Here is a 72,089-nt window from a genome sequence, read left to right as displayed (position 1 = left end):
GTTCTAACATCATTAGACGTTTATCATTAGAACATCATAAAATAACGGTCACCCGACGTCAAGTTCTAACATCATCAGACGTTGTTATCTTGTTGATTGTTGGTTGTGTTGTAAAATAACTTAAATTAAACGTCAACCCAACATCTCAAGTCAACGTCAGATTGACGTCAAATACTGACATTTGGTAAATTGGAATAATAACCAAAATCCAACGTCTTGTTAACGTCATAAAAGAACGTTCACCCGACGTCAAGTTCTAACATCATTAGATGTTGGTATTTTGTTGATTTTTGGTTGTGTTGTAAAATAACCTAAATCCAACGTCAACCCAACATCAGATTGACGTCAAATACTGACATTTAGTAAGTTGGAATAATAACCAAAATCCAACCTCTTTTTAACGTCAAAATAAGAACGTCCACCCAACGTCAAGTTCTAACATCATTAGACGTTGGTATTTTGTTGATTGTTGGTTGTGTTGAAAAATAACTAAAGTACAACGTCAACCCAACATCTCAAGTCAACGTCAAGTTGACGTCAATGACTGACATTTAGTTAGTTGGAATAATAACCAAAATTCAATGTACTCTTAACGTCATGAGAAGAACGCCCACACAACATCAAATTCTAACTTCATTAGACGTTGATATTTTGTTGATTTTAGGTTGTGTTCTAAATTAACCAAGATACAACATCAAGCCAACGTGTCAAACCTAAGTGAAATTACCATCATATACTGACATATCAAGCCACACTCTCAAACCAATACCAATTTACAGAGTAATTGTTCATAAGATTTTATGGAAGTTTTTGTTTATTGACGAAAGGTGTTTGTCCATAAAATAAATTAGAACAAAATTAGTCTCCTCAGAGGTTGTGGTAGAAAAAAAAAAATTGTGGACAACCTAACTTTCCTATGATGACTTAAAACGCAACATTTGTGCACAAGAACTTTACAAAAAAAGATTGCAGACCAAATTCTGGGTCAGCGTAAAGGTTAGATAATCTAAACAGAGGCTGCTTTGATGACAAGTGAATATTCAATGAATACAATATACATTTTTGACAAGAAATGACATCAAAAGTGAAACAATTGTCACAAATGACAACTGTCAATGGCTAGAGCTGACCACAGCTTTCGGATGCCATGTTTATTTGTTTATTCCCGTTGAAGCCGTGTTTCCGCTGGGACACTTTGAGTGTAACACCGGTCCCAGGCCTGTGTGTGCATCTGTTGCCATGACAACCCCAAATGACCGATTGGAAACAGGTGTGGGGAATTTACCTTGGGGGTTTGAGTGAGGTCCTGTCAGCACTTGAGAGAGTATAAAAAGCAAGAGAAAGAGACTGTTGGGGTGGTTCTCTCCCGTGAGAAGTCGTTTTATCGAGTGGTTGCAGTTATTGGAGTGCGGGTGAATGAAGAGGAGAGTGTGGACTTGATGAGGGACTCGAGGGCAACAGAGGGAAAGTGAAATATCCTGTTTGCATTGGAGAGGAGCTAGGTAGTCGAGAACTGAGTCTCGTAATTGCATGTATTCGACACTGAATTGGATGTGGTTTGGAGTGTGTGGATCACGATCATAAATGTCACCGAGTGGATTGTACTGATTCATTGCCGACCTCCTGTCTCTTTCTCCATCATAAATGGTGATGTGAACTCTGCCTGTGTTTGTGAAGAAAAACATCCCGAAATACCCTTTGCAGCATTGATGAACGCGGCCCCCTCGGACAGAGACCCAAGGGTGAGTGCGGGCTTTAAATTGTACGTCGTGAAGTGAGATTGCAGTGCCTAAGATTGACGTTTCCCCCACCTTATATGCTAGAAGTGGAATTGCTGTGTGTGTGGAAGGTACATTCCCTTTGCCGTGCACTCTCCCTGTGCTACGCTGGTCTACTGTCAATAGTGAGAGTTCTGTGTCATTGCTCTGTTCTAACTGAGTGGATGTTGAGGAATTATCATCTGGACTCTGAATTAACCCCTCTGTTTGAGTGAATAAGAGACGAGATGCCTTGTTGAATTGTTCGTGGTCTGTCTCCGTAGAAGTCCCATTCATCCCGCTGACTTTGAGTCTGCTGTATTCCTGCAACGCAGCCGTATCGTGAGAAGTGCTCACTCCCTTCTATGCACATGAACTGTATACCTTGTGTGAAGCACCCTTTCTGTCTGCTCCAGTAGAGGTCCCGTTCAGCCCATCGACTTTGAGCCTGCTGCAACCTGGGAGCCCACCTGTGTGGGGAGAAGTGACTGTCCCTCTGCTGTGAACGTAAAGCCGGTCCGTTCTGTCTGGAATATCCACTTCATCTAGGCCAGAAGAGGTCTTGCTCAGCCTGTCGACTTGAGTCTATGGAATTCCCGCAATTCATCTGTATCGTGAGAAGTGTTCGTCCCCTTCCAACTCATGTGAACCGTATGCTTACTTGAAGTATCCCTTCTGTCTGTTTCAGTAGGAGCCCTGGGCAACCGGTTGACTTCGAGTCTACTGTATCCTTATAGTCACCTGTGCTGAGAGAAGTGGCTGTCCTTCTGTTACGAACGGGGTTGGTACACTTTGTCTGGAGTATTCCTCTGTTCCAGTTTCTGTGCCTGTGGAGAGAGGGAGGTTGAAATTATTCGCTTACCCTGTAAAGATTCCCTCGCCACCCCATCATCAGAGTGTGAATCTGCTGTATACGTACCTGACCGACGGCCATCTGCTCCGGATCTCGTACCTGTGAAGGAAGGGAGGTTGGAAATATTTACTTACCAGAGAGACTTACCGGGCCGTTCGCCTGTTTACTGCATCTCCACCTGGGAAAGACCTACCTGACAATTTACCTGTCCACCGCCCCATTCACTACAGGGCCCGCACTGAGGAAGAGAGCGGGAAAGACCCTGGTTGTTGTACTGTTCACCGTCGATTCCTGAGGGCCAGAAGGAAGAAGATTTTAGACTAGGATTTTCAAATTGCTTTTACTTCTAAATAAAACTTGTTGAAATTTTATTCTGTCTCCGATTTCTCCCTCTGATACGCTCCTCGAGGTGGTCCTGGTTCAGGGGTGGGCGTAGTCCGGCTTGACCCATCCCGACCTGTGACATTCTTACACCCTGACTGAATCAGTCATTTCTTTCTGAACCTTGCCCTATACACAGAGAGGTATTGTCATGTTGGAAAAGAAAAGGGCACTCCCAAAACTCTTGCTATAAAATTAGAAGCACTCAATTCCATAGAATATAATTATATGCTGTATGCTGTATATGAGAGTAAAAAATGATGTCTCCCTTGAGTCCCGAAGGATATAACTGATAACTATCTTGCTGAATGACATTGCTTTTACTGATTTAAACCCAAATACAGAGAAGGGTGTCTGACAGTCACGCAAAACATATACTTACAAAAAGTCAAAGACGCACTGTGAAAGGGCTCTTAAAAGAGCCTTTGGGGTATAGGTAGCTGCTGATGACACACAAAAAAAAGAGCAAACATGACTAAATACCGTGACTTAAAATATGTTATGTGGAACATGGGAAACAAGATATGCAGAGTAACTGTTATCTTTGTTACTTACTACAATCAGATGCCAATTGACTCTGGAAAAAAGAATAATTATTTTAATTAAATTCACAGATTTATATGATTTAGGAGTTGCAATATGTATGTGCTCCAACAATTGGAAGCATATTGAAACAGGCCCAGGATTGGGAAACACTGGGATAAAGTAAACATCTGTTAAGTATGTTTATTTTAATATTTATGGCTGTTTAAAACATGCTGTGGCTTCACCAGATCTGCGAAAACAAACAGCTCACTTTTACTGTTCCATCAGCCAATGAGAACTGTTTTTGTAGGAGAGACACGCCTAGCCCCACCCCGTTATGCATTCCACGAGCGCAGAAAATCAGAGTGAGCCACAGTATTTGTGAGTGCGCATCCAGTTTTGTACAACATAAATTCCCGTGCTCGAGGAGAGGTTGTGAAGTCTGTCTATAAGCACTTGACGTGTGCGAAGGTCTCTTGTTCGAAGCCAAGTCTGTGAGGCGACGCTTTTCAGACCAAAATGTGTATTTCTTTTCAAGTAACGTTGCCATGTTAGGTGTAACTATGGAACAAATTGTTTTCTGTTCATCCGTGCGAATTTACCCCATTACCACAATGTGACGTTAACGGAAAGAGCGAGTGACTAGAATAAGACTGAAGACAGATGTGGTTGCTTAATGTTACATCCCAGCTGGCACACAACGTCATAAGACGTCATTATTTGGTTGCATTTAGGTGACCAAAATCTTATGTCGGTTCAACGTCTAATACTAATGTTAATTTGACGTCCAATACCGACGTCAGCCGACGTTTAAATTTGGTTGATTGTTGGTTGTGTTGTTAAATAACCTACATCCAACGTCGACCCAACATCTTAAGCCAACGTCAAGTTGACGTCAAATTCTGACATTTGGTAAATTGGAATAATAACCAAAATCCAACGTCTTGTTAACGTCATAGAAGAACGTCCACGCGACGTCAAGTTCTAACATTATTAGACGTTGGTATTTTGTTGATTGTTGGTTGTGTTGTAAAATAACTTAAATTCAACGTCAACCCAACATCTCAAGCCAACGTCAGATTGACGTCAAATACTGACATTTGGTAAATTGGAATAATAACCAAAATCCAACGTCTTGTTATAGTCATAAAAGAACGTTCACCCGACGTCAAGTTCTAACATCATTAGACGTTGGTATTTTGTTGATTTTTGGTTGTGTTGTAAAATAACTTGAATTCAACGTCAACCCAACATCTCAAGCCAACGTCAAGTGGACGTCAAATACTGACATTTAGTAAGTTGGAATAATAACCAAAATTCAACGTCTTGTTAACGTCACAAAATAACGGTCACCCGACGTCAAGTTCTAACATCATCAGACGTTGTTATTTTGTTGATTGTTGGTTGTGTTGTAAAATAACTTAAATTAAACGTCAACCCAACATCTCAAGCCAACGTCAAGTGGACGTCAAATACTGACATTTAGTAAGTTGGAATAATAACCAAAATTCAACGTCTTGTTAACGTCATAAAATAACGTCATCCGACGTCAAGTTCTAACATCATTAGACGTTTATCATTAGAACGTCATAAAATAACGGTCACCCGACGTCAAGTTCTAACATCATCAGACGTTGTTATCTTGTTGATTGTTGGTTGTGTTGTAAAATAACTTAAATTAAACGTCAACCCAACATCTCAAGTCAACGTCAGATTGACGTCAAATACTGACATTTGGTAAATTGGAATAATAACCAAAATCCAACGTCTTGTTAACGTCATAAAAGAACGTTCACCCGACGTCAAGTTCTAACATCATTAGATGTTGGTATTTTGTTGATTTTTGGTTGTGTTGTAAAATAACCTAAATCCAACGTCAACCCAACATCAGATTGACGTCAAATACTGACATTTAGTAAGTTGGAATAATAACCAAAATCCAACCTCTTTTTAACGTCAAAATAAGAACGTCCACCCAACGTCAAGTTCTAACATCATTAGACGTTGGTATTTTGTTGATTGTTGGTTGTGTTGAAAAATAACTAAAGTACAACGTCAACCCAACATCTCAAGTCAACGTCAAGTTGACGTCAATGACTGACATTTAGTTAGTTGGAATAATAACCAAAATTCAATGTACTCTTAACGTCATGAGAAGAACGCCCACACAACATCAAATTCTAACTTCATTAGACGTTGATATTTTGTTGATTTTAGGTTGTGTTCTAAATTAACCAAGATACAACATCAAGCCAACGTGTCAAACCTAAGTGAAATTACCATCATATACTGACATATCAAGCCACTCTCTCAAACCAATACCAATTTACAGAGTAATTGTTCATAAGATTTTATGGAAGTTTTTGTTTATTGACGAAAGGTGTTTGTCCATAAAATAAATTAGAACAAAATTAGTCTCCTCAGAGGTTGTGGTAGAAAAAAAAAAATTGTGGACAACCTAACTTTCCTATGATGACTTAAAACGCAACATTTGTGCACAAGAACTTTACAAAAAAAGATTGCAGACCAAATTCTGGGTCAGCGTAAAGGTTAGATAATCTAAACAGAGGCTGCTTTGATGACAAGTGAATATTCAATGAATACAATATACATTTTTGACAAGAAATGACATCAAAAGTGAAACAATTGTCACAAATGACAACTGTCAATGGCTAGAGCTGACCACAGCTTTCGGATGCCATGTTTATTTGTTGATGGCGCAAGAATATTTGAGGGCATAAAATAATATCCACCTGCTTTGGTGTGACGTGTGGCCCGAGTATGGCGTCCTATATTTGGAATTTGTGCTTTGAATTTCACACATCCAATTTACACACACACTGTAAATAAACACCCAGAGCAGTTGGGAGCCTTTTTTGCAGCACTGCCCAGAAGGGAGCAGTTGGGGTTCAGTACCTTGCTCAAGGGTCTTGGGTACCTCATTGAAGGTGGAAGAGAGTGCCAGTCACCCACCCCCACCTACAATCCCTGCTATTACTCAGACTTAAACCTGCAACATTTGAGTCCGTCTCTCTAACCATTTGGCCATACACTTTGCCCTACAAAGTGTTTTTAATCTTCCATTTTAAAGTGCAACATATAGAGCTCCAACAGTCATGTGAAGTTTTCTGCTTAAACCACCATGCTGGCAATCAAGAACAGCATGAGTTTCAAGGCAACAGAGTTCACTGGCCCTTTTATATCAAAATACATGGACATGTGCATAGCAAAACCTAATGGATTAAACATAGAAGATCCCTATAATGCCCGGGGCACTTTTAACATGTATCAAAATAGAAACGGATAGCTTTCCTGACCTGCAGGATTCTAAAATCTACAACAACCTCATATACTTTACATCATCCTACTCTGGAGACTCTTTAAAAGCCTGAAGTGGTAAAAATTGACGTGAATATATTCTACTTTGGCGTATGCAAGGTTTTAACCTGCTTTGTCGTCATTTGAAGGGTACTTCAAACTGTGTTGATGGCTAACGTAATCAACTCTATAGCTGTCCTTGTTTGTACCCAGCACACTGACCTTGCAGGTAACACATCCCCAAAAAACTAAATGACCTTCCATTGAAGGTGGTCACGATGGGGTTGTGTTAGGAGCCCGATGTGAATGTGAGTGCTGCTCTTATGTGTCTTATTTTGGATTTGGCAGCATAACGACAGAGGGGAAGAGATAAAAGCGTTGACATGTGTTGGTTAGCATGTTTTACAGCAGTTAACCATTTAATTGTCCATCGGGGATTTGGGATCCTTAGGAATATGATAAAAAGATTTTCCATTTGCTTCCCCCCGCCTTTTCTGGCATCATGGCGCACAGCAGCCCTCCACCATGTTCAAATAGTACGATTTGTAAAGTCAAAACTGTCTGGTTTTAAATTTTGACCACTGTCAATACCAATGCCGCTTTAGCACTCACTCTGATTGCCTGCCAAAGTGGAGCTCTAGCAAAGTGTTTGTGAGGATTGGTGTGTGTTCACAGATGGAACACTCTTATGTTTTTTAATGTTATTGTTTTTATATATTTTTCATAATGTGATTTCACTTCATTTTGATGGTTCCATATAAAAATTCTGCTGCCTATATTGTTTAGTAATGAGACAATCATAAAAAAGACTTAGAAGATAACACAGACAGTCTATAGAGGGTTTGGACGTGTCGTCACTTTACCACTTGATCACCATGTGAGCACGCCGGAGCGTTCCCCCGTGGGTGGCAAAACACTCATCTAAATGACTACAATATCAGTGTCCAGGAACCCACAGAACTTCACAGTGTAGTGTTCAATATGATCAAAACAGTTATTATTGATTTGTCAATTCTGGGATTGAAACATTGCTTTTTTAAACAAGTAAAATTGTTCTAATACTTGATCTTTCTGTTGCTCATGTAGAAAGCATTGTGTCAAAATGTTGGGCGTTTGATTCCCAACATACACTGATAAAAAAATGTAACAACCTGCTGTCAAATAAGATTATGAAAACAGTTGTAGGCCATTGATTGATTAATCAATACTAACTGTTTTGATAATCTTCTATGTCAACAGGTTGCTATATTTGTATCAGTTCAACTTGTTCTATACTTGTGTATAACGCAAACAAAACACATTTCTACAGTTTTTCTTGTACAGTATTTATTGCATTTTATAGCTCGTGTGCTCTTTAATTTGATGTTCTTTCTCTATTTTCTTTTCTTTAAAAAATAGCTGATCAGATTAATAGCTGCTTCTTGGCATATTAAAGTACATCTTTATTAAAAATGTTAAATTAGAAATAATTTTCTGATTCTGTTTCACTTCTGCTGTGTATGGATTTTGTGGAGAATCACATGTAATAATCTAATCTAATTAAATGTTATCATTTGACATTAATGTATACATTTGTCTTGATATCAGTTGGAAAAAATTTACTTTTTGTCAAAAGCACTGCTGAATAGAAAAGGTTTATTTAAAAGTATTATATTGTTGCCACGCGGTCCAACATCTAGCTTTTATATATATAAAAAACATTTGTCTTATAGATGTTTGTAAGCTTGTAATGCTTTTATTTTGTACACCGTATTTAGCTCGCTAAGCTAACACTAAAAAACTAAACATAGCTTTGGTTAGCCATACACTAAGATTTTGCGATAACAAGTTTGTGATGGTATACGGAACTAACACGCGGTGACACACTTTACAAGGGGGCAGAATTTCTCATGACACCTGTCTGGCAACCGCCGTAAACGTCAAAGAGAAGAAGAAGACGACGACGACCAATAAGAAGACGACAGTATTGCGTCAGTGACCACTTGGCGGTCTTTTTATTAATATCACGAGGCCTGCAGTGCACCGAATGCCAGCTTAAACTGAGGTGAGCACATATATGTATTATACATATCTAATTTAAAAGAATACATTTGCTTATTTAGCAGTAAGACAAAAGATGTTAATTCGACAACGGGACATTCCTGAAATAGAAATGCACATTGACCAGTCATCAATGACATCTAGCGCTGAAAAACAGTTTAAATACATTTTAAACTTAAAACGTATGTTTGTCAATTGAATATTAGTTTATTTTAACTGTTAACAAATAAGCTTTATAAAACTCATTCTATGTTGTTCTCTCATGCGCAGATATGTTTATATTTTTGTAACGTTACTATTCTGCTCTACAAGTCGTTTAGTTCAAGACATTCACTTATTTGGTGTAACGTTTACGTCAAGCTAAGTTGCCTCCGTTATAGCGGTTAGACGTAAGGAGGCTTCTTTTTAATCATTGTAAGCAAAAATAGCCTTTTCTACTACCAGCTCTACTTTACTTTCATATTTCAGGCTAAAGTTTCTCACTGAGATCTATTATTACTGTATGATATTGTGTGATTTCAGATGCTGTAAAGCTGTGAGGTATGAGTTATAACACTTTATTTATGTATCTCCTCGCCAGCGTCTTAAGAATCCAAATTGTTGCCAGGTATGTTTTTTTGTTAATTTTTGAAGATATCCATGTGTGCATCAAAGCTTTTGTTTGTGACGCTCGAGCATTCTTAAAATGTATTAAAGGACACACTGGATATGATTGTTGTGAAAGATGCATAATTAAGGGAGGGTATAAGAACAAAAGAGTTGTACTCCTGGGAGACAACCCATTAAGAACGGACAGAGATTTCTCTAATGGACATTATGTTAAACATTATGTTAAGTTCTACATGGTAGGAGAGAGAAGGATAATGGAAATAGTATGAAGGATTCTTACATCTATACTATATATTACCAAACTTTTCCTTCTTATCATGAACCATGTCAGCGGTCACAACCATTGAAACGCCTTTTTTTTGCTAAAAAACAATTTCTGTTTATATCTGTCTCTGTAATTGATGATTGTTTTGATTCTGATCCACAATTTACAGAACACAACCTTGGAAATTGTCAGCTTTCTAACAGAAATGAAGGTTAGTTATTTTCTGTTCTTACATGTAATGAGGAAACTACTTGTCACTATGGTATGGGGGGACACTTTCCAAAACTGAAACCATAAAATGTAAAAAAAGTGCAGTATCCTTGCCTTAAAAGTTTATTACATTACATTAATTAAGTACTAAAATGTTTTGTTCATAGAGCAAGATCTTCCTGTTGCTCCAAGGAAGGTGTGTATCCTCTCCAATGCAAGCTTGCAATCTTCTGTTTCATCATGTGCATCAAGTTCTGGCTCTTCATTGAAATCTATTAGGGGAAAGCAGGTTTTAAATGTACAGGGTTTGCATTACCCTTGCTCCCCATCTCAGTTTAACCACGGACCGAAAAGGGTTCATCAGATAAGGCTTAGCTTAAGACTTTACCTCATTAAAATTAGGCTTCAATAAAATTATTACTGGTGTGCACCTTTAGAAAAATAATAGCAATGGCATATTTTAAGATATGTCAGTGCAATTTATTTTCAGCTAAGACCGCTCAAACGTCCATTTAAGTCTGGGACTTGTCTGTAGCCTTGTCTGTGAAACTAGCTATCAATGGGTCAGATTTTGACTTAGTCAGAGTTATAAGAAGCTTGCCCTTGCCTCATTTGTATTGGATAAATAATTTATCCAAAACATCTACCTTAAAGTTAGCTGAAGCATTTGCCTTAACATATAAACCTACTCTCTGATTGTTGTAGCCCATCTGAAAACGCAGGATCCCATACCAAAAAACAGACCAGACCGCATGTTGATCAACTGTCCAGCCGCTCCAAATAACATGGAAAATGTTACCCATACCCAATGCCAGTAGCAAGTAAGTATATTATAATTACTTAAGGATATGTTGTCCAAAGTAAAGGGTACAATGTGATTTTCATTAATAATATATTTTATCACAAATACTGTATTCAGTTACGCTTCTGGAAAAAATGTCCTTACTTACAGAACACAAGTGTATGATCAATTTAACATAATCAATTTTCTCATATTCTGTTTTATTGTTTTACTGCATAAAAACTAAGGACTCAATCAATTAATTAATTGATTGATAATTTTTAAATAATTAGACATTGTCATTTTAACATGCATAATTTGAGACACATTGGGGTCAATTGGGGTCTATGGGTTAGAGAGTTGGACTCGTAGCCAGAAGGTCGCTGGTTCAATTCTCAGTGCCACCAGGAAATGACTGAAGTCCCTTGAGCAAGACACTTACCCCTGTTTGCTCTGCAGTGATAGCTGCCCACTGCACCCTACTTGTAAATCACTTTGGATAAAAGCGTCGGCCAAGTGAATAAATGTAAATGTGCAGTTTACGCCAAAAAACATAGCTGATGCAAGGGAGAAAGGAAGAGAGCACGCAAAATGTCTGTTTGGGAAAATTTGTCTTTTAAAATTCAATACAATGAGCACAATGATCAATCATTTGAAAAAAGTTCATCCAGCAGTATCCAGTACATGATTTAAACAATCCAACAGATCACAAGTGGTAAGCGCTAAATACAATTGTGAATGAGTTTTTACGGCTTGTATCATTCATTCACACAGAACATTTTTACTGCTTAATACTTACATATACTAGTCCATATCACATATTTAAGTGTACTGATCTACTTTTTATTAATTCATCTAAACTTTGAAAAACTATGTGACTCTACAAGTTATAATTTAATTTTTATGGCTGTGTTATCCACACCACAGAAATCATAGGGCCCCTGTCAATACCACTTAATCCACTGTTTTTATTATGGCTCCTGAGAAATGCAACTCTTAAAATATCCAAGCTAAAGTGGAAACTTTGTTTAGTTTTGGTATAAATCTCCATCACACCACTTCCCAATACACACACTATGCTGTACCAAATCTGTTGTCAGCAGGCTAATCTGATTATTAGATTAATAGATTTGTTCACAGAGAATGGAATAAAATTAACAGTAAACTAGCCTAATTTTTACCATCGAACTATGACTTACTTTAACATTTGTTATTCTTTTTTATTTGAAAGATTTTTTTATACTTGCCCCCATTAGATAGGCCAACAGGAATCTAAGTGGGAGAAAGTAGGACATAAGCCATTGGCGCCGAAATGTATCATTTTACCGTAGCATTCAAACAATGATTGGATGTCAGACTTAAAGGAAACACCACCGTTTTTGGTATGTCACTGTTCTTTCCTCAACTTAGATGAGTTGATACATATCTGTCCCCATCTCAGTGCGTGCTCTTAATCGCTCTTCGCCAAGGTCGAAGTGCTGCGAAATGCTCTTCCGCCATACATTATAGTTATAATCTTTTATCCGCTTAGAAAAGTTTTATTTTGTGTCACCATACATACTCGTGTAACTACTCATGTAACCGTCTTTAAATAGGAAAAATGTTGAAGTGTTTGGTGACTTCTAAATTCATCCCTGTTCGGATTAGGGCTGTGCAATTAATCTCAATCGCAATTTGAGCGATCTTTTAACTGCATAAGGCTGCCACCTATATTTCTATAACTACTTTTTTATAATGTCTGTTTGTTGCTTTTCTGATTTTGCACTATAATGGCTTTGAATATTCTTCCCGTGCCTCGGGGGTTTCCTCCGGGTACTCCGGTTTCCTCCTCTGGTCCAAAGACATGCATGGTAGGTTAATTGGCATCTCTGGAAAAATTGTCCGTAGGGTGTGAGTGCGTGAGTGAATGAGTGAGTGTGTGTGCCCTGCGATGGGTTGGCACTCCATCCAGGGTGTATCCTGCCTTGATGCCCGATGACTCCTGAGATAGGCGCAGGCTCCCCGTGACCCGAGGTAGTTCGGATAAGCGGTAGAAAATGGAATGGATGGATGGATGGATGGATGGCTTTGAATATTTTTGAGGGGGGTTATTTCATAGTCAAATCTAAAGTGGAATTAATTAACTAATCTCCACATCTAATCATTTAACAAAAAACCTTATTAACTATATTGTGAAATACCTCTTCAACATCAAATAAAATAACTTGTTCCAAATTGTAAGGATTTTGTTCTGCATGCTGCGAGTGAAAAAGAAACCTTGTGAGATGACACAATGTAAGGCCATCTGATTAGATAAAGGTTATTAAATAATCCATCCTTATTAACCATTGCGATCCATTCAAATTTCATTCGTTTTTTTCATGCATTTAATCTACCCCCCTCTGACTTTCTCCTTATTAGGTAACCCATAACAGTTTCAAACAACTTTTTCACATTTAATTTTTCCCTACTTGTTTAGTTTATCTGCATTTTTTTAAATCAAATTTCTAACACGTAAAGCTGATTCAAAAATGATTTTGATACAGAACATGATTTAGATTACTTACTTACAGGAAGACTCTGTAGGAAGAATATGTGCTGATGTTTCCAACTTCTTTGTGCAGTTATTAAAGACTAGTAATAGTGCTGAATCCATACTGTGAAATATCCCAAAACACATTTACACATTTATTTATTTGGCAGTCGGTTTTATCCAAAGCGACTTACAAGTAGGGTGCAGTGGACAGCTATCCCCGCAGAGCAAACAGGGGTAAGGTGCCTTGCTGGCTACGCGTCTAACTCTCTATTCTCTAGTCCACAACTGACCAAAATTGCTTTTGGCACCATTTAATAGTCATAGATTGTTCACTCGATTGTTGTTTGTTTGTTTTTTTGTTTAACCCAACTACAGTATATGCTTAGATCATTTTTCTAAATTTTCACAACCTTACTGACTTTTAGTATCAATACTGGGCCAAGTTGTTAAAATGGTACTGGTTTTACAATTTGAAATGGTGCAGTATCAGTTGTGCTGCAATAAGACTATAACCTGCCAATTTGGATTAGTCTATGACCCTTAATCTAGCACCCACAGGAGGACCAATGTGATGTCTGCATTACACTTATGTTTGGGTATTGTAAGAACATTTTCATTTCCAATTCTGGTTCCAGTCCTACGTAATGATTCCTGGTTCAGATTCCATTTAATTGCCATTCAACTAACTATTGATCATTTCGGTGTATGGAGTGAAATACTAATGTTCAGTATTTTCTTGTTGGTGATTTCACGCTGTCGATAAAATTCTGCTTTTCAACAGGAATAAGCTTGTTGACCAAATTGTCATTTGAGGGCTTAGACATTTTCATAAAATATATATTTTAAATCATAACTGTTATATTTAAAGCCATGTACACAAAATAATTCAGCCAAAAGAAGGTGGGATCCATTGAGTGGCCTTCATACTTTTTTATTTAAAATTTAATGTAGATTAATGCTTCCATCACTCTTGAACCAACCTTTAGACTAATCCTCAGTATATTAATTACAATTTGTGACAGAGAATGAAATTAAAGTGACGACAGTAGCTGCATGCTGCTGGTACATGTAGTCATACAAAATAACATTAAGATTAAAAAGATGTGCCTAAATCATTTGAAACAGTCTGTTCAGTTATTAGAGGTGGTGTGGCGTTTCTGTTTGATTTGTGACACGCCTCACGGAAAATGGCTGCCCAAAGCTGTTCACAGCGCTTGGCCACACGTCGCATCAGAACCACTTTCAGGAACCTGTTCTAGATAAGAACTGGCATGTTCTAAGTTCCCAACCCTAATTAAAGTGATGAAGCTTAAACAAACTCAACCAGCTCAATGTGTCATGTATAATTAATTATTCCTCTTGTATTCACAGGTTGATGACAAATGAGGTCATGGGGAGTTTTAATATGAAGGGGGGAAGGGGAAACTTGCCTTCACCAAGCTCCACCTGTATGCTGTTGTCACAGGTAAAAATAATGAAAATATTAGTTCCGCATCACTGTGACATTGAGGGTTGTTTAGTTTAAATTCTGTTTTTTTCAGTGAAAACCACTAATTACATGTTGTAGTCAAGCTGTGATCAAGCTGTGATCTGCTACCTTCAAAAAATGTCACATTACATTTCAGAAACTGAGGTATCCCTCTGGTGTTGTCAAAACTTTTTTTCAGAGTTTTGTAATTGTCACACAGAAATAAAACAAACGTTCCTATATACACTTGTTGATTGGCAGGTCATTCCTGTCGCCAGCATAACTTTATTCCATTTGAGATCTTTAATTGTTCAGAACTCTAACAATTGTTTTAGCATTCATACTGACATGTCCTATATATGTTAATTTACCTTAAGACATTAGCATTCATGTTTTCTTAAGTTTTTGCTAGATTGTCTGTTCAGTACTTCTGAAATGCATCAAAAGCTGAAACACAGTATCTTGTTTCAGCAATTACCTGCAGGAATGTTTAATGTTCACGGCTATTAAAGCTAGAGAAGAGTTTTTTTCAAAGAAACTGGTTGAAAGTCTTTTACTATCCTGGTAGTAGTCAATAATTTCAGTGGTCTAAATATATTCTGTGGAATTCTCATATTTCTTACAGAGCGTGTCCAGAAAATATCGAAGGAGACGGAGGCAAACATTGGAGTACCATCGCCTTTTGTTTAAAATATGTACTAGACAGGGTCGGTGGAGGTGGCAACTGTTCAGTTTTGGTTATTAAATATTTATTTTACATTCTGTTCAGATTGTAGATGGTTAATTATCTAATCTTATTTTAAAAAAATGTTCCAAACTATTTTTCTAAACATGTGAAATATTTGTAAAACTTGTTTAAAAAAATTTAAAGATTTTTTTCATAATCCAGTTCATCTCTTTTTTTCTTTTTTAATTTTTCTGAAAATGTGTGGATTCAAGTTTCACTTTAAGTTAAACTTTTATCTTTGCTAATATTCTAAAATTAATATTTGTCTGATTTTATCATTTTCTCAACATGCTTTCTCGGTATGTTTAATTCCGTTAAAAGTTCTGTTAAAAGTTTTATGTCATGCCAACAAAATTTGACAGCTATCCTTCGTTTTTGACAGCTAGAGATTTTGATTTGGGACAAAAATCTTTTCAGAGGTCGAGCTTGATTTAAAGACAGTGTTTCCAGTTTTGGGATCAACCAACTGCAATGCAACTGGTCCAAAATGGGATTCTGATGTCGACCGAATTGACAATGTTGAAGATTGACATCGGTTTCACGTTGGGTTCTGACGTCAACCTGATTTTCATTTTCAACTAAAATGCAACCTTAGACCAACGTTGGAGATTGACGACAGTTTGACGTTGGGTTCTGACGTCAACCCGATTTTCATTTTCAACTAATATGCAACGTCGATCCAACGTTGGAGATTGACGACAGTTTGACGTTGGGTTCTGATGTCAACCCGATTTTCATTTTCAACTAAAATGCAACGTCGATCCAACGTTGGAGATTGACGACAGTTTGACGTTGGGTTCTGATGTCAACCCGATTTTCATTTTCAACTAATATGCAACGTCGATCCAACGTTGGAGATTGACGTCAGTTTGATGTTGGGTTCTGACGTCAACCCGATTTTCTTTTTCAACTAATATGCAACGTCGATCCAACGTTGGAGATTGACGTCAGTTTGATGTTGGGTTCTGACGTCAACCCGATTTTCTTTTTCAACTAAAATGCAACGTCGAGCCAACGTTGGAGATTGACGACAGTTTGACGTTGGGTTCTGACGTCAACCCGATTTTCATTTTCAACTAATATGCAACGTCGATCCAACGTCGGAGTCCAACGTCATTCTGACGTTACAATGACGTCCGGTGCCTGCTGGGTAGTGACTAACCATTGAGTTATCTCATGTATAAAAGTTGTTGTTTTATAAATGTTAATTTCATTGAATCATTATTACTTTTGCGATGACAGTTGATGTTAAAAAGAAGGACATTTTATGACAACATTTATGTAGTTCAGCTATTGCTTTTTTTATGGCTTTTCGAATCGCTGATTCTTTGTTTAGAGTGAGAAAGAGATGTTTTAACATTGTAAACAGAGTACATTGTCTGCTAAATTGATCGTAAAGTGCCATTGAAAAGTGATATAATAGTAAGGAAACATGATAAGCCATAATGTTGATTTGATGAAATATTTTTTTAATTAAGTGCTGGTACAAAAGTTATTGATTTAATGCAATTCAATTTGATATGTCTGTACATAGGGCTGTAACTGTTCACCTTGAGCAGGTTGAAACTCGATTATAATGTGTGACAATTCAAATCAGTTAGGCTGTGAACTGAATCGCAATACATTTTTTGAACACCAGGGGCCGCCATGTTCACTGGAAACATAAACGTTGACATGCTATTTCTTAATGCATGATATTTCTTAATGCAAAAGAATCCAAGAAAAGCACAGAAAGTGTTAGTTTGTTTTTATTAAACATATTTTTTGTATTATTAATTTGTTTTGAAATTGCAGTTTAGTTTTGTTATTTGAAATAAAACATTATTTTATAATACAAAGAAACGTGAAGCAATAAAGAAATTATGCGAGAGAAGTTGTTCATTTCTAATTTGTTACAACTTATTTTGTAATAATAAACCCTGAATAAATCGCATTGTGAGCTGATTGAATCGTTACATCCCTATGTTGTTATGTTACTGTTTCATATCAAAATGTAAACAAAGTTATACTTTCAAGCTTTTAAAAGGACACAAAGACTAAATAAAACTTTTTTATGCATTCTCCTATAATCATATGATCAATGTTTACTTGCTTATGAAAATGTAATAGCATCTTTGCACCAGGGTTTGCTGCATCTTTACATATAACTGCAGTTCCATTATTCACTCCATAATAAACATTTATTGTAAATCATGTACAATGTAGAGTCATTTTATTGTGTTATTACATATTTATTGTATTACTTCTGCGTTGTGGATGTTATGACTGGCTGTATGTTATATCTGAATAGTTGTCAGGTTATAATATGTTATTAGTTTAGTAATAGTCTTATGATCAAAACATTTTAAACTAAAAGTTGTTGCTTGTCAAAAAATATCTATTCTAAAGACTAAACGAAACGGAGTCAAATACAATTTAGTTATTAAAAATATAATGCCTTGTAATAATGTGAAATATCAATTATGTATTGTGTTTGTTAATTAGACTGAAAAAAAGTTTGTATGCAAAGGACAAAATATCAAGGCGTTGTGGGGCAACTAAGAAGAGGACCGCGGACAGGATTCCTGCTGATGCGGAAGAGGCTCTGACACCTCTTAAAAGAATTGGCAGAAATAAGTGAACGTTGTGAATCACACAATGGGTCTAAGCCTGATCCAAAGTGACAGCAGGATTGTAATATGAACATGAATGCTGTTTCTGATTTCTGTCCACAGAAACCCTACATCACAGGCTCTTTCCATCAAGGAGATGCTCATCAATGACATCAATGGATACATATATGTTGAGAAGCTGCCTAAGACACATACACTGAATGATTGTCCTTTTCAAAAAAATAATGTTGTAACAACAAGTGGCTACTTTGGTGTTTTAGTGTCTCTAGACAAGGCACTGGTTAGAGCATTTAAAAGTTTTGATGCATGTTGAAAATCCATCATAACATATTTGCAGCAGTCAGACAAGGCTCCTGGTATGGCTATACAAGCAGTAATGAGGACTTAAAACAGATGATTAAAGATTTAAGACTTACAAAGAGAAACTGCTTAAATCTAGAACTAAAAAATACAAGCAAAATCAAGAGCATCAAGAACATGTAGAAAAATACAGTATAGATAAATACAAATCAAATGAGGAGCATCATGACTCTTTGAAACAATATAGCTTACAGATGTATATAACCAATCCAGAACACAGAGAAATTGTCAAAAAGAAGAGTTCTGACAAATACAGTCAGAATGAAATACACAGAAATATGGTGATTGACTACAACACACAGAAATATAAAAATGCTAAGATTAAAAGAAAAGAGATTGACTGTGTGATTGAACAGTTTAAAGAAAAAATCTCTACAGGTCCTGAATATGTTTGTTCAGTATGCCACCAGTGTTGCTTTATTTTATTTTATTTATTTGACCTTTATTTTAAATACATATTTAGAAAAATCAGCCCATGCTGGAAATATTGCAGAAAAATGTGTAACACTGAATTATCTACATAAGTGTTGTGAAGACTGTACTGAAGACTGTGTTTATAAAAACAGCCCTGCTGCATCTCTGTGGATTTGCACACATGTGATAGAAAGATTTCTGAAGGTAAAATTCCTGCTGAAAGTGTAGCAAATAATCTTGATCTGGATCCTGTTCCTGCTGAATTAAGCTGTTTAAATTCTCTTGAGCAACATCTAATAGCAAAGCACATTCCATTCATGAAGATGCTGGCTTTACCACGTGGAGGACAGAATGGTGTTCATGGACCAGTGACTTGTGTTCCATCTAATGTAACAGATGTTGTGAATGTCTTACCAAGATCAGAAAATGATGATTTGAGTCAAATTTAAGAGAATATTTGACATTCAAGCAGCACTGGCATACTTAAAAGAACATAACAAGTGGTATTTAGTTGTGGACTATAATGAAAGTTGGATTAAGCCTATGAATAAAATAGAAGAGGAAATGCAAAACAGGCTTTAAGAAAACTTGGAAGTGTGTTTTTACATGATCGAGAGGTGTCAGCTCAAGAGAGTGTTTATATATTGACTAACATGAGACTTAAAGCGGGCTCAACAAAAGTTGTTTTTATTCTGACTGGTAGCATTCAAGCTGAACATGCAGACAATAATGAAAGCAGTCGCATCCTTTCAAAGCTGTCAGAGAATCCAGATGAGACACATGTGCTGTTAACAGCGCCCACTGGTGTTGCTGCTTATAATATAAATGCTGCTACAATCCACAGCACTTTCTCTATCGGAACAAACGCTTCACTGCCATACGTACCACTTTGAAATGAAAAAAAAATATTCCTTGAGAGCAAAACGTGGAAAACTGCAACTATTTATAATTGATGAAATTTCAATGGTTGATCATAAACGTCTTGCATATGTTCATGGTAGATTGAGACAAATTAAACAAACAGGTTTGTCAGATTATTCAGCATTTGGAAAAGTCTGTATTATCGCAGTTGGAGATTGTTAATAGATGCTGTCACCTGTTAAAGGAAAACCACTTTACACTGAACCAATGAACAGTGTGAATCTTTGGGAAACTAACTTCAGTTCCCCTTCAGTCAGTCTCTCGACATTGTGTTGTGTTCTGAGAACCTATCATCTCCGAGATAAAACTAAAATGCCAATGGGGATTGGCCAATGGCCCGCCCTCGCCAGTCTCCGCCCCGTACATACGGGTATAAAAGGAAGATCGATTCGTTCGATGGCTAGCAGTGGCCGCTTCTGCCGCAGCTGCTGACGGGGTCGTGGTCTCCTCTTCCACGTCTTCTTCCGAGGGGCCGCCTGAGTGAATGTTTAACATAGAAAAATTCTAATCATCCTTGTTCTGATCAAACAGTTATGATTATTATTGGATGAAACATCTTTCAGAGATAGAGTGATAACAAGAGGATTGGAGTAGAAGGATGGACGTGCTACCTAGGAGTCTGAGACTCGGCCTTGCAGAGTTTGCTGATGTTTGCTGCTGATTTGTCTGCGTTCACATCTCCGTCACATGTGACATCCCCCCAGCCGTCTGCTCCTGCACACACAAATAAACACTAGCACACAACCACAGAAACTGACATGTAGCCGTGATGAAGACCACTTAGACACATCAGATGCAAACTGCTGATAACACATGTGAACTGATGTGTGACAGAGAGTCACAGTACAGTGGATTCAGTTCAGTGATCATAATCATTGTGTCATTTATATCTATATGTTGTGTTTCTGTACTATTAGTAAAGTGTAATAGTCACATTTATACATGTGTCATAATCAAAAATGTGTACTTACAACAGCTGTAGAGTGAAGCGCTGTAGACTCATCTGAACTTCTGTTCATATCCACTGTTAACACACAAGACAGTATTTATTCTGACAGAAACATACAATACAATAATAAACTGCAGTGGATTTTTGTTGTGATGATTGACATAATGAGAAGTGCTGACCTGACCCTGAACGGCATCATCACTGACCTCCTGCTCTGAAGAACAGTGTTGGGGAAAGTTACTTTTAAAAGTAATGTATTACAATATTTAGTTACTCCCAAAAAAGTAACTAATTGCGTTACTTAGTTGCTTTTTTATGAAAAGTAATGGTACGTTACTTTTGCGTTACTTTTCAGTTACTTTTTCTTACCTGGCTGAGGCTTGATCTCTCTCAGGTCTTACAGGTGTTTTTTTTTGACTGAGATGTTATTGAACTAGTGTTTAAAGCCGTAATATATTCAACAACAGCCTATACAAGTCAAGCACCTTCATTTTCTTTTAAAAACACATAGGCTATACATTGAATAATAATATTATATTCAGAGAACTTCCTAATCCCATAGCTATGCATGCTATATAAAAGAACAATAAACATTACAGATTATGGAAAGTAATGTGTTTTTTACTTTTGTACTTATTGTGTGGGTCGAGTAATCTATATAAAGTGAGTTCACTATCCATTGTAATAATGAGTCTAATACTTGTTGCCATTATGAAATAAGTTATATCAGGGTCTTAACATTTAAAGCGTCAAAAATTGAACTATGTCGTTCGAGCATATAAGGTTAAGGGGGTGCGATGCACACCGGTGATGTGGAGGGAGAACATACCGTTCGCTGGACTCAATGTCATCTCGTAAAACTGCGTGCAAGTCCGTAAATATGACCTCGTCTTCATCATTCTCGGTTTCATTATCATCGTCAGCTTGAAACATTCTGAAAGCTTTGACAAAGTTCGAGCCATTGTCAGTGACCGTGGCAGTTATCTTACCACAAAGAGCATATGAGATGTGAATTTGCTCTAACTCCGCTGCGATGGTATCGTACGTGTGTCTCCCACGAAATCGTCTGCAGGCGATTGCAGCTTTTTTTCCGATGCAGAGTAGCAGGATCTATCCAGTGTACTGTAATTCCCAGAAAACTTTTATTCTGAGCAGTCCATAGATCTGCAGTGGTTGAAACATATTCCAAGTCAGCAAAAGTTTTCTTTAGTTCGGTCTCCATTTCCATATATGCATTATCCAAAAAGCTTGCAAAGGTTTTACGATCGGGCAGCACGCCTCCCGGCCTTTTCCCTGTCACAGAGATTTTGCTGATGATATTTCTAAATGTGTAAAAAGTAACTCAAATATTAATGTGTAAATTTAAAAAGTAGTGCATTACTTTACTCGTTACTCCAGAAAAGTAATGTTATTACGTAACGCACGTTACTTGTAACGCGTTACCCCCAACACTGCTGAAGAATAACTGTCATCGTCTTCAGAATAGTTGTCCACGTCTGGAGAACGGTCTTAAACACAAAGAGACATGAAATGATGTCATCATTATAATAGATGGACATTTTTTGAAATACAATTCAGCTCTATGAAAATCCCATATCAACCAAAGTAACATTTAAAAGTGGAGTTTACTTCTTTCTCCAACACACAAATCAATATAATTGATTATTAAAAAATTTGACTTTCGGGAACAAACAGGACTTTCGTCAGTACACACACATGTGAATGTGAGAGTGTGAGACGGCTAATAAATGCAGTGAATGTTCAAAGGCTAATATTTGGACACATTTTTAAGTCCAATATAGAGTTTGAAATACATTTCATTTTTTATTAGTAAAATGGTTGATTTCAATTAATAAGATGAGATTTTTTATTAAGTATTTGATCACCAAATATGTCTGATCCTTGCAAATGCGTTTCAATCTTGAACTGGTACTGAATACTGGTCATATAAAAATACTGGAAATACAAGTTTACAATACAAAACCATCAAAGTACAGATACTCAAAAAGTGTAATTTTCTACCTCTGCCAACATCCTCTCCTATAAAAAGTAAAGAATACACAACATACTGTCTATGATTTAATGGAGTAGAATCTTGCTGTAAATAAAGTAAGATTGATCTAATCTTTTTTCAATCATAGTTCACTGTTAAAAGAGTGATTGAAATTCAATTGAACTAGAATTGAATTCATGCCCACCTTGATCTTTTATTCATCATTAAAAATAACTTTATTCTAGGGTGCAAACATGATAAAAAAAACAATGACACAGTGTTGGTCTGCTATCTGGGTATTTTAACATTCAGCTAAAACCACTACAGTTATTAATCCTGACCTTTCAAATAAAGCTCAAATCACAGAGAAGTCTAATGAAATGAACAGCAGCAGAATAATAACGTGTGTGTGTATATTAGTTTTTTTTTGCATTTATGAATGAAAGTGACGTAACACATTTTCTCTCGGCTGACTGTGCAAACTCCCGATCTTTGTGAGCTGGAGTGAGACATTCCCTCAAAGAACAGTCATGAGAGGAGACACACATGAACACCTTGAGCATATTAAACTGCATTTACAGCAGTGCTTCTCAACTCTGGCCCACAACATCTATTTTCCTGCAGAGTTTAGCACCAACTCTGACAAAACATCTGAAGAGGCTAAATTGTGACTTCAGGAACAGAAGCGTTCAACTTAATGTTGGGCTGCTTAGATTGTTTGGCATAGAGCTCAGAAACAGAATTTTGCCAAGCCACAGATCTGGCCGAGGTTACAAAAAAATTCTGCTGCACTTAAGGTTCCTAAGAGCACAGTGGCCTCCATAATCCTTAAATGGAAGATGTTTGGGACGACCAGAACCCTTCCTAGAGCTGGCCGTCCGGCCAAACTGAACTATCGGGGAGAAGAGCCTTGGTGAGAGAGGTAAAGAAGAACCCAAAGATCACTGTGGCTGAGCTCCAGAGATGCATTCGGGAGAAAGTTGTAGAAAGTCAACCATCACTGCAGCCCTCCACCAGTTGGGGCTTAAGGCAGAGTGGCCCGACAGAAGCCTCTCCTCAGTGCAAGACACATGAAATCCCGCATGGAGTTTGCTAAAAAAACACCTGAAGGACTCCAAGATGGTGACAAATAAGATTCTCTGGTCTGATGAGACCAAGATAGAACTTTTTGGCCTTAATTCTAAGCGGTGTGTGAGGAGAAAACCAGGCACTGTTCATCACCTGTCCAATACAGTCCCAACAGTGAAGCATGGTCGTGGCAGCATCATGCTGTGGGGTGTCTTCCAGCTGCAGGGACAGGACGACTGGTTGCAATCTAGGGAAAGTTGAATGTGGCCAAGTACAGGGATATCCTGGACGAAAACCTTCTCCAGCGTGCTCAGGACCTCAGACTGGGCCGAAGGTTTACCTTGCAGCAAGACAATGACCCTAAGCACAAAGCTAAAATAACGAAGGAGTGGCTTCACAACAACTCCGTGACTTTTCTTGAATGGCCCAGCCAGAGCCCTGACTTAAAGCCAATTGAGCATCTCTGGAGAGACCTAAACCAACGTTTACCATCCAACCTGACAGAACTGGAGAGGATCTGCAAGGAGTAATGGCAGAGGATCCAGATCCAGATGCAAATCCAGATGTGAAAAACTTGTTGCATCTTTCCCAAAAAGACTCATTGCTGTATTAAATCAAAAGGGTGCTTCTACTAAAACCTGAGCAAAGGGTCTGAATACTTACTATATTTCAGTTTTTCTTTTTGAATAAATCTGCAAAAATGTCAACAATTCTGTGTTTCTCTGTCATTATGGGGTGCTGTGTGTACATTAATGAGGAAAAAAAATGAACTTAAATGATTTTAGCAAATGGCTTTAAAATAACAACGAGTGAAAAATGTAAGGAGCTCTGAATACTCACCATACCCACTGTAACAACAAATGACCTTACACCAATACGAAGACGCTGGAAAGGACAAATTTATTCAGCTTTATTTTCTTCTCACTCCAGGGGGTTAATGACCAGTACACATTTCAGTCCCATTACAAATATCCAAGGTTTTACAGGACACATCTGGATGTTAAGTAATAATTCAAGGCTCGATTTTTAATGAAATAATTACTCTGGCAAATGTGTACGGCCCTAATACAGATTGTCCAAGCTTTTTTGATAACTTTTTCTTCTGTTGTCCTCCTTACAAGGTAAATTGATAACTGCAGGAGATTTCAACTGCACATAATCTCCTAAACTTGATCGATCAACAGGATTTGACACAACACACACTCAGACTAGGAAAAAGATATGGGACAATATAAAATAACTAAATCTGTCTGATCCATGGAGAACATTGTTCCCTAATAAAAGAACATATTCATGTTGTTCTACAGTGACGAAGGATCATTCACGTATTGACTATTTTTCAATCTCTAATTAACTGATTCCAAGAGTAGCAAGGTGCCAATATGATCCTATTGTAATCTCGGATCATGGTCCAGTTTCATTAACTTATAATGCAATAAATGATATAAGTGAAATCTACCGAAGGCGTCTCCATCCGAAATGATCAAAAGATCCGGATTTCGCAGAATTCGAGTTCAGACAGATAATTTTTCAAAGAGAATAAAGATGAAACATCAGCTACTGTGAGGTGGGAAGCATTTAAGGCATATATTAGAGGCCAGATCATTTCCTTCACAAGCTCCAAAACCAATACATTTAAATTGGAAAAAGAAATTAAGCTTCCAGAAGAAAGCGCCTATTTAGACACTTCAAATACTATACATCATAAACTTCTTAAACTTAGAGCTCAGTATAATACCCTCTCCATAACAAAGGCTGAAAACAGTTTAATAACATTGAAACAATCATTTTACGAGCATGGTGAAATGATTGTGAAATGAAAGGGCAGCAAAATTATAACTTTGGCAGATAAAAATGTAATTCAGAAAATGCCATTAATAGTATTCAAACTCCGATTGGAGAAACAATATCTAATCCCTTAGAAATAAATAAAACCTTTGTTTCATTTTATAAAGATTTATATAAATCTGAATCAGCACCTTATACTGAAGATCAAACACATTTTCTTAATGACCTTCATTTCCCGCTTATATCAGATGAGGATAATAACTATCTAGACAGTACACTTGAAGAACACAAAATCTTAGACTCTATCTCAATGATGTTAAAACAGCCGGCCCCGATGTCTGCCAATCGATATATACAAGATGTTTAAAACACAAATTGGTTGTCCAGAATCATTTAAAAATGGTTACCTACCCCCAGCACTGAGAAGTGCTTTAACTTCTTTAATTTTGAAACCTGACAATCCACCTACCAAATGTGAGTCATACAGACCAATTTCTTTACTCAACACAGACGAAGAAAATTTGGCTACTAGATTAGAAAAATGTGTCCCATCTCTAATAGTTTCAAACCAAAATGGATTTATTAAGAACGGCCAGGCTACCCATAACATTATGTGAATTTTAAATATCATGGAGGAAAAAAGGGAAGCTCCTGACACGTGTATCCTATCACTTGATCCTAAAAAAGCGTTCTATAGGGTAGAATGGCTTTACATGAATGAGGTTTTGGCTTCGGAGATTCATTTCTGCGCTGAATCAATATTTTATATTTTAAACCAACAGCTGAAGTGAGGACCAATAATACAACATTAAGACCTTTGTCACCAATGCTCTTTATCCTAGCATTAGAACCTTTAGCAATCACGGTTAGAATTAACCACCCTATCAATGGCATTTAAATAAAGGATTGTGACCATCGAATAGCATTATACGCAAACGACACTATTCTTCCACTGACAAATCTTGAGAGAGCTATACCAGCATTATTAAAAGTTATTGATAGATTTGGAAAGTTCTCTGGTTATAAAGTAAATAATGCCAATCATCAATACTGTTTTTAAATACCCAAGAAAGGAACCAATCACAGATTAGGAATCCATTTTCCATTGCAATCAATGGCTTTAAATATCTAGGCATAGTTATCACTCCGACTATTGAAAGTTTAGTCCCTGCCAATTATACCCCAGTCAAAACAAAAGTCAATGAATCCATGGATAGATGGTCCTCTCTGATAAAACAGGTAGCCATCACAGTGCACATAACTAATGTACCAGATATTGACATAAAAATCCTGCAAAGTCAACCAACACATGGAGCAAAAATGGCTGTGCTCCAGTTAAAGAAGGGATTGTAAGGTATGAACAGGGTAGGTCAGCACCCTGTTATCCTTATTAAACATTATCACGGTTTGTCTCACACCAGTTGTGCAAAAGTGGTTCAAGCATTTAATCAATTATATTGCATTGCCGATGTACATAAAACCGCAAAACTCATTTGGACACGTGCTCCGGTAAATCCGGACAATTCAATCAAGCACGATGCCTTGTCATATACGGAAGCACCCTTCCAACATGTGCAAGTTGATTTCACGCACATGCCACCAATAGGTAATCTGAAATATCTTTTGGTAATTCTCAAAGTGGTCAGAAGCATTTCCGTGTTCAAAAGAGCATGCTAAAACTTAGTAAAAATCTTAACTATGGAAAAATACCTCGACACGGGGGCCCCGAACCATCGAAAGTGACAATGGTTAGTGAGTCGGACTCGTAACCAGGCTGGCGACCTCGGCCCACAGTACGGGAGCATCCCTGCCTCTGACTAAGGTTGAGAGGAGGCCTCGAAACTCAAATCATTTGCCGCTTGAGCCAATCCCCAGGGACAGTGACGGGGACTAGGGGTGTGATCTGCATCATCTCCCCCTCGGGAGGTGGTCGATGGCTAGCAGTGGCCGCTTCTGCCGCAGCTGCTGACGGGGTCATGGTCTCCTCTTCCACGTCTTCTTCCGAGGGGCCGCCTGAGTGAATGTGAATGTTTAACATAGAAAAATTCTAATCATCCTTGTTCTGATCAAACAGTTATGATTATTATTGGATGAAACAGCTTTCGGAGAGATAGAATGATAACAAGAGGATTGGAGTCGTGCAAAGGATGGACGTGCTACCTAGAAGTCTGTCTGAGACTCGGCCTTGCAGAGTTTGCCGATGTTTGCTGCTGATTTGTCTGCGTTCACATCCCTGTCACATGTGACATCCCCCCCAGCCGTCTGCTCCTGCACACACAAATAAACACTAGCACACAGCCACAGAAACAGACATGTAGCCGTGACAACGACCACTTAGACACATCAGAACAACCTGACGATAACACATGTGAACTGATGTGTGACAGAGAGTCACAGTACAGTGGATTCAGTTCAGTGATCATCATCATTGTGTCATTTATATCTACATGTTGTGTTTCTGTACTATTAGTAAAGTGTAATAGTCACATTTATACATGTGTCATAATTAAAAATGTGTACGTACCACAGCTGTAGAGTCAAGCGCTGTAGACTCATCTGAATATCTGTTCTTATCCACTGTTAACACATCTCCACCCTACACACACATTACACAAATATGTGAAAATATCTCATTAACTGTAGACAATGACCAGTGACAACAAATATAAAATTATTATTGGGAAATATCCAGACTATAAAAGGACTGATGACAGAATTATTGATAATGTAGTTCCTCACTGAGGTGTTAATCATGACATTTTAAATAAAGCTCAAAACTCACTGAAATCTAATGAAATGAACAGTAGCAGAATAATAACGCCTGTGTGTGCGTATTTGTTTTTTAGCATGTACAGGGCTCTAGACTAAATGGTCACATTTTAGAGCGACTGCCCAACTGATCAATAGCCTATATAATCTTTGCATATTATAAAATTAATGCTCAGAAATGTTATATTGGGTAACCTGCGCATTCATTCACTCATTTTCGTGTCCCGTCCTTCACTTATCTATAAGTGCTTCCGCACCCAAAGACGTAATTCGCAGGTAAGAGGTGAAGGACCGAAAGAGCAGACGAGTGAAGCTCTCAATCCTGCAACCGAAATAAATATGCAGAATACAAGAATTTCCCCGGATAAGGTAAAAAACAGCAAACATAAGGAAATGTGTTTGTGTGTATTCTATGAATGTTAAACTTATGAAGGAAACATGTGTTTAAACTTTAAGCACTGAACTATTGTATAAAGCTCTCTAACAATACTGCAAAAAATACAAAATGTTATACATGAAGATAAATGCTATTTATTTGTAAGTTTATATTGATAGAAGCAAAACGTGCATCAAATCAGCTTTCATGAAGAATAATAACTAAAAGCCTTCAGGTCTCACAGGTTGTAGAGATGCACGTGCCCAGAGAGTCAGAGCACAAAATACTAAACTTGAAAGTTCTTTTTCTAACTTCGCTCGGTGTTTCACTATGGGAATCGCTTTGGGCGTGACCAACTACGGAAGCTCTTACGACACCACGTCTGTCTCTGACAGACAGGTCGACCCGTGACCAGGCTCCGCCCTGCCTATATCAGTCAGGTCGACCTCCACCTACGTCATTCGCTAAACTAGGCCTTCCTTGGCCCGCGGCAAAAGATGCCGGAGGGACTGAGAGGGACCTTTATGACGGGAAAAGGCTGCTGCCTGCTCAGACTGCTGCGAGACAACTTTTGCCCGCTGTGCCGGCTTGCATGAAGGAAATGTCCCGTTATTGGGATACCCCCTTTAAGAGCAAGCTCCCCACCAAGGGACATTCCATGGTGGAGATTCAGGGGATGGGGGAGCTGGGGTTGGCCGGACCCCCATCGGTAGAGTCTTCAGTGGCTTTTCACCTCCATCCGAGTCGGCGTTCAATCCCTGCCTCCTCGCAGATTTCGCTGCCGGGAAAAATGGATCGGCTAACCGCTGCTATTTATCAGAGAACATATAAATATGCGGGGCAGTCAATATGCTCACTGAACGCTGTGACTTTAAATCTCTCCAGAGATTTTGGAGGAGATGGGAAGCCAGTTGGATTCGGGAGCACCGAACCCTATACTCTGGGACGAGATTTGCATGGTGAACGATTTAATTCTGCGCTCTTCCCGCGGCGCGGTACAGGGCTGCGCCGTGTGATGGGATTGGCTGTGTCGGAGGTGATGGATGCAACGTACGACCCTACGAAGGGGTTGTTTGGTCCTGCACTTGAGAAAATGAGGGAAACCAGCACCCTCAGGAAACAGGAGGACGAGGCGTTTAACCTCTGTTTGCCACGCAAGCAAGTGCCACGACCAGCCTCTCAACCCGTGCGGCAGGGCTTCGCAGCAGCCGCGAGAGGGAGACCTGTGGGTGATAGAGGTCCAAGACCGGCTCACAGTGGACAACACACAGGCCAGCGACCACGATCTGCTGGACCTGGACCGTGGGGAAAGCATTCATACGCGGCGGTGGCGGCTAAAAACCGTCTGCAAACCCAGAGGAGAGGAAGAAGAAGCGTGTGGCCTGACACACAGTTATTCCCCAGCCCTTCTCTCTCCGCCCGCGAAGAGAAGAAAGGGGGAAAACGGCCCTATTGTGTTCAGTTCGGTAAGGGCCAGTTTGAGTTGTTCTCCTCGAGTTCTAAAAAACGAGGTAGCTCAAAATTGTGTTCAGTGTCACCAAGCACTCACGATATGTTCTCCAATGTTTTTATGTGCAGGGGATTTAAGAATAAAAAATGCTTTTTCGCATCCAGGCCACGGGCCGAGGGCGAAATGCTCCCCGAATTCAGAAAACATAACAATAAACATTCCACTATCGCAACCAGGCAAACAGCCGAGGGCGATATGTCCCAAACACAAAAAAGATTCTCAAAATTCGAATCGCATGAAAAGCGCTCCCCCTGTCCCACCACTGGGGGGAGTTCTCACTCCTTCAGCCGTAGCCCGCGCGGCGATTGTGATGACGTCATCACTGTGCGACGCCAGCGGGGCGGAAGTGTACAGAGGTCCTCTCTCGGTCCGCATAACAGATTGGCGCCCATGCGCAGTTCACCCGTGTGTCTTGGCAACGATATCAAGGGGATACAGGCTTCAATTCGCAATGAAACCACCTCGGTTCAATGGGATTTTGATGTCAGTAGCACAGGGGGAATCGGCCCGAGCGCTGACGGTCGAAATCGATACTCTGTTAAACAAACGGGCAATCAGAGTAGTGCCCGAGGAGGAGAGCCGTCAGGGTTTTTACTCCCGCTATTTCGTTATCCCAAAGATAGGAGGCAAAGCCCTCCACCCTATTCTGGACCTTCGTGTGTTAAACAAGCACCTGAGAAAGTATTCATTCAGAATGTTAACACACAGAGTGCTCTGTCGGTCGATTCGTCCAAATGATTGGTTTGTGACAGTCGATCTGGCAGACGCTTATTTTCACATAGATATTTACCCCTCTCACAAAAAATTCCTCAGATTTGCACACCAAAGCACAGCTTACGAATTTCAAACTATTCCATTCGGACTGTCTTTAGCCCCAAGGGTTTTTACCAAGTGTGTGGAAGCAGCTGTATTCCCTTTGAGGGACAGGGGAATAAGAATATTGTCTTACATAGACGATTATCTCATATGCTCTTCGTCGAGAGAGCAAGCAGTGAAAGACGCGGAGATAGTGTTAAATCACCTCGGCAATTTAGGGTTCAAGATCAATATGATAAAGAGCCGACTGGAGCCTTTTCAGCAGACGAATTATCTGGGGCTCAACATAGATTCCCTCTCGTACAGAGTAACACTGACAGAAGAGAGGATCGCGTCTTTCACACAATGCCTCGACCGTTTTCAGATGGGGAAAGTGGTACCGTACAGACTATGCTTACGAATGCTGGGGTTATGGCCTCGGTGATTTGTGTAGTGCAGCTGGGACTGCTCCAAATGAGACATTTTCAGCGCTGGATCGCGCATTTGCGTCTGTGCTCTCGACGGCATCTTGGCCGACCGGTGATTATCACTCACGCGTGCGTCAGAGCACTCAGACACTGGAAAAGCCCCGTTAATAAGCCGATTTATGAAAGGGGCACGCCGTATAAGACCGGCATCTAGGCGAATGGTTCCGTTATGGGATGTGACCATTGTCTTAGAAGCCCTCTGTCATCACCCGTTTGAGCCGTATGAAGGAGTGGGCCTCAAGTATCTTTCTCTTAAAACGGCGCTTCTCATAGCTTTGGTAACCGCAAAGCGTGTGAGTGATTTACAGGCTTTATCAGTTAGCCCGTCTTGTCTACAATTCGCACCAGGGCTTACAAAGGTCGCGTTCTGTCCTAACCCAGCGTTCGTGCCTAAGGTGTTAGACTCAGCGTATAGGTGCCCATCTACTGAGCTGGCAGCTTTTCACCCTCCTCCGTTCTCTTCCCTGGAGGAGAAGAAACTGAACTTATTGTGTCCGGTTCGGGCACTATATATGTATGTAAGTAGGACAGCGGGTTTCAGGTCTTGTGATCAGCTATTCGTGTCATGGGCCACTCCGCAGAAAGGGGAGCCGTTATCGCGTCAACGGCTGTCTCATTGGATTGTGGAGGCTATATCCTTGTCTTATGTTTGCAGGGGCCTGCAGCCGCCTAAGGGCTTAAAAGCCCACTCCACACGAGGTATGGCTACGTCATGGGCCGTTGGAGACATCTGCTCGGCGGCAAGCTGGGCCACGCCACACACTTTCGTGCGGTTCTATAGACTGGACGTGTCCGAGCCGTCCTTGGCACACGCGGTGCTGGGAGCCGGAGCGTCGGTACCCATTTAAGGCTATAGAAAATAGCAGGTATGTGGATGCAATTCGGGAGTGGGCTATATCTCCCATAGTGAAACACAGCGAAGTTAGAAAAAGAACTATGGGTTACTTAACGTAAACCCGGGTTCTTTGATAACAGAGTGAGGTGTTTCACCAGCACTTCCCTCCTTGCACGGGGACGGGAAGAAATCTTTCTAGAATGACGTAGGTGGAGGTCAGAGAGAGACGTGGTGTCATAAGAGCTTCCGTAGTTGGTCACGCCCAAAGCGATTCCCATTGTGAAACACCTCACTCTGCTATCAAAGAACCCGGGTTTACGTTAAGTAACCCATAGTTCTCCTTCACCCCTTCTTATACTGAAACGGACATATAAACACAAAATAATGTCAAAATTCCCATACTAAAAATAAACCTTATAAAGGTATTAAGTTTTGGGATCAACCAGTGCGTAGTGATTGGTTGAATACTGCAAGCGTTTGACGGAAATGTAACGCCTCCTATTTATTCGGAACATAATGTTCACAAGCAATTGTACTGACAGGTGATAAAATGTAATCGGTACTTCCTCATATGAATTCAAGGTCGAATCTGATACAGAAAATGAAGATGATCAAGCTGATACATCAACTTTGCCACCGTAACTTCTGCAGGATGTAAAGGATTGGTGAGTTTTTATTTTTTTATATTACGTTAAATAGGTAAAAACTATAGCTAACTGTATTACCTTTTATCAGGGTTTTAGATTTAAGACTTTTTAAGACCTTTTCAATAGTGCAGAATGATATTTAAGACCAATTTCATGGCAACAAATTTGCACATATCCAGTCAAACAAACAACCACCCCCCCACACGTGTTATTTGTTGGTTGGTTCCGGCTATTTTGTTCTGCGTGACAAACAGAGACATACATGATTTCTTAAAGAAAAGAAAATCTTTAGGTTGTTGGTTCGATTGCATTTCTAAGACCTTGGAAACATGGAGTTAAGACATTTTACAGTTTTTCTCCATTGGTTCGGCTCATTTCTAGAAACAGAAATTACATTCTCAAAACAACATGGACAAACCTACTAAACCACATGTCAATTGTTCACAACAGAATTGAATTTCTCATTAGTTTCATCAAATTGCAAATTTCTAAGTTAATGTGTGAATGTCTCAGTACATCTTTGAAATGATTAAGTACAGGTAGCCTACATTTAGCACAATTTCCAAGTGATTAGATCTTGTTGATCTAAACTCATTGTTGATTCTCAGTCTAATGGTTGTTCGCTCCAAAGCTTGTCAGCGTCATTTCATTGTATAAGTCATCACATGCACAATAGTCTGTTCAATTGTCAAAATTAGTCAAGAACATAATACCATGAATACCATATATGAATCCCTTGGAAAATTTGATTGATTACAGCAATTGACAGTCATGTGAAAGTAGAACTTGACTAACGAAGGAAGAGTTTCACACATCTCAGATGACCAATCAAACAGTAAGTTTAGTTACCCGACAGGCAGTGGAGTGCCACCCCACATTTTATTGGGCAGTTTAATGATGATTGACATCTCATTTCACCACTTGCTGAAAAAGCGTCCGGTGCCGCGCGCAGCTTTCAGATTAATCAAGGACAAAAGTGATGCGAGTAACAGAAGACTAATAAAAATTCCGCACACAAGGATAGTTTTCAGACTAGTCATCAGGATTTTGTTTGTCGAAATCATTTTGAAAGTGAAGTCGCTGTATGAGTAAACATGAATGTTGCCGCTAGACGGGTTAATCAGATTAGAGAGATCGGTTCCATATTTAGCCTAAACATTATGTTTAACTTTACATTTGTGCTAGTTATATACACATAAACAGTGCAGTGCCAATACATTACACTATTTGCCTGTTTACTTAATGTAGGCTAACGTCTGCTACAGCCACCACCAGTGTTTAAATGTTAAGCTAACTTTGAAATTCTTAAACTATTTATCTGGTCGTGATACTCAAAAGATTACCTCAATTACAAATAGCTTGTTTACATATCATAAAGGGCTAATAAAATACAGCTAAATTACTCCATAGTTCGGCCAGCCATGTAACGAATCTAGTTGTGTGTTACGAGATACAGACTCTGACAATTCATGGTATTTGAATATTTTTTTTAAGCCAAATCACGTTACAAACACCAGGTTGAGTAAATTGTTATTTTTCTTTTGATGCCAGGTTAGGGTTACACCTAGAGATGCACAGATAAGACAAAATGTCACCCGCATCCGCTGCTTCCAATAAATTATCCGCCCGCCCGCACGTATAATTTTCTATGATATAGATATCCACACCCGACCCGGAACCGATCGTCACTTTGATTAGTCAGTAAATGTTCTAGCACTGTCTTTGTCTGTAAAAGTTTAAATCTAATCTTTCGATTTAGCACACACATGATGTACCATATAAAAGGTACCAGTCTTATTGCTTTCATATACATACAGTGCCTCACAGTTGTTGCATATTACATACCCAGCACTTGATTCATCCTTGTTAAACCACTTAGCTAAAACGCTCCCACACGCTACTTTTCTTTTCTACCTTTCTTTCCGTCCTCTACCGCCGCCACAGGCTCATTTCTTTTAAATTACTGCAAATTAGCGGCTGATTACAAATGCATTAAAACATATTCATATTTTTTGAGAAATTTTGTTAATATTGTAGGCTATATGATATCATACACCCGCGACCCACCCGCAATTAATCAGAATGTATTTTTTTATTACCCGACCCGCGGATAATCCGCAGCGCCCGCGGATTTAACCGCCATCCGCGCATCACTATTACACACTGACTTTCTATCATGGTCTATGGACCCCCTGAAGTTGCCTTGGCCACCCCCAGGACACCCCATGTGAAAAACTCTAGCTCCGCCACTGCCGACAGGTGCTGTCCATGACTGTGAATGCTGCCAAACATGTCTGTAAAGAGCTTGACCGTGCAGGACCAGTACAATTTCTGAACATGGAGGCACCTGGCCAAGAAAATGAACAAAGGCAACTACCTGCTCGAGGAAGAAGAGGAGTAAGGGTGCTTAGTGGTGGAATAGGGGGAAGAGGCAGAGGAGCACGAAGACACCATGCTGTCCCAGATGAAATTCGGTCCACAATTATAGACCATATCATCGACCATGACCTCACAATGGCAGAGGTAGGTCGCCGAGTGCAGCCTAATGTTCCTCGCTCTACAGTCTCCTCCATCATCCAAACATTTTGCAGGGAAAAAGGTATGTAGTCAGCCAATGATGGAATAATATGTTGTATAGGACAGGACACTGTGTATGGGATATATTGAAGAAGCATCAGATGACAATGAAGCAAATTTACAGGGTACCATTTGAGAGGAGCTCTGATAGAGTGAAAGAGCTGTGGTAGTATTTTCATGTAAGTTAGTTAAAGAGTAGGTAGCATGAGATCATGAAAATGACATTTCATGCAGTCTGTTATGTTGCCGTGTTTGAAATTAAGCTGTCTGCCAAGTTGTAAGTCCGAAGGTGAATAAATAAAGTTATTTGATTGTTAAAATGGGAGTCAACTCTGAATCACAGAAACGAGATGTGGACTAGCACATCCACATATCTACGTCACTATACATAGTCCCCACCTACGTTTTACTGAGACTGACACGAAAACGTATTTCTCCTTCCCCAAACACTGTCGCTCGTTCATGATGCGCGTGTATCATTTCTAGAGCCTGTGTTCTACGGTGTGACTTTATTTACAGCACTCTAGGCTGCATATAATTTTAATTGTTTTTTATTTGTGTATTTATATTACAGTATATTATGGTGTATACATTTTCTTTGAATTTACGTAACTTTATGTGTGTGAAGGATAATGATGAAATTTCCTTGGGAGTATGAGTGCAATGTGTGATGTCAAACCCTGTAGGCTACTCTTACCCTAAAATCCAAAAGCACCAAGAGTGTTGAGAACGTCCGGTCTGTTTCAAGAAATGAGCCAAAGCATTTGAGAAGGATCTTTGTCATTTTAACATATGACAAAGTCAACTCACGTTAGTCCGTAACAAAGTCTTTTACCATGAAAATATACTTACAGGCTGCAAATCGAAAGCGCCAGACTGTCCTTGTAAAGTTTTAATGGTTGGAACAGCCCCACTTTTAACCAAAGCGTTCGTGAAGCAGCCGTCTGGAAATGAGCTGCACAAACTTGAACATTCGGTTTGTACTTTCCTGGAACAGTGTTGTAAATAAAATTGAACCATTCCTTCTTAGTTGTGTCATCTTTTGGGAGAGCAAACAAAGGGTCTTTCTTTTCGCAACGAAAGACACAGCGTCTCCACGACATGAGAGTCTGAGACTCGACCTTGCAGAGTTTGCCGATGTTTGCTGCTGATTTGTCTGCGTTCACATCCCCGTCACATGTGACATCCCCCCAGCCGTCTGCTCCTGCACACACAAATAAACACTAGCACACAGCCACAGAAACAGACATGTAGCCGTGACAACGACCACTTAGACACATCAGAACAACCTGACGATAACACATGTGAACTGATGTGTGACAGAGAGTCACAGTACAGTGGATTCAGTTCAGTGATCATAATCATTGTGTCATTTATATCTATATGTTGTGTTTCTTTACTATTAGTAAAGTGTAATAGTCACATTTATACATGTGTCATAATCAAAAATGTGTACTTACAACAGCTGTAGAGTCCAGCGCTGTAGATTCATCTCAATATCTGTTCTTATCCACTGTTAACACATCTCCACCCTACACACACATTACACAAATATGTGAAAATATCTAATTAACTGTAGACAATAACCAGTGACAACAAATATAAAATTATTATTGGGAAATATCCAGACTATAAAAGGACTGATGACAGAATTATTGATAATGTAGTTCCTCACTGAGGTGTTAATCATGACATTTTAAATAAAGCTCAAAACTCACTGAAATCTAATGAAATGAACAGTAGCAGAATAATAACGCCTGTGTGTGCGTATTTGTATTTTAGCATGTACAGGGCTTTAGACTAAATGGTCACATTTTAGAGCGACTGCCCAACTGATCAATAGCCTATATAATCTTTGCATATTATAAAATTAATGCTCAGAAATGTTATATTGTGTATGCGGTGCATTCAGTCACTCATTTTCGTGTCCCGTCCTTCACTTATCTATAAGTGCTTCCGCCCCCAAAGACGTAATTCGCAGGAAGGACCGAAAGAGCAGACGAGTGAAGCTCTCAATCTTGCAACTGAAATAAATATGCAGAATACAAGAATTTCCCCGGATAAGGTAAAAAACAGCAAACATATGTGTTTGTGTGTATTCTATGAATGTGAAACTTATGAAGGAAACATGCCTTTAAACTTTAAGCACTGAACTATTGTATAAAGCTCTCTAACAATACTGCAAAGCATACAAAATATTATACATGAAGATAAATGTTATTTATTTGTCAGTTTATATTGATAGAAGCCAAACGTGCATCAAATCAGCTTTCATGAAGAATAATAACTAAAAGCCTTCAGGTGTCACAGGTTGTAGAGATGCACGTGCCCAGAGAGTCCGAGCACAAAATACTAAACTTGAAAGTCCTCTTTGACCCAGGACAAACAAAGGGTCTTTCTTTTTGCAACGAAACACACAGCGTCTCCACGACATGAGAGTCTGAGATTCGGCCTTGCAGAGTTTGCTGATGTTTGCTGCTGATTTGTCTGCGTTCACATCCCTGTCACATGTGACATCCCCCCCAGCCGTCTGCTCCTGCACACACAAATAAACACTAGCACACAACCACAGAAACTGACATGTAGCCGTGATGAAGACCACTTAGACACATCAGATGCAAACTGCTGATAACACATGTGAACTGATGTGTGACAGAGAGTCACAGTACAGTGGATTCAGTTCAGTGATCATAATCATTGTGTCATTTATATCTATATGTTGTGTTTCTGTAGTATTAGTAAAGTGTAATAGTCACATTTATACATGTGTCATAATTAAAAATGTGTACTTACAACAGCTGTAGAGTGAAGCGCTATAGACGCATCTGAACTTCTGTTCATATCCACTGTTAACACACAAGACAGTATTTATTCTGACAGAAACATACAATACAATAATAAACTGCAGTGGATTTTTGTTGTGATGATTGACATAATGAGAAGTGCTGACCTGACCCTGAACGGCATCATCACTGACCTCCTGCTCTGAAGAATAACTGTCATCGTCTTCAGAATAGTTGTCCACGTCTGGAGAACGGTCTTAAACACAAAGAGACATGAAATGATGTCATCATTATAATAGATGGACATTTTTTGAAATACAATTCAGCTCTATGAAAATCCAATATCAACCAAAGTAAAATTTAAAAGTGGAGTTTTCTTATTTCTCCAACACACAAATCAATATATTTGATTATTAAAAAATGTGACTTTCGGGAACAAACAGGACTTTCGTCAGTACACACACATGTGAATGTGAGAGTGTGAGACGGGTAATAAATGCAGTGAATGTTCAAAGACTAATATTTGGACACATTTTTAAGTCCAATATAGAGTTTGAAATACATTTCATTTTTTATTAGTAAAATGGTTGATTTCAATTAATAAGATGTGATTTTTTATTAAGTATTTGATCACCAAATATGTCTGATCCTTGCAAATGCGTTTCAATCTTGAACTGGTACTGAATACTGGTCATATAAAAATACTGGAAATACAAGTTTACAATACAAAACCATCAAAGTACAGATACTCAAAAAGTGTAATTTTCTACCTCTGCCAACATCCTCTCCTATAAAAAGTAAAGAATACACAACATACTGTCTATGATTTAATGGAGTAGAATCTTGCTGTAAATAAAGTAAGATTGATCTAATCTTTTTTCAATCATAGTTCACTGTTAAAAGAGTGATTGAAATTCAATTGAACTAGAATTGAATTCATGCCCACGTTGATCTTTTATTCATCATTAAAAATAACGTTATTCTAGGGTGCAAACATGATAAAAAAAACAATGACACATTGTTGGTCTGCTATCTGGGTATTTTAACATTCAGCTAAAACCACTACAGTTATTAATCCTGACCTTTCAAATAAAGCTCAAATCACACAGAAGTCTAATGAAATGAACAGCAGCAGAATAATAACGTGTGTGTGTATATTAGTTTTTTTTAGCAGTAATGAATGAAAGTGACGTTACACATTTTCTCTCGGCTGACTGTTCAAACTCCCGATCTTTGTGAGCTGGAGTGAGACATTCCCTCAAAGAACAGTCATGAGAGGAGACACACATAAACACCTTGAGCATATTAAACTGCATTTACAGCAGTGCTTCTCAACTCTGGCCCACAACATCTATTTTCCTGCAGAGTTTAGCACCAACTCAGACAAAACATCTGAAGAGGCTAAATTGTGACTTCAGGAACAGAAGCGTTCAACTTAATGTTGGGCTGCTTAGATTGTTTGGCATAGAGCTCAGAAACAGAATTTTGCCAAGCCACAGATCTGGCCGAGGTTACAAAAAAAAAATTCTGCTGCACTTAAGGTTCCTAAGAGCACAGTGGCCTCCATAATCCTTAAATGGAAGACGTTTGGGACGACCAGAACCCTTCCTAGAGCTGGCCGTCCGGCCAAACTGAACTATCGGGGAGAAGAGCCTTGGTGAGAGAGGTAAAGAAGAACCCAAAGATCACTGTGGCTGAGCTCCAGAGATGCATTCGGGAGAAAGTTGTAGAAAGTCAACCATCACTGCAGCCCTCCACCAGTCGGGGCTTTATGGCAGAGTGGCCCGACGGAAGCCTCTCCTCAGTGCAAGACACATGAAATCCCGCATGGAGTTTGCTAAAAAAACACCTGAAGGACTCCAAGATGGTGACAAATAAGATTCTCTGGTCTGATGAGACCAAGATAGAACTTTTTGGCCTTAATTCTAAGCGGTGTGTGAGGAGAAAACCAGGCACTGTTCATCACCTGTCCAATACAGTCCCAACAGTGAAGCATGGTCGTGGCAGCATCATGCTGTGGGGTGTCTCCCAGCTGCAGGGACAGGACGACTGGTTGCAATCTAGGGAAAGTTGAATGTGGCCAAGTACAGGGATATCCTGGACGAAAACCTTCTCCAGCGTGCTCAGGACCTCAGACTGGGCCGAAGGTTTACCTTACAGCAAGACAATGACCCTAAGCACAAAGCTAAAATAACGAAGGAGTGGCTTCACAACAACTCCGTGACTTTTCTTGAATGGCCCAGCCAGAGCCCTGACTTAAACCCAATTGAGCATCTCTGGAGAGACCTAAACCAACGTTTACCATCCAACCTGACAGAACTGGAGAGGATCTGCAAGGAGTAATGGCAGAGGATCCAGATCCAGATGCAAATCCAGATGTGAAAAACTTGTTGCATCTTTCCCAAAAAGACTCATTGCTGTATTAAATCAAAAGGGTGCTTCTACTAAAACCTGAGCAAAGGGTCTGAATACTTACTATATTTCAGTTTTTCTTTTTGAATAAATCTGCAAAAATGTCAACAATTCTGTGTTTCTCTGTCATTATGGGGTGCTGTGTGTACATTAATGAGGAAAAAAAATGAACTTAAATGATTTTAGCAAATGGCTTTAATATAACAACGAGTGAAAAATGTAAGGAGCTCTGAATACTCACCATACCCACTGTAACAACAAATGACCTTACACCAATACGAAGACGCTGGAAAGGACAAATTTATTCAGCTTTATTTTCTTCTCACTCCAGGGGGTTAATGACCAGTACACATTTCAGTCCCATTACAAATATCCAAGGTTTTACAGGACACATCTGGATGTTAAGTAATAATTCAAGGCTCGATTTTTAATGAAATAATTACTCTGGCAAATGTGTACGGCCCTAATACAGATTGTCCAAGCTTTTTTGATAACTTTTTCTTCTGTTGTCCTTCTTACAAGGTAAATTGATAACTGCAGGAGATTTCAACTGCACATTATCTCCTAAACTTGATCGATCAACAGGATCTGACACAACACACACTCAGACTAGGAAAAAGATATGGGACAATATAAAATAACTAAATCTGTCTGATCCATGGAGAACATTGTTCCCTAATAAAAGAACATAATCATGTTGTTCTACAGTGACGAAGGGTCATTCACGTATTGACTATTTTTCAAAAGGCGTCTCCATCCGAAATGGTTAAAAGATCCGGATTTCACAGAATTCGAGTTCAGACAGATAATTTTTCAAAGAGAATAAAGATGAAACATCAGCTACTGTGAGGTGGGAAGCATTTAAGGCATATATTAGAGGCCAGATCATTTCCATCACAAGCTCCAAAACAAATACATTTAAATTGGAAAAAGAAATTAAGCTTCCAGAAGAAAGCGCCTCTTTAGACACTTCAAATACTATACATCATAAACTTCTTAAACTTAGAGCTCAGTATAATACCCTCTCCATAACAAAGGCTGAAAACAGTTTAATAACATTGAAACAATCATTTTACGAGCATGGTGAAATGATTGTGAAATGAAAGGGCAGCAAAATTATAACTTTGGCAGATAAAAATGTAATTCAGAAAATGCCATTAATAGTATTCAAACTCCGATTGGAGAAACAATATCTAATCCCTTAAAAATAAATAAAACCTTTGTTTCATTTTATAAAGATTTATATAAATCTGAATCAGCACCTTATACTGAAGATCAAACACATTTTCTTAATGACCTTCATTTCCCGCTTATATCAGATGAGGATAATAACTATCTAGACACTTGAAGAACACAAAATCTTAGACTCTATCTCAATGATGAACAATGTTAGAACTGTCGGCCCCAATGGTCTGCCAATCGATATATACAAGATGTTTAAAAACTAATTTGTTGGTCCAGAATCATTTCAAAATGGTTACCAATAATACAACATTAAGACCTTTGTCACCAATGCTCTTTATCCTAGCATTAGAACCTTTAGCAATCACGGTTAGAATTAACCACTCTATCAATGGAATTAAAATAAAGGATTGTGACCATCGAATAGCATTATACGCAAACATAACTAATGTACCAGACATTGACATCAAAATCCTGCAAAGTCAACCAACACATGGAGCAAAAATGGCTGTGCTCCAGATAAAGAAGGGATTGTAAGGTATGAACAGGGTAGGGTAGCACCCTGTTATCCTTATTAAACATTATCACGGTTTGTCTCACACCAGTTGTGCAAAAGTGGTTCATGGATTTAATCAATTATATTGCATTGCCGATGTACATAAAACCGCAGAACTCATTTGGACATGTGCTCAGGTAAATCCCAACAAATCAATCAAGCACGATGCCTTGACATCGTGAACCTTTGTGAACCTCGGCTACCAAGTTGATTTCACGCACATGCCACCAATAGTTAATATAGTTAATAGATAATCTGAAATATTATTATCAATCTATTCTCGAAGTGGTCAGAAGCATTTCCCTGTGCAAAAGAGGATGCTGAAACTTAGTAAAAATCTTAACTATGGAAAAATACCTCGACACGGGGTCCACGAACCATCGTAAGTGACAATGGTTAGTGAGTCGGACTCTTAACCAGGCTGACGACCTCGGCCCACAGTACGGGAGCATCCCTGCCTCTGACTAAGGTTGAGAGGATGCCTCGAAACTCAAATCATTTGCCGCTTGAGCCAATCCCCAGGGACAGTGACGGGGACTAGGGGTGTGATCTGCATCTTCTCCCCCTCGGGAGGTGGTTCGATGGCTGGCAGTGGCCGCTTCTGCCGCAGCTGCTGACGGGGTCATGGTCTCCTCTTCCACGTCTTCTTCCGAGGGGCCGCCTGAGTGAATGTTTAACATAGAAAAATTCTAATCATCCTTGTTCTGATCAAACAGTTATGATTATTATTGGATGAAACAGCTTTCAGAGATAGAGTGATAACAAGAGGATTGGAGTTGAAGGATGGACGTGCTACCTAGGAGTCTGAGACTCGGCCTTGCAGAGTTTGCTGATGTTTGCTGTTGATTTGTCTGCGTTCACATCCCCGTCACATGTGACATCCCCCCCAGCCGTCTGCTCCTGCACACACAAATAAACACTAGCACACAGCCACAGAAACAGACATGTAGCCGTGACAACGACCACTTAGACACATCAGAACAACCTGACGATAACACATGTGAACTGATGTGTGACAGAGAGTCACAGTACAGTGGATTCAGTTCAGTGATCATCATCATTGTGTCATTTATATCTATATGTTGTGTTTCTTTACTATTAGTAAAGTGTAATAGTCACATTTATACATGTGTCATAATTAAAAATGTGTATGTACCACAGCTGTAGAGTCCAGCGCTGTAGACTCATCTGAATATCTGTTCATATCCACTGTTAACACATCTCCACCCTACACACACATTACACAAATATGTGAAAATATCTAATTAACTGTAGACAATAACCAGTGACAACAAATATAAAATTATTATTGGGAAATATCCAGACTATAAAAGGACTGATGACAGAATTATTGATAATGTAGTTCCTCACTGAGGTGTTAATCATGACATTTTAAATAAAGCTCAAAACTCACTGAAATCTAATGAAATGAACAGCAGCAGAATAATAACGCCTGTGTGTACGTATTTGTTTTTTAGCATGTACAGGACTCTAGACTAAATGGTCACATTTTAGAGCGACTGCCCAACTGATCAATAGCCTATATAATCTTTGCATATTATAAAATTAATGCTCAGAAATGTTATATTGGGTAACCTGCGCATTCAGTCACTCATTTTCGTGTCCCGTCCTTCACTTATCTATAAGTGCTTCCGCCCCCAAAGACGTAATTCGCAGGAAGGACCGAAAGAGCAGACGAGTGAAGCTCTCAATCTTGCAACTGAAATAAATATGCAGAATACAAGAATTTCCCCGGATAAGGTAAAAAACAGCAAACATAACGAAATGTGTTTGTGTGTATTCTATGAATGTTAAACTTATGAAGGAAACATGCCTTTAAACTTTAAGCACTGAACTATTGTATAAAGCTCTCTAACAATACTGCAAAGCATACAAAATGTTATACATGAAGATAAATGTTATTTATTTGTCAGTTTATATTGATAGAAGCAAAACGTGCATCAAATCAGCTTTCATGAAGAATAATAACTAAAAGCCTTCAGGTGTCACAGATTGTAGAGATGCACGTGCCCAGAGAGTCAGAGCACAAAATACTAAACTTGAAATTTCTCCTTCACCCCTTCTGATACTGAAACGGACACATAAACACAAAATAATGTCAAAATTCCCATACTAAAAAGAAACCTTATAAAGGTATTTAGTTTTGTGATCAACCAGTGTGTAGTGATTGGTTGAATACTGCAAGCGTTTGACGGAAATGTAACGCCTCCTATTTATTCGAAACATCATGTTCACAAGCAATTGTACTGACAGGTGATAAAATGTAATCGGTACTTCCTCATATGAATTCAAGGTCGAATCTGATACAGAAAATGAAGATGATCAAGCTGATACATCAACTTTGCCACCGTAACTTCTGCAGGATGTAAAGGATTCCTAAGTTTTTATTTTTTTATATTAGGTTAAATAGGTAAAAACTATAGCTAACTGTATTACCTTTTATCAGGGTTTTAGATTTAAGACTTTTTAAGACCTTTTCAATAGTGCAGAATGATATTTAAGACCAATTTCATGGCAACAAATTTGCACATATCCAGTCAAACAAACACCCACCCCCCGAACATGTTATCTGTTGGTTGGTTCCGGCTATTTTGTTCTGTGTGACAAACAGAGACGTACATGATTTCTTTAAGAAAAGAAAATCTTTAGGTTGTTGGTTCGATTGCATTTCTAAGACCTTGGAAACATGGAGTTAAGACATTTTACAGTTTTTCTCCATTGGTTCGGCTCATTTCTAGAAACAGAAATTACATTCTCAAAACAACATGGACAAACCTACTAAACCACATGTCAATTGTTCACAACAGAATTGAATTTCTCGTTAGTTTCATCAAATTGCAAATTTCTAAATTAATGTCTGAATGTGTCAGTACATCTTTGAAATGATTAAGTACAGGTAGCCTACATTTAGCACAATTTCCAAGTGATTAGATCTTGTTGATCTAAACTGATTGTTGATTCTCAGTCTAATGTTTGTTCGCTCCAAAGCGTGTCAGCGTCATTTCATTGTATAAGTCATCACATGCACAATAGTCTGTTCAATTGTCAAAATTAGTCAAGAACATAATACCATGAATACCATATATGAATCCCTTGGAAAATTTGATTGATTACAGCAATTGACAGTCAGGTGAAAGTAGAACTTGACTAACGAAGGAAGAGTTTCACACATCTCAGATGACCAATCAAACAGTAAGTTTAGTTACCCGACAGGTGCTGTCCATGACTGTGAATGCTGACAAACATGTATGTTAAGAGCTTGACCGTGCAGGACCAGTACAATGGCAGAGGTAGGTCACCGAGTGCAGTCTAATGTTCCTTTTTCTCCGCTTTGAGGTAGAGAGTGTATGAGCATGAGGCTCAAGATCAGAGGTCACTCCTCCATGCAATGGACACTGCGTGTGAGGATATTACAGGAGATCAGTGTAGGGGACGGTTGAGACATGCAAGCCGTTTCTTCCCTCATTGCATCGCATGAGAGAATATACGCTGTGATGTGGACGAGAATCTGTGGCCAGACAGACAGCAGCGTGTGGATGGACAGGAGGGTGAGGATGATGGACAGGAGGGTGAGGATGATGGACAGGAGGGTGAGGATGATGGACAGGAGGGTGAGGATGATGGACAGGACGGTGAGGATGATGGACAGGAGGGTGAGGATGATGGACAGGAGGGTGAGGATGATGGACAGGAGGGTGAGGATGATGCCCAGGAGCGGGAGGGTGAGGACAGCGACGAGTGAATAGCTGTTAGTTGTGAAACTCCAGCTTTATTTACAGCACTCTAGGCTGCATTTAATTTTAATTGTTTTTTATTTGTGTATTTATATTACACTTTACTATGGTGTAAACATTTTCTTTTTACTCTTATGTATTGACGTAACTTTATGTGTGTGAAAGATAATGATTAAAATTTCCTTGGCAGAATTAGTGCAATGTGTGATGTCAAACCTTGGAGGCTACTCTTACCCTAAAATCCTATTTCTTTTTTTCAGTTTTATACACAATTGCATTCTGTTAGCTAGACAAAAAACAGAACAGTAACTATTGTCAATGAAGGAATGGGCCAAGACTGAAAGGTGGACATGAGGGATGTTTAAATGGTCCTCTGCCATAGTGACAAAACATCTAAATATTTTGACTTTTTGATATAGTGCTTACACAATGCCAAAGGGGTGAACCATTTTGGGGGCACTGACTGTTTAAATGAGAAGGAAATTTAGTTTTGACACATGAGTGAGGTATGAGTTTTTGCAGGTGAACCATGGTGTTGTGCCGAACCATCCACGTTATTTTGGCAAAAGCACCAAGAGTGTTGAGAACGTACGGTCTGTTTCAAGAAATGAGTCAAAGCATTTGAGAAGGATCTTTGTCATTTTCGTGGCACTGACTCTTTATTTGGGAAAAGAATTTAGTTTTGAGGCATGAGTGAAAAGTTTTGGGAGAGATATTAGCAGAGTTTTAGAGAGTTTTAGAGAGTTTTTGCAGGTGAACCATGGTGTTGTGCCGAACCATCCACGTTATTTTGGCAAAAGCAGCAAGAGTGTTGAGAGCGTCCGGTCTGTTTCAAGAAATGAGTCAAAGCATTTGAGAAGGATCTTTGTCATTTTCGTGCCACTGACTCTTTATTTGGGAAAGGAATTAAGTTTTGAGGCATGAGTTAAAAGTTTTGGGAGAGATATTAGCTTTTGCAAGTGATGAATAGTGTTGTGCTGAACTGTAAGAATGTTTTGCCAAATGATCTTAGAATTTTGAGAATGTAGTTTCTGTTTCAATAAATGAGCCAAAGCATTTGAGAAAAACTGTAATGCTAATTAACGCCTTGTTTTGACATTATGGAATTTAAGACTTTTAAGACATTTTAAGGATCCGCGGACACCCTGTTTTATATACGATGTTAAAAAGCTCACACTACAGCAGGGAATGGTTACATTATAAAACAACGCGAGAAACATAATAAAATTACGCGAGCGCTTTTGCCCTTCTTGATCAACCAGTGTTAGGCCACATCTCATCGCGACTCAACAAAGACAATAAACCCTAAACCCTAAATAAATACTTAATAAAAGACAATATAAACAAGACATTTGTTGCCTCTAGTGGAACATTATTACTCATTATTAGGTCTCATGTTGTCTTTTTTCACGCGCACGTCTGCATTTTCAGATCACAAACATACGACAAAGTCAACTGACGTTAGTCCGTAACAAAGTGTTTTACAATGAAAATATACTTACAGGCTGCAAATCAGAAGCTCCAGACTGTCCTTGTAAAGTTTTTATGGTTGGAATAGCCCCACTTTTAACCAAAGCGTTCGTGAAGCAGCCGTCTGGAAATGAGCCGCACAAACTTGAACAGTGTTGTAAATATAATTGAACCATTCGTTTTCAGTTGTCTCAATTTAGCCGGGCTAAACAAAGGGTCTTACTTTTTTTAACGAAAGACACAGCGTCTCCACGACATGAGAGTCTGAGACTCGGCCTTGCAGAGTTTGCTGATGTTTGCTGCTGATTTGTCTGCGTTCACATCCCCGTCACATGTGACATCCCCCCCAGCCGTCTGCTCCTGCACACACAAATAAACACTAGCACACAACCACAGAAACAGACATGTAGCCGTGACGACGACCACTTAGACACATCAGAACCACCTGACGATAACACATGTGAACTGATGTGTGACAGAGAGTCACAGTACAGTGGATTCAGTTCAGTGATCATAATCATTGTGTCATTTATATCTACATGTTGTGTTTCTTTAATATTAGTAAAGTGTAATAGTCACATTTATACATGTGTCATAATCAAAAATGTGGACTTACAACAGCTGTAGAGTGAAGCGCTATAGACTCATCTGAACTTCTGTTCATATCCACTGTTAACACACAAGACAGTATTTATTCTGACAGAAACATACAATACAATAATAAACTGCAGTGGATTTTTGTTGTGATGATTGACATAATGAGAAGTGCTGACCTGACCCTGAACGGCATCATCACTGACCTCCTGCTCTGAAGAATAACTGTCATTGTCTTCAGAATAGTTGTCCACGTCTGGAGAACGGTCTTAAACACAAAGAGACATGAAATGATGTCATCATTATAATAGATGGACATTTTTTGAAATACAATTCAGCTATATGAAAATCCCATATCAACCAAAGTAACATTTAAAAGTGGAGTTTACTTCTATTCTCCAACACACAAATCAATATATTTGATTATTAAAAAATGTGACTTTCGGGAACAAACAGGACTTTCATCAGTACACACACATGTGAATGTGAGAGTGTGAGACGGCTAATAAATGCAGTGAATGTTCAAAGGCTAATATTTGGACACATTTTTAAGTCCAATATAGAGTTTGAAATACATTTCATTTTTTTATTAGTAAAATGGTTGATTTCACTAAAGTTATGGCTGAGGTCGGCTGAAGCGCTAAGATGTTCAGTAACGGATTTGGAGAAAAACGAGTTTAAAGTTAAGTGATGAAAATAAAAGCACAACAGTCCAGTATCACAAGTTAAAGTCACTTTATAGTGGTAAGAGATTTACTCTTATAATAATTTAATATAAATGACATTTCGTAATGTTGAAGTCTATAAAAATACTGAACAAAACCGTTTGAACAAAAGGAAAGTAAGGAAAATGGTTCAGGGCACACTTAAAGAACGAGAGCTCTGTCATCATCACTACACAAGGAAACTAACAAACATTCTGTCAATGTCACAGAATTTTGGGTTAATGTGACCTCTGGTACACACACGTGCAGGAATATCAGGACCACAGCCAATCAGAGGGGGGTCCGCCCTTCACTATCTCTGATTGGTTTTGCTGCATGTCCGCCCAAATAATATTAGATAAAATATTAAAATAATTAAATTTTTTATATCTTTTACGTTGTCACGACGTGACCAAGACCGGCAGATTACGTCACAAGATTACGTCGCCACGACATAAATTTGATTTAAATTTTACGTTGACGTTACGTAACAGTCACTTATTTTGTCTATCTGGGCATCGTTTATAATTTACATAAATATTTTTACAGTTATTATGTGAAATAAGTTTAAATCAAGAATGAATTCACAACATTTCAAACATGCGCAATTTAACGTTACTAGCACACATATATCAAACGTGCTAATCGCCAACTTGATTTTACAATGGAGTCTATGCACAGAGCTAGCAAAGCTAGCGTCACATGGTGGATACCCCACAGCACATATTAGCACATCTCACTATACTGTATTGAGATATAATTCTCTGAAACCTCCAAACATCACTTTATACATTATTAAACTCAAACAAAGCATTTTACATCATACATTGAATTTAAATCGGTTTCTGTTCAATACCCGTTAAATAGTAAATTTCAACATTAGATTTTAATAAACACAATTATCATAAAAACAGTGATACTCACCGAGGAGAAATTTACATTAAAGAACAAAGAAATAAATGTTCCTCTGAGGTAAAGATTCAGTCTCTCATCATCTCGTCTCATAACGCGGTTTATAAAGTTTAACTTTCTCACAGTCTTCATTAAAAGCAGTTTTATTTCTCGAGTTTTTCACTTGTTTCGTGAATCTATTGTTTGATGATTTAAACTGCGGTGCTCATATATTCTACCTGTTCCGCTACCACTCGTACTTTATCAAGAGGGGCGGGGCTTATGCTCTCGTCTGCCCAATGAGAGAGACTGTTGCTGCGTCCCAATTGGCCTTGTTATATTACGTACTAAAAGTATGAACTGTTTTTGTATACTTTTGAGTTGGTAACAAAAAAGTGTGTAGACGAGGACGTCACAGAAGAGAAACGATCGTTGTTGCCTAGCTTCGCACATTCACCATAAACAAAGCATGTGACGTTTAATTTATTCCTATTGTTTTATTGACGCTTTCCGTTCCACCTTAAAAATATTTAAATATATAATAAGAACTGATCAACCGATTCAGCATCATCGCCTCGGACAGCACCGGGGAACGGCGCGATGTGGAAATAATATTGCTGATGACGCAATTGCCCTGCTCCCTCCAAAATGGATACAAATGCATATTCAACAAGCGGGTTAAAATAATCTAAATAAATATATGACGATTATCACTTTTGACATAAAATGTGAAAATAAATTAAAAGTGTTAGCCTACGCCGTATTACAGTAACTCATTTTTAATAAAATAATTTAAAATCCATATCAGTTGATTTGTGTCCACGCGCCACGCCCTCCCAGGAATCTATAACGTTACCTATACTTCCACATTGGATGGATGCTGAGGATTTTAAGAAAAGAATAGCTAGTGGAGGAGTTTGTAAAGTTGTCGACAATACGTCATCAAAAATCAAGTCCAATATGTGGGAGAATTTTGGAGTTAACTGAAGAAAATATTGTGAACTGCTTATTTGCTGCATTTTCGTGTTCGGAAATGTGGAACTTCATTGCTGAGGAAGCACAGATAACTGGTTAAGTGAGGAAGCTCATTAAATCACCTATATCACAATACATCTGTTATTTTCTTATTTTTTAAATTCATATTTACATTTACATTTATTTGTTTAGTTTATTTTATTTAATAAAGTTTTGAAATCCAAAAGTACACTTTTTGAGCAATATGAATAAGTGAATAAGTAAAACTAAAACCATATGAAACATTTATGATTATTAGTGATGAAAACAGTTGTGCTTCTTCACATTTTTGTGTTTTTTTTTCAGGGTTATTTGATGAATTAAAGAAAAAAAAGCAGCATTTATTTGAAATGTAAATCTTAAATCTCTTTTCTGTTCAATTTAATGCATCCTTGCTGAATAAAATGTTTTTTCTTTTCTTGTTTTTTTTTTCGTTTTGAAGTCAAAAACGAGAAAACAAATTATTCGAAGGTACAGGGACAGTACAGGCATTTTTCTGTTTATCATTTGCTCTTTAAAAAGTTGCATGATGAAGTGAAAAGAAGAGAGAAGTTTTGAAAAGCATACTTAAAACAATATGGTGGAGGGCTGTCCCAATGAAAGTCAGTTTTCCTTTTCGGCCTTTAAGGCTGTAATTTGACCAGGCCTCATTGGTGGCTATTTTCCGAAGGATTCTCCTCACAGCGTCTCCAATGTTGCTACCTCCCATCAGGCTCAAAAACTGTATCTATGCAACATTTAAAGATAAATGAAGCAAATGGTAGTATTGCAATGGCACATGGAGCAGGGTTAATTGCTGACACACAAGCAAATGCGAGAGGTGTATGTATTTCATTCAGATAATTTAGCCTACATGCACACAAATCTACATTTTGAAATTAAAAATGTCTCTTTGTAACAAAAAGGTTACTGACCCCTGTGCTATATCAACATACCATCCTTTTTTTCCCTTCTGGGTCCTCAAGTTTTAATATGAAAGCTTGCAGCTCCTGCAATGTTTTGCAGGGCCTCTCAATGGTTTCCTGTGGTGGTGTTGTGATGGTTGCCGGACCAGGACGATTCTGTTGAATAGCCTGGATCAGACGCTCAATAGAATTAGAAATATCTGTCGACATTCTCTCTATTGCGAGGAGCAATTCTCATTTGGAGAGAAAATGAGAAGTCTTATTTGGATAGTAAGTCAAGTCAAGTCATCTTCATTTATATAGCACTTTTAACAATGCAGATTGTTTAAAAGCAGCTTTACAGAGATGAATGTATAATGTAAGGTAACAGAGATTGAGATTAGAAGACAGTAAAAAAAATGCAGCCATAATCTTAATTTTTTGAAGATTAAAAAAAAACATTTATTTTAACAGATGAATAGAATATCAACATTAAAAATGCATACCATGAAAAGTATTATTAGCAGAAAGATTTGGCAGGGATGGCTCATCTTCCTCAGCGGAGTGAGCTGTGATGTCAGGAGGTGGTTTGTCTAAAAACAGACATTGAAAGCATGGGATAAACTCAGTTCAGGGGAGTTGAGTACTTTTACAAGGAATTTTACACAAAATGCCATGACAAAAAATACCAACCTACAACTCACACAATATAAAACACTCCAACCAAATTCAAAACATTTTTAAAATAGGATTTTCATTAGAAATCTGTTTGTACTGTATTTCACACAAAATAGCTTCTTCCCGTCAGCTGGCAATGCACTTATTTTGCCTGTTCACTAATTGACGCACCACCATCAAATCAACACAACACAAGAAATGACACATGACAATGAAAAGTTAAATCTGTTACTTACAACTTGGAGGCTTTGGGAGGCTTGATGGCTTCTGAGAGGATGTGGACATTTTTCTCCTTTTTTTGGTAGGAATCTCACATTCTCCTATTTATTCAGGATGAAACAGTTTATATATAGTTTAGTTTTATAAGAGTAGTTTTCTTTGTAATCATGGCATGATTTTTATACATAAAAAGTGGAGTAATGCATGACAAAAAGCAATCGCGTGTGTTTACCTTCACTCTCGGTCCAGTATTTTGATGGCACTTTTTTTTCCGCTCTTCTTCTGTGTCCACGTTTGAACTTTCTACAGCTTTTTTGGCTCGTTCTCTGGCTGTCTTATAGTTGTCTAAGGACAGAGTAAATTTGAGTTGTCTTTTTAGTTTTTGTAATCATTTTACTGTGTAAAGGCAGTGTACCTCCATATGACTATATATTTATTCAGTTTTCTCACCAGTCTCGGAGAGTATTCTTATATTGTGCCGCTTTCAGAGCTACTTATCTGGCCTTTGGGAGGCCTTTGCCATGGCAGCAGCGTTTCTACGGGCCCAGTAGCAAATCAGAACCTAAAACATTTCAGGGAATATGTTATTTCCGGTATTACGTGTGTGTGTGTGTGTGTGTGTGTGTGTGCGCATGTACCCTTACCCCATTCACCTCCTCTACCCATAATGCAGGCGCCACAGCAATTGCATTTTCTTGTTCAAAAATAACTATGTAAAATCCAACCTACATTACAAACAGAAGAAGAGACACTCCTTAGAAAAGAGGGCCAATATACAGTATATGAAATCTAAGTTAAGACATTAAAGTAATGACAGAAAAAAAATAATACTAACTATGTACATATTTCAGGGGGGCACGGTGGCTTAGTGGTTAGCACGTTCGCCTCACACCTCCAGGGTTGGGGGTTCGACTCCCGCTTCCAACTTGTGTGTGTGGAGTTTGCATGTTCTCCCCGTGCCTCGGGGGTTTCCTCCGGGTACTCCGGTTTCCTCCCCTGGTCCAAAGACATGCATGGTAGGTTGATTGGCATCTCTGGAAAATTGTCCGTAGGGTGTGAGTGAGTGCGTGAGTGAGTGAATGAATGAGTGTGTGTGCCCTGCGATGGGTTGGCACTCCATCCAGGGTGTATCCTGCCTTGATGCCCGATGACTCCTGAGATAGGCGCAGGCTCCCCGTGACCCGAGGTAGTTCGGATAAGCGGTAGAAAATGGAATGGAATGGAATGTACATATTTCCATATTTCATTAATCAAGGTCATGAAGGAGAGAAAAGACAACTTTGCGGCCATGCCCGTCCTCAAGGATCATTGCCCTTCCTTGCAAGTTTGTCTTGTCAACGATCTCCATCTTTGATGGACCACATACATAGGCTCCATAGATCATCGAGTCACATGGCTCGTAAAGGTACGACGTTAAGTGCGAGAAGACTCTACATAAGTGCTTTCCGGAGTTGGTCCTCTCCAGAACTTCACAGCAGGATGTTGGGCTAACAATGTAAACATTATTAGGATGTTTCAATTGTATTGGTTTCTCTTCACTTGTTTGTATAGGAATCTGTGAACGTTCTTGGAGCCGTTTTGCTGCTTGGACTAGAACATGGTTTCCTGATCTAACCATCTTCTTCAGCTGGTGCATGTAGCTCTCAAACGCAAAGGAACTGCATTTGTCTAATGATCCATATGTGGTGGCATCAGCAGTGAGGTGAAGCAGTGAGTGCACATTGTACACTAAGAATTCTTTCCCATATATATGCCGGCCTTGTTCTACAAAATATGTGAGGAGCTCATGGGCATACACATTGTGGGTTTGTGTTAAATGTGGAGACACTAGTATACACAAAGCCACAGTAAAGGCCATGAAATGACTGTACAGGGTTTCTGGCAGGATTCCCCGGAGAACAACTTTGCCAGTGTAGAGCATAAACTGCCTGAATTCAGTGGCCTTCCACCTCTCCAATTCCTCCAGACTACGTGGCTTCCTGGCAAAATATGGGGTATGTCATTTCTCAAGTTCCTTAGCCTCTGATTGACCTCTCTCAGCTGAGCCGGCGATTGCCGATGCCCCGACTTGCCCTGTGACCATAGTAGGAGCATTTTTCTCATCACTCCCAGGCAGCACTGGTGCATGTAGTCAGCAGGGAAAGACTTGATCATGTCAATTTGGAGATTGCTGAAAGGGGACACAGCATTTTCGTGATGATGTTCTGGCTGGAGTTGCTCTCTAAATTTGGATTTGGATTTGGATTCAATTTATTGTCATAACACATATAACAAGTACAGTGTAACGAAATGGATTTAAGAAGAAGAATACAGCAAACATGAGGGAAGTGGAGAGAAAAAACAGATACACATAATACACCATAGACAAGACTTGCAACAGGGTAAGATAATCCAGCTCCGGCGAGCAGCCATCCGGTCCTGCAGCCATTACGGCGCTTAACACAGACCCGCTTGCCAAGCTGGCGGGTCAAAGCTGCGGAGGTTTGGAATTGGTCAGAGTCTGTGTTTGTCTGTATGAGCGATAAGGTCCAAAAGTCTGTGTGTGAGTGTATGATGGGGGAGGGAACGCAAGAGCGTCTCGCCACATTGCCCTTCAGGGTTGTTTCTCCAGTATCGGCCTCGGCCAATCCTGGTACAGGGGTTCCGAAAAGATAAGATTGCAGTTGTTTAGTCTTGAGGGGAGTAAACCGCATTCCAATTCCACGGCTACTCTCTTTGTCCATTCTGGTCTCTAGCATCTTCAATTTTCCTTTCCATAGCCGTGAGCTTTTTCAAGATGTAATCCATATTGCGATTAATAGTCTCAGTCTCAGTGCTGACCACTCTTCCCACGATAATGATATTAATGGTATTCATAATTTATTTTAAAGTAGCTAATGTTAACATGAAAGACCCTAAAAAATGAATGGCCTTATCTGAAAACGATAAGCTACTTCTTTAGACCAAATGACGTCACGTAAACATAACGGTATTTAACGACAAATAAAGGCGATGACAGTGCTGAAGAGTGGTATAAAGTTGTCATTTTTAATTAGTTTTGTGTTTTTAATTTAGATAGAATGGTTAATTAAAATATTTACCTCAGAGAAACTGACAGTTTATTTAAAATTTAATTGAAATTTAATTTAAAATTTAATTTAAATTTAATTTAAAATTTAAATTTAATTTAAAATTTAATTTAAATTTAATTTAAAATTTAATTAAATTTTTAATTTATACTTACCAGCGTCTGTTATCAAGAAATAATACATTCGAATTCAAATATATAAATTAAATGAGTATAAATAAATAAAAATATAGTAATTTAGTATTATTTACTGATAAATAATTCATATTATAATAATTGTAATTTATTATTATTTTTACAATTGATTTAAAAATGTTGAAGTGCAAATAAACCCATAGGTCATATTTCCCGGTTGTAAAATTTCGTGTTTTATTCGTCTTATAGATAGGCGAACATTTCTCATGAAAAATCGTATTTTTACACATTATACACATTATTGTAATGTGTAAGATAAAGATGTATAAACGTCATACCTGTTTCTTCTTCTCAGATGTGCAGAACCTGACTCATCTGATTGATTTTTTTCTTCATGGTAAAAAATAAATAAATAAGTCTTCTCCCAGAATGAGGTTCAAGCAGCTGCTTTCCTGAATCGCTCAAGCAGTTTTTGTTTTTGTGTTTTTGTTATATATATATATATATATATATATATATATATATATCTCATATCTTTATTTGACCCTCTAACTTTAACACGCACTATTCTAATTCTATTCTTAAAAAAATCTAACTACCTTTCTAATCTTTTGTATTCTATTTTATTTTCATTTATTATGCAATTTTATGTGTATGTGTAAAGACCTCTAACTAGCTTGCTCTATTCTTTTTTTTTAAATTTATTCTATCTCTTTTCTTTCTTTTTATTTATTATATTATATAAAATCCCATGCTACATGCACTGTGTTAACCTAACTGGACTTGTTATAGCACTTATATATCATTGCTCTTTTTGTTGTTTTTGATTGCTTCCACTGTCTTCATCTTTAAGTCGCTTTGGATAAAAGCATCTGCTAAATGAATAAATGTAAATATATAAATATATAATTTTTTTCATTACCTAGATATATATTATAATTATACAACATACAAAAACTAGCCAAAACACATCTAACCGAACAAAAGTGTATTATTTATTTATACAACATTAAAGTGCTTTTTAAATTAACGAAATGTAATATTCATCTTTAAGATACAGTACAATACAACAATCTTCATACTTCATATTCATAGCAGATTTAAAACAGTCCTTTTTGTGGTGGTTTATTTAGCTAAAGTTTTCTTGATATTTTCAGTTTACACAAATAAAAGCTTTAAATAATGTATTATTCTTTTGACCAAAAATTTAGTATTTTAAGTTTTTTACACTGTTGACAGGAAAAAAATGCAAGGGACTGCATGGCTGCTGCCATGCCCGCAGTGCGCGCGCTCCGCACATAAAGAAACGACGATGCACCAGCAGCAGTTGAATTGGGCTGCAGCTCTCCCTTCTGAATACAGACAGCCGCGGGTGTGGCAGTACCTCACCAAAATATTCATTTTTAATATTTGTATAGAAATGTACAGTAGGCTATATAGACATGTATATTGGACATTTATATAGAAAATAATAAATGGTAAATGTGTTCACCATTCTGCAGCAATGGTAGTAAGTATTTTTAGACTATATTAAGTCGTAAAGTGCGCTTGATAAATTAAAATGTAACGCACGACTTCGACGCGGTGCTATGAGACAGTGTCAGCCCAGCTAACCATTTTTGGTTCCCGTAACGTTCCCCTAACGTTAGTTATTGGTTCCCAGAACGTTACTTTTTAAGGTTCGTTTTTGGTTCTCCAGGAAAGTTTTCTTAACGGCAATAGAACGTTCCGGGAACTTGGAAATAACGTTCTGGAACGTTCCGGGAACCTGGAAATAAAGTTCTGGGAAGGTTCCCAGAACGTTCCGGGAACTTAGAAAATAACGTTCTGGGGAGGTTCCCGGAACGTTATTGGAACCTAATAAATATGGTTAATGTTTCCGGAACGTTCCGGAAATATTGTACATCTTCTATTTATTCCCCATATATAAGCAGCATTAATAACAAGAAAATTCATCATAATTAAATCTATATAAGGTTTATGTAAAAAGATTCACATAATCCATGTGTTTAATCAATTCTTTAATGGTAGACAAAATTATTTCTTAAAACAGAATCATAAGTAATAGAAACAAGGTTTTTCACATTTGTGATATAATATAATGCACAATATATTATATAATTTAATTCTATCATTTAATCAATACGTGCAAAAATACTGCATGCCAAAAACATTAGTATATTTAACTAAAGAACTATAAACACGATCCTTGGAACTCTTTGTCGGTGCGAACTCTTGAAGTGGAATGTCTGCCACCACCGCTATCTGCAAAAAAAGTAACAAAGAAGAAGGCAACGTAAATTCCATGGAAAAATTAGAATGAAACACATGAATGAAAAATCTACTAGCAAGATAGTTTGAGCACGGACAAAGGGTTAGATAAAAAAACATAGCCTAAATATTTCCTTTTAGTCCGTGTAAAAAGCAGACATTAATAACAGATTAAACCTGTTTTGTGTATTTCTGTTTACTTTCATTACTGAAAAAAAACAAGCATGTTAAATAGTTTAAGTGCAGCGTCACAATATTAACAGATGTTGATAACGACTGATTTGACATTGAGTTTAAAAATGTGTGCAACAGATTCGGATTGTTTGATAAGCGGGGAATTCAAAAACGTATATTAAAGTGCCCAAAAGTACAAAATTATATATTCCCTTTTTAGAGTATACTTTAAAATGACTAAAGAATATTTCAAATATCGTTTAGCAAGTGGAAATGTTAATAACTCCACTTTTCTTAGACACATGCTGTTTCGTTTTACACAACAAATGATTTAATAATTTAGAATAAGAATCAGTTGTTCTTGGATAAAGTTTAGTAGCCTAATAATAATAGCGCATACGTACAGTTTTTAAACAGATTCTAATCATACTTATATATGTAATAGGGTATTCAGAACAAGGTTTTTAGAACTATAAATAAAACATAAATGCATTCCTTTCACGGGACAATATTTTTAAACCGTAGTTGAAAACCTACTTAGACAATATCAAAGTATTGTAAAAAGTTTGATTACCGTTTTAAATTCCTGTGTGGGGCAAATTTCAGGACTAATGCGATAAGATCTTCCACATCAATCGCCTTCAACGTCTTGAAGTTCTTTTGTGTTTCCTCTAGAAATAGAATAAATAAATCACACTTAAAATGTAAAAGTCTGATTAATTAAAACACATTTGATTTTGAATAATTTTACTACCGATTTTAAAACAATTTATTTTAAGAAAGTTATGTAAGTGATTTAAGTGTTCCAAGGAAACGGCACAGTTTTATCATTTATAGCAAATGTCCTAGCAAAACTGAGTCGAATTTAAATAAATTGTAGGCTAATACCAATAGATTTGGCACACACCAGGTCAAAACCAATACCTGTAGAAAATGTATATAACTTTTTTATTTCTTTGATTGACATTGAGACAGACAGCTTTAAGATCTACTGTATGTAATGATCTAACATAATGTTAGACATTAGATTTTTCATCAACAATTAACAATAATGAATGTACACATTACAGATCAGAATTTTGGCACTATTTTGCCGAACTATATGTTATGTATGTCGCACTCGCATTTACAAATCTACTTTTGAAGATACAGACAAGAGTTGTCAAATTCAATTCCTGGCGGGCCGCAGTTCTGCAAGGTTTAGCTCAAACCAGCTCTAAACTACACCTGCTTGGAAGTTTCTAGTAATCCTGAAGATGTTGTTTAGCTGAATAAGGTGTGTTTGATAAGGGTTGGAGCTAAAATGTGCAGACCTGCGGGCCTCCAGGAACTGAGTTTGACACCTGTGGATATACGCATAGTCTGAAGGGCGTGGTTAACCTTTTACAATGTAATCCTTTTATTTATTTTATTTGGCATGTTTGTACGCTTCTTCCTTGTGTGTGCAGAAGAGTGTTGCATGTTGTGGCCTTTACCTCTCTTAATAACGTTTTTTAACAGCGAGCAGCCTATTTTCTATTTCCTTAATGTTTTGAAACCGAAAAACAAAGTGCTTTACTTCCGATGGACATGCATCCTTTGAATAATGAAACATTTAGGAAGGTGCACCACAACAAAACGTACAAATAAAGGACATTTCAGATTACCATTCCCCATTTGATCACTAATTTGTAGTATCATCAGGGTGGTGTGCACAAAGGAACAATGTGTGTTGAGTGCGTCTAATAACTCAGTTAAATTAATTTAGCTAAATGATTTTGCTAAATGAAACTGACGAAAGAACACATACTTATTATAATATTGCAAATTCTGAGGCTTTGAAAGGCGAGTTTGCCTTTCCTCCCCTTTAGGCTGTAGGCACTCAACACTTCAGTCGAGGCCACTTTACGCATCATTTTGCGGACAGCGGCACCTTCATAAGCTCCGCCAAGAGACCGTAGGTAGTTCAACTGGAACAACAACAACAAAATAAAAACAACACTTTGCCACCTTAGAATTATAATATGTGCATTTTGAGCTGTTCTGAGATATTGAGTTACAAAGTTTTAGACATTCATAGCAAAGATGGGGAACAAATCTCTAGAATATCAAAATAATCTCAAAATTGTAATTAGGGTTTTTGGAACAGGTTGAATGCAGACAAATTCCCCCAAAAATCCCTTTACGCTTGGAATTATAAGGTTCTATCTGGCAAAACATTCATTAAAACAATTTCTTAACAGTTTTCTCATAAATTTAGTCTATTTTAGGTTTACAAAATTAATAAGAATCCAAATTCTCGAAAGAATCTGTCGAGATTTGTTTTACAAGTGACATCGTAATTATGACTGTGTCCGGCCATGTCATTTGTCATTGTCTTCTTAAGAGAAAGATATTCTTAAGAAAATATTTTTAACAGTCGCAAAATGTACACAATTTGGGATGTATAAAAATCTAATAATATGTGAATAACTCAATAGTGACGGAAATGCCAGACTTTATAATTTCAATGAAGACTATCCGATAATTAATTAATTGTAAACAAATTTCAACTGTTTAAAAGCGATACATATATTTACAGTACATTTCTTTTACAGTGCATTTGGCAGACTTGTATGCTGTGATAATTCATTTGCACGGTATAACTATTTAAAAATACTGAAGAGCAGAATTGTTTACATTGCTCTAAAATCACAGTATCTTACATATTAGAATACCAAACATACTTGGAATATTGTAGTTATTTAGAAGACTGTCAAATTTCAAATTGTAAAGTAAATGTCTTTAATGTTCAAATAGTCACATTTAAATTGCTTTATTTATTACCATCTTTGTCCTTTTGTCGCCGTTTTCCAGCATTTTGTCCAACTGTGCGAAATCCTCTAATGTTTGGCAGGGTCCATCAAGGATATCCTCATCTGCCATGTTACTAGGAGCCAGAGCAGCCAATACTGTGCGTTGCATTGCAAGGATGTCCTGTTGGTTTTCAACCAGCTCCTGTAATTTCTGCAGGACTTTTGTGCGATAGTCTGTGGACAAAGTATATAAGAAAATACTGTAGCTTTTAAAGTTGAGCTATTTTGCATTTGAAAATTAAAATTTGATTAGATGACTTTTTCAAATTCTGAAAGTACATGTTTGATTCATTTAACTATAAAATATACATATTTTCACCAAGGGAGGCTGGGGACATTTACATTTATTCATTTGGCAGATGCTTTTATCCAAAGCGACTAATATTGAGAAAAAACAACAAGAGATTCGTCAAAGCAAAGCAATATTCATAAGAAGTGCCAGTTTCAGACAAAGTTTCAGATACAACATGCCAATGGACCCACTGCACTGTAACTCTATTAACTGCATCTACTCATCTATTGCACCATAACTTCAATAACTGCATCTACTCATCTATTGCACTATAACTTTAATAACTTCATTAACTCATCTACTGCACTGTGACCTTAATAACCGCATTAACGCATCTACTGCACTGTAACTCTATTAACTGCATCTACTCATCTATTGCACCATAACTTCAATAACCGCATTAACGCATCTACTGCACTGTAAATGTATAACTGCATCTACTCATGTACTGCACCGTACTTTTAATAACTGCATCAACTCATCTACTGCACTGTAACTTTAATAGCTAATGTCTGTAACTAATGCACACTCAAGTCACTTGCACTATTGTATAGTCTATATTGTTATCTGTTCATAACCTCCTGTACATTAATGTTCACAGTATATAGCCTTCTGTATATATTGTTCATAGAACATACCGACTGTCATATTGTCATAGAACATTTGTATAGTATTTCCCTAATATGTATTTATTCACACTGTATATCCTGCACTTGCTAATTGCACTTCTGGTTAGACCTAAACTACATTTCGTTACACTGTACTTGTATATGTGTAATGACAATAAAGTTGAATCCAATCATCTAATCTAATCTAAATGGTTTCTGTGCATTGATTATCAGCGTCTTAATTGGATACTGCCTAAAGTTACTCCCACCGAGTCAAACCCCTCTACCAGTTTAGCACAAATCTCCACTAATGCTTTATGATTCGCAATACTCGATATCAAAAATGGATTTTGGTCCATCGAAGTTAAACGAGAAGACCAATGGAAATTGGCTTTTACGGTAAATCAAATGCAATATACGTAGGAGAGAATAATACAGGCCCTGCACAACAGCCCTGCCATCTTCCATAGAGCAGTCATAGATGTGCTCGGGCCCTTATCAGGGATCAGCCAGGTAATACACTATGTAGATGACATGTTGATAGCTACAGAGCGATCGCTCGAAAACCACTTAAAATTTGTTGATGAAGTGCTGCAAATGTTAACCAAATGTTAAGCAGGCTTTAAATTGAATAAAGAAAAAGCCCAAATTCCCCAAAAAGAAGTACACTATTTAGGGTACCCTCACTCAGTTACCGAGCACTTACAGAAGATAGGAGGAAATGCATCGCTGAACTGCCTCAACACATTTTGAAGCGAATTCAGAGCATGTGGCCATGAACCCAAACTACTTAAGATACTTCTTACCTGATTTTGCTAACAAAAAATTATGCCCTTCTAAATGGTAAATCCAAAGCATCAGATATCCTTGAATGCATTGATGAACATGACAAAGTGTTCACAAACTTAAAACAGTGTATGTGCTCTGCGCCTGCCCTGGGCTTGCCCAATCCCACAAAACCATTCCACGTTCAAGTTGATGCGCACGAAAATACAGCTTTATAGTTGCACAAGAACATGGGGGAAAACTTCATCCCATAGCATAGAATAGCTGTAAAAAAAAATCTCCAGTTGAACAGGGGTTCTACACTTGTACACAGCATGTTCTGGCTTTTTATTGGATCGTATAAAATATCGATCCAATAAAATAAAAGATCGTCTGTATTTGGCTGGGATTGCGTTGCGGACAAAAAGACAGCCCGCTAACATTTGTCCACAGTGCAACCTAAAACATAAACATTCATGTTAGCATTGTTGCTGGGCTGAACGGAGAGTCCAACAAAATAATAATAGGGTTAATCGCATTGAAACATTAGTTAACTGCCTCACAGATTAGAAGGTAAATGTTTTAAGCATTTCTTGCAAAACCTGAAATATCTTCTCACTTTGAAGCACTTTATTTTTCATTGTTTATCAGTTAAGATTAGTAATGCATGCAGTTTTTTATAGTCTGATTTCTGATGTGTAGCTTTTCCTCTAGATCAAGGAACAAAGAAGCTGGGAACAGTTCTTGCCTATATTGCCAATATCGATCCACCAATTGGATTTTCTCCACCAAGAACATGATGGAAACGCCTCTAAACAGCCCATTGCAAACACCTGCATCAATTATTTCAATTAAACAACTACCTTGCATTTTTAAGAAAACATGGGCTGAGTCCAAAATCGCATACTCAATGAGTAGGTACTTGATTTCAGTAGGTATGTACTCAACGAGGCTAAGTGTGTACATACTGTTTTCCCTGAATGGGTGAAGCATGAATGTGATTGGCCGTTGTCCGCCATATTGATGATCTTTTTTTATAATGGCGGGGAGCAAATTAAGTTTGTGGTGCACATCTGCCACTTCTGTACTGGAGTGTACATGGGCCAAAACCACGTGACGTAATAAGCACATCAACTTAAGTTATGAGAGACAGGTGTATTAACATCACTAATGAAATAACATAGCCTTCCATGAGTTTTTCCAGCATTTGCAACATGTTTGTAATTTCACAATATTCACAAATGTGTTAACTATATCATGACACATCTGATATTCAGATTTTCAAATGTGGATGTAAATGTGTCTTGTTGTTTAAACACTTTTATAACCATTTATAAGGTTGTGGGTTTGATCCCAGGGGATTGCTAATACCTATGTAAAATGTATAGGATAAAGCAATGTAAGTCGCTTTGGATAAAAGCATCTGCCACATGCTTAAATGTAAATGTATAAAGATTCCTTTGGTTGACCTATGCGCTGCCATATTTGTTTGTGCCACATTGTATAAAATCGAATCTCTTAGATTTACAGCACATAACTTCATCCACTTCTATGTGATACACAAATGTAAGTGCTCAGTGAACTGTGAGAAGAATAAAGTGAGCATTACAGTTGTTGACGCCATGTTTATCCATGTGAATAAAACACATCCGTCAAAGGATATTTGAATGGCTTGTTATTGCCACTTTCATATGTATTTGTGTATTTAACAAACTCTAAATGTATTTGTAGCTTGTCTGCAGCCTATAATAAACATTACGTGGTTGAAAGCACTGCAGAGTTGTAGCAGGATTGAATACGTCTGTATCTGGCATTGAGTTAACCAGAGCGCTGAATGTTGTAATCACACCGGTGTGATCGTACGCTGCAAGGACCTGCATACAATGAAAACAACAGTGTGAGTCTTAGCTTCAAAAGAGTTAAATGTGTTAATATTGACCATGTATTGTAAGTGTGAAAATGTACATTTTATTTCAGAAATAGCAAAGAGAGTGTGGTATATCCATAATGCTTCTGAGGTACTTCAGTCAGGGTCGGGCAACAGACATTATTTTACAGCGCTGCTTCAGGAGATTGACCAGAATACTCGTGTTGTCTTTTTGATATAGAAAAGCATCATTCTTTTCAGTGTGCCGAGAGAGACAGGCGAGTCACGAAAAATTGTGTGGTGTGTATATGCTTAGTTTAGGTCCTTGTGTAAATCAATCACAAATATCAGTCAGTTAATTGTATAGCACATGTGAGGTTGACAACGAAGCGCCAGATGGGACCATAAGCCCAGGGAAATAATGTGGGTATTTTTTTAATTTCTCATGAAATGTTTTATATGAAATTCCTGACGTCAAAACAACAATGTCTTGTAAGCTGGCGTCATGCACAAAGGATGTAATGTGCACAAAAATTAACTAATACTAAACAACAGTGAAATCGTACTGCACTGCATGCTGTTTGTGTAGTATCAACATTGTTGTATGTATAGGCAATAATTTGATTGTTCTTGATTGTATTTGGGTAATTAACAATTTGGTGGCTTGATTTGTATAGATTCATCTTCTGTTGTGTTTGATCAGGCTCATTGGATGGCTTATTGAAAAGATTTGATTGTGTTTTTTGTGTGTTTAATAATATATGTTAATGTTTCGAATTAAAAAAAAAAAAAAACTTTAATATTTCACATATTCCATGTGTATCCTTTAATGCTGTCTCTTCTCACAAATTAACGATTTTCTTCTTGTTTCTCCTTCTGCAACCTTCTGATTGGTAAAGCTGACACAGTCTGTCATGATTTTTTATGTTCAATAGGTTTGAGATTGTTTTTTCTCTACTATGGCATGACTATGGTTGTGATTCCCCCTGTTTCTCATACTATGGCGAGGTATATGACACCAAAGTGTTGACTTGAACTAATATTAGGACACACAAGCAGGTTTTGGCTTATTGTTTATGTGACATTTCCATTAAAAATAAAAGGCTGGTATTTCTAAATAGTGTTCTGTGCAGCAAACAACGGAGCAGTTAGCATTCTCTGCTTGAGATAACAGCAATGGTGTCACACCCTGGGTGGATTGTGAAGATTAAGGAATGCTAACATTACAATGAGATGCCTTCTTCTACACAACATGAGCGAAATTTGAACGACATAATTCCTAAAATGCCAAATGTAAAAGAACACTTTATAACCTTTGCAGTATACTGAAATATACCTGTTGATTAAACTATATTAAAGTTATTAAAGTTGATCTGTCAGGAGCAGTGAGTTTGTTTTTGCCTTTATTTTTTGTTGTTTGATGAGCATTTAAACAGATATATTTATTATACTGTTGTCCCTTTAATATCTTTAATATCACACTGATCACATGCTTTTTTTCCCCACTATTTTTGTTTACAGCCATCAAAATGGATTTATTAACTGATGTAGAGCCTATTCGCTAAATAACAACATAAATTAAGTTAAATTGGTTCAACTTGTGTCAGGAGTAGAGTTTGAATTTGAGCTTTAAAGCTTCAGTGATGTCTAAATTAAGGTTTTCGTTCTTTTTTAGAAATATAATTTAAGATATCCAGGTTATGTTTTATAGCCTATGCTTTGTATTATGTACATTTATATTATTCTAGGTGTATGTATAAACATGATGTCTGTATGGTCTTGTGGTTTTTGTGTTCTAGTTCATGTTGTTAATTTTATATTTTCTGTTAGGTTGGTTTGATTGAGGTTCCAAAGTTGGTACCAAGATGTTGGACGTCCGGGGCTCGAATTCTGAGACAAAGACATGTTCTGTGCAAGAAGTGACGGGAAGCATTGATGACAAGTTGTGGGAGAGCCACATTGGAATGCTGCAGCCTGGTCACTCCTATCAAATGTGGAATTTGGCTACACGAGAATTTGGAGGATCTCAGTATTTAACAACAAGCACTTCTACTGAACTGAAAGAAGTAGAGTGTGAAGCTGAAGTAGGGTCATTTCCACCAGCTGAAGTTGAGGAGGAAGTTGTGACTACGTTGACCAGCCAAATCACTTGAGCTGAGATTGTGGTGTCCAGAAGGTGCAATAAACGTAATTTTAACACAACACACAAATTCAATGGTTGTGAAAGGTGTGACTTCCTTCAAAAATCGAATATATACCAACGTACAGCAAGTGGCAGAATGGCGTTTGTGGAATCTGTGGATGAAATGGACTTGGCCGTGTCCAATTTTGTCATCAAGCAGTATTTGCAAATAGAGGGACTTCTTGATTTTCTTTCTGAAGGGCAAAATATCGAGGAACATTTGCTTTCTGGAGACATTTAGAAGTTGCCAATTGAGAGTGATGTGGTTGTTGGCATTGGACACGTAATGGTCACAAATAGGTGTGTCAGATGAGGAGGAGTGTAGGTGTGTTAAATGTTTCTGATACCAGATTGTCATGAATAGTAATTGTTTATGATTGTGGTGTTTTAGTAACAAACGTTGGTTTTGAACTTCAAAAGCTGTATTTATTAATGTAGTTAAAGAATAGTTGTGAGTTTTGCAATTAGGTTGTGAGTATTGAGTAGGTTGTATTTGTGTTGTATCCTGTTCTGAAAGCACTACAATTAATAAGAAAATTGATTTTTGTATTCTATGGAAAATGTTATTCTATGCATCTATTTTTTTTTAATGTAAAGTGTTCTTAAAATAAAGTTTCTTACAATTGTTTTTTGTTTTATTAAATGTTTCATTGTTTAATACACTTTCTTTCACAGAGTTTAGATTGAATACTGTGGTTAAAAACAAGGTTAGACCTATAGGCCCTCTGTCCCGTGTCATCTCTAGTTGCTACAGATAGGCCTATTATGAATAAATTACAGTCGATAATATACATTGCATTATGTCTTTGAACTGAATTAATAGATTAGAATAAAGGAGCGGTGGATTTTTTTGGTTTAAATGATTTAATGAATTTATAATGTTTGCGAACCTTTGTAAACAATTTCATTTTTGATTTAACGAGTGGGGGGCACGGTGGCTTAGTGGTTAGCACGTTCGCCTCACACCTCCAGGGTTGGGGGTTCGATTCCCGCTTCCGACTTGTGTGTGTGGAGTTTGCATGTTCTCCCCGTGCCTCGGGGGTTTTCTCCGGGTACTCCGGTTTCCTCCCCTGGTCCAAAGACATGCATGGTAGGTTGATTGGCATCTCTGGAAAAATTGTCCGTAGGGTGTGAGTGCTTGAGTGAATGGGTTGGCACTCCATCCAGGGTGTATCCTGCCTTGATGCCCGATGACTCCTGAGATAGGCGCAGGCTCCCCGTGACCCGAGGTAGTTCGGATAAGCGGTAGAAAATGGAATGGATTTAACGAGTCAAGGAGGGTTTTATTCTATTAAATACTGGTTATAATAGTTAATTCATTTTATTTTAATGTAAATGTATTAAGTATGCATTTTAACACTTTTAGTCAATATGGTTTAGTGTGTTTATTTAGCTTTAATGGGCATTGTAATGGTAAAACCAGCAGATAGACAAAGACTTTTACATTTGTTCATTTGGCAGAGGCTTTTTCAACAAGCTAAACAAAACTTTTAGTCTACAATGCCATGATTTAACAATTTGTTACAGAATCTTCCATGATATTTAACCCTATCTTTCTTTAAATCATTGAACTCTCATTTATCTTGCTATATTTGGAATAATGAACACCAGAGAGTTGGTCTTTATAAACCAAAGGATCGAGGGGGTCTTTCATTGCACATTTTTCAGTTTTATTACTGGTCAGCTCAATGTATTTCCAAGATTGATGCTTTATTGGTGTTTTCAGATTCTTCAGTGTATGATTCTCTAAAACCATTATGGGAACAAGATTTAGGGGTATCATTTAGTCCAGCAGAGTGGATCATGATCTGTAATGGTATTTTTCCAAAATTAACTTTAATATCTTTACATAAACAAAATTTTACATTTTTCCACAGGATTTACTTTACTCCTGCAACCTGTGACTTGTCTTCCACTCTCTCAGATTGTGTCTTTGATCATTTGCAATGCGTTAACGAGCCCAAATTCCCCTGATTTTGGATATTTGTCTGCGATTTCTTAAAACCTGTCGATGACTGAAAATCAGGCCCAAGAACATTCAGTGTGAACTCTCCATTAGAGACCTTCTGCTATTTGGATGAAGACTTTCGTATACACAATAACAACAAATCATTTTCAGGAACTCAGATAACTTATAGAGTCTTTGTAGTGCTTAAACGCACAGAGCTGATGTCTGTAGTCATAGGACATAATGTATGTGACACTGTCTGTGAAATCCATGCAACTAAGAAACAAAGTTTGAAGTTCAAAGTAAAATATTCATTCAGTAAATATCAACAATATCAAGATTATATTATATATGATGTATAATGACTAGAAGAGGAATATAAGTGTTGAGTCAATGTATTTAAGTGCTGAAGTACAAGAGCTTTTGATTGTGTACAGCTGCTGCTCATCATCATCATCATCATCATCAGATCTTATGTGTTCTCATTGGTGAAGGAAGAACTGATGACATCACACATCAATTTACTCATTAAACTGGACATTGGAGAGCAGCTGTGTCTCATACAAACACTATTAGATTGAAGCTTTATAAGGACACCTCATAGCACATTTCTGGATCTTCTGAGAGCACATTATTCAACCAGAATTTATAAGTTGTTCCTCTGTCTCAGAACACTCACAACTTTAGAAAGTAAACTGTAGAAAATATGTGATTTCAGTGGTGTCACAAAACACCTGGACAGTGGGGTAGTAATGAGAGTTACAATTTTGAAGTTTTCCCAAATGAGTATCTCACATAGGTATCTTTTGCTATTTCAGTTTATCCCAATATATATAACAAAGTCTTTTTTTACAAATTTGGATCAAATGGTCAGTCGGTTCATCTGGAGTAAAGAAACTCTTGAGAATTAAGAAGATATACTTGCAGAGAACTAAAGCACAAATTTACTCAAAATAATTTCTCATCCTTCCCTAACCAGCAAACACATTCACAAATGGATTCACTATTTTTAAAGAGTCCGTGTATTAAAGGAGGAATATCCATTATATGTCATAAACTATCACAGATAGTCTAATGTCTCACTACAGCATAAGAGAGCCGTGGCAAGAAGATCTTGAAATAAATATACCTGATAGACAATGGGAGGGAGCACAAGAACAGGTTCATTCCTCCTCTCTGTGTATAAGACATGGATTAACACCATTCAAAGTCCTGCACAGACTTCATTTATCTGAACTAAAGCTCTTTAGGATGTTTTCTTCTGTGGACCCTTCATGTGAAACATGTGATATATCACCAGCACCATAAGGTCATTTGTTTTGGAAGTGTCATAACATTTATAACTATTGGAATTCTGTCTTTCAATTATTATCAGAAGTACTGGATAAACCACTTGAGAAGAAAATATGATACACCGTGTGTCAAAATGAGATTAATTACCAATAATTTATGGCCCCCTGCTGTTTTTATGATTATGACCCCCTTTGATCGTGCACCGTGTGTACATTTATGACCCTTTGTTGTTGATCATAAAAGATGTTTGTAATGTCCAGACCTCGCTGCCTCACACCCCCCTTCTTTGCACAAGAGATATGGAATGGTTGGGAATGTTTGGTCAATGGCCTCCTGTGAATAAATGTAATAAAAGATGACTTTAAGAAAACAAGCACTGAGGTTAATATTTTCCAGATCTAGTTGTTTCACATACCAGCCCCCTGATCATACTAGGGTATTTAAACAATGTTAAGAAAAGCTGTATTTTCAAGTCCCCGCTCTACTGGTAGAATGGCTGCTCCAAAGGCTCCTAAAACCGTCCGAAAGGTTATGTGTATTTCGCCGACAAGAGGATCTGTGGAAATGGATGAAAAGCTTACTTATGCACCTAAGAAAAAACAGAGAGATAGTCTGACAAACTTTATCCATGAAGACTATGATTTTGTAAAACGTGATTTTTCTATGTCTGGCAATCGCGTGGGACGTTATCTATTTGACAAGAAATCGTGCTGCGTCGAGCTCTATACAGGTGATCTTGGAGATGATTTCACATCACAGGACCCCTGTCTGATTTTTCCTGCCAAAGACTGGTTTATGTTTTTTAATTATGTTTGGAGAGATTTGAATGACTGCGGTGATGATCTTCTGTACACCGCTGAGTGGGATTGGCATTATTCCTGAAACAAGGTATCGTGTGGTTGGGGACCATAGTAAAAAGCTACCGGATGACAGTGTTTATATTTTTCGATGCAACAAGACAAAGCTCTGTGAATATGTCTATCCGATTACACAGTCTGAGCATCACATGCACTATGACTTGATATTTTTGTTTCAGTGGAAAGATGTCCGTATGCTGGACAACATTTTCTCATGCATTGATAAAATGTTTAAATGGTGTGATCACTATGAACGATACACTTCCGTTAAAGTTAAATTGTTCCAACCAGAGAGGTGTGTCACCAACTCCAAGGACCGCCTCTTAACCCCTCCCACTTACTACAGCCATTAATATGGTTTCAGTTTGGTTCACTCGCTACAATCGGTTACCATGTCTCAAGAAACTCTGTCAACCACCACTTGCGCCATCAACCCCTGGACTGCTCTCTCAATGCCTGACGACAATGCAACGCCAATGGAAAAAGATTTGCCAGCTTATGACAACAGTTGGTTGGATAAATTTAGTACTGATCTGGGTTATCACAACCTGACCTTCATCACGACCCCGTACGGCAACGCTGGTGCATTAGCAGGAGCCGCAGCCTTTGTGGGTATCGACGCCACAGATGGCTGTATTCGATCTGATGGATTCCAGATCATAAAAGCAACTGTTGTGGTACTTCTGGAACATCTTATCAACAAAAAGCTGAAAGAACTCTGTATCGGTTGCGAAGTCGACCATCCTAGCCAAATTAGGCACAGCTGTCTGTTTGAACCTGATGCCTATTTTTTTACACTAACTTAGATGAGCTGTCATGTGGTATGATTGAACCAGAGCTGAAACACGTCATAGCTCAAGCGCTTGCCCATTGTGGTTTAAGGATCCATCCCCTGAGGATTCAGGGGTCAGTTGACACAATTCTGCTCGAACTGCGTGACGAGGCCTACATTTTGGAAAAGCTTCACCAAGTCAGAGAAAAACTTGTGGATACCAACAGTGCAAAGATCGTCTATGACGCTGTGGACAGTTGGAAAGGTTTCATTCAAATTGACAGTCTAGCACCGTTATGGGTAATTCATGCTATGCAACAGGGCTGACTAA

At 38.0% G+C, this 72,089-nt stretch overlaps 1 long non-coding RNA gene across 17 annotated transcripts; it reads right to left on the bottom strand.

Moving 5' to 3' along the window:
• Positions 1-19,506: 19,506 nt before the first annotated feature.
• On the bottom strand, positions 19,507-50,137 carry LOC130416973 (uncharacterized). 17 transcript variants are annotated; one of them, XR_008906077.1, is made up of 21 exons: positions 49,932-50,137; positions 48,483-48,571; positions 48,326-48,378; positions 47,933-48,069; positions 47,742-47,833; positions 43,641-43,712; positions 43,281-43,384; positions 42,842-43,145; positions 38,502-38,590; positions 38,345-38,397; positions 37,012-38,087; positions 36,404-36,755; positions 28,079-28,150; positions 27,715-27,822; positions 27,265-27,567; positions 22,087-22,213; positions 21,535-21,998; positions 20,885-20,919; positions 20,728-20,780; positions 20,368-20,470; positions 19,507-20,232 (listed from the first exon to the last, which is right to left on the bottom strand). It is a non-coding gene; the product is annotated as an uncharacterized LOC130416973 (long non-coding RNA). The 17 variants fall into 17 exon arrangements; XR_008906081.1 differs by adding an exon at positions 36,249-36,289 and having other exon boundaries at positions 20,728-21,998; XR_008906079.1 differs by having other exon boundaries at positions 20,885-21,998.
• Positions 50,138-72,089: the final 21,952 nt, after the last annotated feature.

This window comes from Triplophysa dalaica, unplaced genomic scaffold (assembly GCF_015846415.1).
Source record: "Triplophysa dalaica isolate WHDGS20190420 unplaced genomic scaffold, ASM1584641v1 Contig4, whole genome shotgun sequence".
In the NCBI taxonomy this organism is placed as follows: domain Eukaryota; kingdom Metazoa; phylum Chordata; class Actinopteri; order Cypriniformes; family Nemacheilidae; genus Triplophysa; species Triplophysa dalaica.
Note: the sequence above shows the minus strand (reverse complement) of the source record. Positions and strands in the feature narration are given on the sequence as shown.